The sequence below is a fragment of the Clytia hemisphaerica genome, unplaced genomic scaffold, assembly GCF_902728285.1.
Source record: "Clytia hemisphaerica strain Z4C2 unplaced genomic scaffold, Clytia hemisphaerica genome assembly, whole genome shotgun sequence".
In the NCBI taxonomy this organism is placed as follows: domain Eukaryota; kingdom Metazoa; phylum Cnidaria; class Hydrozoa; order Leptothecata; family Clytiidae; genus Clytia; species Clytia hemisphaerica.
Genome location: NW_027103444.1, coordinates 14012 through 75096, shown reverse-complemented (window position 1 = coordinate 75096; position 61085 = coordinate 14012). Strand labels below are relative to the sequence as shown.

General features: G+C 36.2%; 1 protein-coding gene across 1 annotated transcript; it reads right to left on the bottom strand.

Moving 5' to 3' along the window:
- Nucleotides 1-631: 631 nt before the first annotated feature.
- LOC136798175 (uncharacterized) lies at nucleotides 632-53547 on the bottom strand. Its single transcript, XM_067054757.1, has 56 exons — nucleotides 53442-53547; nucleotides 50987-51104; nucleotides 50511-50556; nucleotides 49718-49900; nucleotides 47873-48069; nucleotides 46580-46598; nucleotides 46261-46356; nucleotides 43236-43568; nucleotides 42523-42713; nucleotides 41896-42052; nucleotides 41034-41369; nucleotides 39994-40155; nucleotides 38857-39048; nucleotides 38109-38282; nucleotides 37629-37778; nucleotides 36778-36948; nucleotides 36027-36200; nucleotides 35132-35305; nucleotides 34187-34396; nucleotides 33442-33615; nucleotides 32545-32733; nucleotides 31870-32115; nucleotides 31252-31332; nucleotides 30496-30648; nucleotides 29708-29932; nucleotides 28972-29193; nucleotides 28132-28347; nucleotides 27246-27398; nucleotides 26883-27047; nucleotides 26407-26571; nucleotides 25427-25643; nucleotides 24598-24711; nucleotides 23967-24130; nucleotides 23320-23481; nucleotides 22573-22769; nucleotides 21606-21988; nucleotides 21076-21191; nucleotides 20666-20748; nucleotides 20033-20204; nucleotides 18776-19294; nucleotides 18043-18171; nucleotides 17434-17670; nucleotides 15907-16119; nucleotides 15342-15625; nucleotides 14468-14609; nucleotides 13150-13305; nucleotides 12304-12462; nucleotides 11433-11585; nucleotides 10840-11004; nucleotides 9765-9880; nucleotides 9495-9559; nucleotides 8981-9117; nucleotides 8385-8510; nucleotides 7370-7439; nucleotides 6506-6630; nucleotides 632-1442 (listed from the first exon to the last, which is right to left on the bottom strand). The coding sequence occupies exons 2-56, from the start codon at nucleotides 51056-51058 to the stop codon at nucleotides 1060-1062; spliced, it is 9813 nt and encodes a 3270-aa protein (XP_066910858.1). The 5' UTR covers nucleotides 51059-51104; nucleotides 53442-53547; the 3' UTR covers nucleotides 632-1059.
- Between the last annotated feature and the right edge of the window lie 7538 nt (nucleotides 53548-61085).

Here is a 61085-nt window from a genome sequence, read left to right as displayed (position 1 = left end):
ATTATCCCTGAGATCTCAAATCATTTTCTTTTATAAAGTTTGCATCTCTAAAAATCAATATTTCCAGAAAACGAAACGCGAGTTGGTCGTGACTTAATGAAAAAAGGCCAACCATCGTTTTGCAGATTAAGATTCTCCTGACTTTTCATGGGATTTTTCCGCTATTTTTCCTAGGATAACCGGATTTTCTCTATAGGTACAGAAAATCTTTTGTTTACTTAAAATACTACCTAACTCTCCGACGCTAACTTTTTAACTACCCGGAGTTCTGGTGCTTTTCCGCTGGAAAAATGTTAGTGGAATCTTACTCCCAAACGACGGTATAGATTTAGAGGAAAGGATTTATATGAACAACACAAGATTTTTGAATGACTTCGATATCATTATAAAGGACCTACCCAATCTCGTTCCCTGTGTATTACCGGCTTTTTTATGCTTACTGATAGCGCTAGATAATACTCTGGCGTCTATCAGTAACGTAAGTAAAGCCTGAAATACACGGGGACGAGCTTGGGCCCTACCCTATATGTGCAACGTTAGATGGACATCTAACTCAGTTATTCGCGAAACTACTAAATAGCACTGAAGTGAAATTCTAATCACGACTTTTGCATTACTCATGCAACTTTTGATGACACTACCTATATATCTTCTGATAAAGAATCATAAACTCATAAACTACAAAATCTAGGATATTTATGTAATGATAATAAAAGTAATGTGTGAAAGAAGAACTCTCTATGATAATTTACAAATATATAAAATGACAAAAAAAGGCTCGACCAGGTTAGTGTTAGATTTGCCTAACAGACAAAAAATCAAAATTATATGCAAATAATACAATTTTCGGCTAAAGAAGGAGTGCAGCTTTTTTCTAAAATGCAGAAAACGCAAAAAGTGATATAAACCGATTATTTTCAAAAAAACTATTTTGCAATTTGAACACTCCCATCATTATTGATGATGCATGGAGACTACAAACAACGGTCAATGAATTATGAGTCCGGCTCAAAAAATAATGTTGTCAATTTACAAAAAAAAAAAGATTATAATTTGTTTTCAGTTTTTCAATTCTTCAGATGATGAACTGGATCTGGAACTTCCTGACGAAGTTGAAGAACTTCTTGATATCTTATCCCCTTCATTTGGAATCAAAATGGATTTATCATTAGTTGCTGGTGATGGTTGAGACTTTGGTTTCAATTGTACAGTCAAAGTTGATGTTTTTGTTTCTTGTGCACCATCTTCCAGATCAGCACCTTCGTTTTCGATACCCATTGTGGGTACAGGTTTATCATCGTCTCCTCGCATTGTAGAATCTCTTTGACTGACGCGAACCACTATAGGTGTTGAAGAGATGTTTTCCATAGGTTGCATATTAACTTCGACATCATCGGTCAATGGTTTTTCTTTCCACTCAGAAGAACCTCTCTTTGATTGAGCTGTAAAATAAACACGAGGGGCTATAGAATAATAATCATTTTGTGAGCGGTTTATTTATGTTACAAGGGTCCTTTCCATTGAGTTTAAAGCCCGAAGGGCTAGAGTAGAGTCTCTACCTTTTCCCATCCAAACGCGCCTAGCACACGCGGCAATCATGACCAAGGATTGTATCTAGCGGTTCCTTTGAGTTTGCTTCGAAACCTCTTCGATATTCCTAATAGGTTTGCTTAATAGTGTACGCTGCCTCCACTATGGTGCTCTTATGGTGGCGATTTTACCTTTTTGGCGAGTGAGGAAAGGGAGCGTTTTTATATGGCGAGTCAGAAAATAATAAAAATAAAAAAAGACAAAGTACAAAATATGTCTGTCTCACTTGATTGTTATATAACGAAGAGAGTCTGGATAAAAAGAATTATGCCAAGTGTAAAACAGTGTTTTTGCAAAAGCCTAGTTCGTTGAGTTCTATAAACATCAGCTTTCTGACTTCAATCTCACATTGTACGAAGTGAGGAAAAGATCAAATAAAAAAATCCATAAAAAAAACCTCTGTTCTAAAAAACACTTCATAATGAAAAAATCCTCTTGCTCCCTATAATAGTATTGATAAGGTTTTTTTCTCTTGTTGAGGAAAAGAAACTATACAAAAAATTGAAAAAGAAACATGTAAAATGGGTTTTAAGATCAGAGAAAATTTGTACCTTGAACCATTAAAAATGTAGAAGATATTATACAAAATTATGAAGCTTTTTCCAATTAAAGATGTATCACCAAGACATCTAAGAACTATCACTAAATCAGCTCCTCTAATTTGAGTCTGACTGAGTCTTTCGGTCTGCAAAGTCAAAACAAAAACCGGCAAGTACAAACGCCCCCCTATACTAATACTTATACCTACTACTTACTACCACGTAAAGAGCTCAAAACGGCTCGAAATTACTTTAAAATTCAGCATGTTAAAATTAGCAAATCTGAAACTTATGGTCTAAAAAGTTAAAACTTCTTCTTTATCGTATTGAAGACTTCAAAATTTTTCTTCTTTTATTTTGTTTATGACTTTTTCCGCGCTTTTTCTATAAAGTTACGCGCACTTCTTCGAGAAGAGAAAAATATTTCCTCGCACATTACTTATTCTGTCAGTTTTATTATAGAATCGATCAATAAAAAGTTAAAATCTTTGAGACATGTTTTTTTTATAAGCAAGTGTATCCCCTTGGTCAGGCTCGAGTATGCTTAAGCTTTCAAGCACCCAACATAGAATATGCTTTTATTGCTTAAGATTTTATGCTTTTGACTCACAACAAATTTTTTAATAAAATCTTTAAATTTTGTTAATATTCGCTCAAAAAGCATTTAATTTTTGGAAAACATTAGTAGCCCTTGTTTCACTGGTTACTTGCTGAAAATCCTTTGACATGTCTTTGCATTATTGACAAAATGACCCTTTTAACCAAACATTGACGGGTCGCAAATATGACCTTGCAGACTTCATTTTATCTCAGAAAAATCTTTGTGCTCAATAAGATGCTTTCAGTATCGCAGTAGAATTTTCAGTAGGAAATACTACCTTAAAGGAGATTTGTGGAAGAAATTTGGCGATTGATGAAATCCGCCAATTAAGTTCCCGCCAAAATTTCCTTTCGCCATCCGCCAAATAAATCCCGCCAAATTAAACATTTTGAAAAAATGATTCTTTTAAGGTGTTTTGCATTTTTTCGCTGTTTTGACGCCTCTTAAGTTAAATTTTTAAGCGACCGCCAATAAATTCCGCAATTTAGTTTTTGTCCATCCCAAAATAAATTCCCTCTGAAAAAACTTTTTGCCATCGCCAAATTAATTCCTGCCAAAATTTCTTCCTTTAAGTACAAAGAGCTGTTTTAGAGGTGTCAATTTGACCATGTCAAAGATTGACGAAATGAAATTTTGATAAAAAATTGACACGTTATTAATATTAAAGTTCGCAAACCATCAAGAAATATTTTGGCACCATTTGATATGATGCGATCATACAATAGGAAGAGATAGATTGACCCCCTTATATACAGAGCTTTTTTTAGACATTCACGTATCTATGGCTATAATGAGGGTCATAAGAGGGAGTATGATTAGAAAAGGAATTCTATAATAAGAGTCGAGAGAGAGTAGTTAGGAAAAGAAAAAAATAAAGATAATGCCTTTTGTGTTATACTTCAGTATACTTATATGAGGCGAAGAGAATATTTACTCACTACGTAAATATGCTAAATATTCTTTAGATGACACTTTTTTCAAGTAAAATAAAGCAAGACTTGTGTTTAGAATTCAGATATTACAAAACCATTTTTAGAATAGAGATTTCGACAAGTAAGGAGAGTTTGGTCTGTAAAGTATACAAACAGTAGGTAGTAAGTAGTAAGTAGTAGGTGTAAGTATTAAGTAGTAGGTAGTAGGCGTTTGTACTTGCGAAAAAAAACCCAATCTCCAAAGTTCTCGAAACCGACAAAATATGAGAATATTAATCCCACTGCACGGTTCATGCTTTCGGAAGATATACCAAGAAGGCCAACTAGAGGTATGAACCTTGTCCAGATCAGTTTTTGATGTAAAACTTGAGAAAAATTACAAAAAATTTGACTTTAAACTCTTTTAAAGAGCTTGAAAACTTAGAAATCTTCCAAAAACAAGAATCCTGCTCTCGAACAAGAACAAGTAGATTGACATACTGTGCTTTTGAAGGCTCCAAGTGACATATTGTTAAAGTGAAAAAATTCAAGATCTTGAACCAAACCATCAGCCAAATCAAAACAAACAAAATCTTAATTTGAATCATTATTTCATGCAACTGAGACACAACTTTCCCTTGGATTCAAGATACATGAACATCTTTACACATACAAAGCTTTCAACTCTAATTTAACTTCCAAAAACCAAATAACTCAAAAAAGAGAAAATCTCTACTTCGCTTCGGCAGCCATGTTGAATTCAAAATGTGAACAATCAAGCAAGCCTGTATCAAACTAGCACGTACATTTTTAATATCGCTATCATAATAATGAAAATATTTGTTATTAGTTTGTTACAGGTATGAAAATCTAAATCGTAGGAGATTCCGGCACAATTCATCATCATAACCACTCGCCAGCTAAAAAGGGTTGTTCGCCGAAATTCGGCGAAAAGCGGCATATTCTGGGAAAGAGGATCTACCGAGTATTAAGCAGCCTCTATAAGAAACTTTTTTCGCTAGAGGATGAGCAGAAGCCTATTCCTTTGCATTTTTTCAAATCTAGCGATAGATTTTACTTTCAATCCGGCGTTTGTGTAAAGACCACACGCGGGCGTTCTGAATGGGAAATTAAGTATTTTCATTTCCAATCCAAAAGTTTCTAAACTAGCCCCTTCGGGGCTTTAAACCCAATGGTCCTTTCTCTATTCCAATATTATTACCTTTGAACTGAAATTATTTTATCTGACCATCTGATCTCATACACTAATGAATGTTTTTTTTATAAGAACATCCAAAAACCTTCGGATCTTCTTAACTTTTTGAGTTTGAATGTTTCATGTTTTTGTACAGGATTTTTGACAATTCTTGTAATTCGACAATTCAAATTACAGCCTTCTCGGGTAACTTAATGCATGTCCCAGAATTGCATTAATTTTTCCGCCCCAGTTCCAGTCCCTAAACCATAACAAACTATACATTTTTGAAAGCGTATTTGGATGAAGAACACCGTATTTGGTGTAACTTAAATTCTTTCTCAGTATAATTAGAGATATCTTAAGAAAACCTGATTATGACGTCATGATTGATGACGTCATAAATACAAAAAGTTGAATATCTCGAGAAATATAAATCAAAACTTTATAAAATTTGGACCAGTGATAAAGTACATTGAGATGTTTCAAAAAGTTTTAAAAGTATTTCCCAAAATTAATGATGTCAGCAGAAATTGCAAGAATTCGAATTTTTTGCGATAAAAATGCTGACATCAGCAAATTTTTCAAATTTTTAAAGATAATTCTCCTCCTCTTGATGAGTTCTATCAATGGTCCAAATTTCATAATAATTTGAGTATTAGTTCTTGAGATATTCAACTTTTTAAAATTATGACGTCATAAATAATGACGTCATAATCACGTTTTCTTAAAAAAACTCAAATTCTGCTGAGAAAGAATTTAAGTTACACCGAATACGGTATTCTACATCCAAATACGCTTCCAAAAATGTATAGTTTGTTATGGTTTAGGGACTGGAACTGGGGCGGAAAAATTAATGCATTTTTGGGACATGCATTAAGTTACCCGAGTTTTCTTTCTCCACTGCAGATTTAATACAAATAATCTGAGTAAAAGGACCATCAATAAATGAGTATTTTCTCATGATGACTCTCTTGAGTACAAAAGAATCATATTAAATCGACTCTCAGAAAGTCATGACAGGTTTTGTAGTAGTCGTTATAAGTATCCAAAAAGAGTATAATCTAAAGCTGAAGTTTCTCAAATTGTCCGGTTGACATTTTGGTAAAAGCTAATCAATTGTAAGAATAAAACCTTCTTCCTCTTCTAGAAAGTGTGGCGACTTCTTCACACGTTCGAGAATCTTAAGAGTGGCGCTAAATTATACCAAAGTACAGTTGAGTCTCTCTCTATAATTCGAACCCGCACGGCACACACCTGTTCGAGTTAAGGAGTCTTCCAGTTATGAAGTATGGTTTAGAAGGCAATGTTAACCTTTCCAGCGCGTAACATTTTTAAAAAATGTCCAACTTTTTTTGGAAATCCAAAATTTCCAATTGGTATAAAACCTTGTAACTTGAGAGTTAGACAATGGTTTTGGTACCATTGAAAAGGTAATTTTACACTCTTTCTAAAAGCATTCGGTTTATGCCCGTTTAAATTAAGTGGTCAGGAGTTATAACCTTAAGTATAGGTTTATTGGAAAATTCAAAACGTGTATACACGTCTGTCGGGTTTGAAAGGTTAACTGAAGGTACGAGTAACTGAGAAAACTAGTTCGAGTAGGAGATATTTGAGTTGCAGAGGTTATAAAGACTCTACTGTAGAATAGGCGAGGAACCGCACGTACCTTTCAAGCAGTACAAAATGAATGCGATGAACACAACAGCACCGATGGTGACACCCACAATCAACCCTTCGTGTTTATCTTCATCTTTGGTTTGACAACGATCTCCTTTGTAGTTACTTGGACATCTAAAGAAGAAGTTGATTCAGGGTAAATTTATGAAGTGAAAAATATGAATAGTATAATACCACGCCCGAAACTATCGAATTCGAACCCCCAAAGGGACAGTAGACTCTTGAGGATGGAAAATGAATCCACTTATTTTCAATCAAAGATGTAAAATTAAAAGTATTTTTTTTAATTATTATATTTGTAGATTTCAATTTTTCTTGCCCAGGGACTGCCAGGGAAGCGATTAAAGAATCGATTCTAGCCCCTTGGGTGCTTCGAACCCAACGAGTCAAACAATCCCGTAAAAAGCCTAAAGTATGGAAACAATATCCGATTCATAAATTCGAATATTAGAATATATTAGAATATATAAATTGATAAAATTTCCCATAGTTCATCCACTGCTTGTTGCAAAATAAAAAGACCTCATTGGATGAAATCGCTTAAGAAAGCTACCAATTATATTAAACACAGATGATAAAGGCAATCCATAAGAAGAAGTAAGGACTGTAAAGGCTAGGAGACACGAGAAGTTTCTTTTCGCGTTGGTGCAACCCCATTTTTCTTTCTATCAATAAAAAGTGAAGTCTCACTTTTTTCCCAGGGACAAAATCAGCGTGTCTTTTGGGTATTTCCCTCACTTTTTGTCCCATGAAACAGGCACTTTTTTCTTGTGTTGGTGGGATGGAGCATGTTGCATTGCACCAACGCGAAAAAAACTTCTCGTGTCCCCAAGCCTTAAGATGACCTACGTACCTGCAAGATCTTCCTTGAGCATTTCGTTCACAGTAACCTCCATTCAAACAATAACCTGGTGTACAACCAGCTATAAAACGAAGAAGTTAAATTAAGTTAAGTTCAAAATAATTGAGAATTTTGGATATTTTAACGTTTTTCCGAATTTAAAGTTCGAGCAAGGAAATGCGATTTTAGTATTTCCATTTTATTTCATTGAATATTTCGATTTTAGAGGGGTTCATTGGTTTTTTATCTCAGTCCATTTTGAGCTTTTGGATCAGCCTTATGACTTGTGACTGTAGTTGAAGGCTGAAGGATCTATATACGAGATGTTCATTAAAAAAGATAGCATTAATTATTTGTTTTACCAACTATTCTAAATATTCTGCAGACTGGTGAAGAATACGTCTGGCATCCTATTTTATATTTCGAGCTTCATCAAAATTCTTCGAATACCAAATGCATTTCTGAGTTGCAAACAATGAAATTCAAAATCCCCCGCTGGTCAAAAACAGGTGATTTAACATTCAAATCGGCATTGAACTACTTGGTTTTTTGCTGCCAGCTCAATTATCTCACCAGGTCACTGACACAAAGATGTCAGCGAGTTTATGTATTTGCACTTTTCAGGACGGTAAAGTCACTGAAGCGATTTGGAATAACCCACAGTTCTGACCCGCAATATCGAGGACGGTAAAAGTGCTGATTTACCGTCGTCCTCAGCTGGTTAGGATCTAGTCAAATTATAACCTTACCGTCTCCGTCGCAGAAAAACACACATACATAAAGTCGGTAGTTATTAAGAAAGGAGGCCAAGCTATGAAACTGGTCGTACCTATCCATATCCCAATCGGCATTGAGACAGGGATGTTATTAAGACAGGAGGCCAATCTACCGGGTGCACCACAAAAAGTTTCTCTTTCTTCTCTCCAATCAAGAATGATGGGTTCTTTTAAAATTCTTAGATCTTGACAAAATTTACTTGAAAGAGAGAATTTTTTTTGTAGCGCACTTGGTATGAAACTGTTCCTACCTAAGCATGTTTGGTCATCAGCACCAAGGTAGAATCCTTTGCTACAGACACATCTTGGGAATGTCATGTTGTTATAAAATTGACATTGTTTATGTTCTCCTTCGCATTCTAGGTATTTACAACCATCTGAAAAAGAATTCATTGCATTAGTCTAATGCCACAAAAACTCCAATATTTGTCCCTAAAAAGGCTAAATTTTTGGAAAAAAGTCCCGGCAAGGGTCCCAAACATCACAAAATCTTTTCTTCCTCGGTTTTAGACCCTAAAATCGGGCGGCACCCCATGTCATTTCGCAAACCTAGTACCCCCGGGGTACCAAAAAAATTTGGTACCGGTTATTCTCTCAAACGATCCCCAAAATCACAAAATTATCCTCTCAAATAATCATATTTTTTTGAAGGTTTTGTCGAAAATGTGTGTTCAAAATCTTCTCTCTAAGGGTAGACTGAATCACAGACCTCAACAAAAACGGGAGTATAAAGAGCATCCGTTAGTGGAATTTTTTTGATTTTAGGGGTTGTTGTCAGAGAATAACCGGTACCAATTTTGTTTAAGTGTACCTATTTCCAGGAGCGAACAAGGAATATATTACTAACCGATATCAGATTGTTTAGAGCTGACAGGTTGTCCACCGATTTCTCCTTTAGCTAAAGCATCTTTCAAAGGTTTCAAGAAGTCTTCTTTGATTGTAACGTTGTAATTCAAAGTGATTTCAGAAATGACACTTCCTGACCTAAAGTATGAAAACATTCAATTTGATATTCAATGTCTGAACTACACTTTTCTTGTTAAAAAAATACATGTTTTTTATAAGAACAAACTATAAGAATTTAAGGCTTTGCGGACTAAAAAAACCCAATTTCTAAGGAAAATAGGCAAAAATGATCACAAAATGGTGAAAATAAGAACATGTTAAGAACATCTTTAGGCTTAAAATCCAAAAAAGTTAAGAACATCAAAAGGCTTCAAAAATTTTGGATGTTCTTATAAAAAAACATTTAATTTGATTCTCCTATTTGGCCAAAATCGCCAAAACCTTATAGCTTAGTTTACGAAAATTAAAAGTGTTCATATACTTTGGAGGCAAACTTTAAAGTAAAAAGTCCTTACCTCAATCGATCGACTCTCACAGATGTTAAAGATTCATATTTGGCTTCCTCGTACACATCAAAAATCTGGAACGAAAGTGAAATTTCAGATGATGTAAAGCATAGCGAAGAACGGAACGGAAGAATTTGTAAGAGATTTCGAGTTTGCAAAGCATTGTTAACTGAAAGGACGAGAAAACTTGTTCGGGACATCTTAGCTATAGAGGCTCGAGTTAAAGAGACTCCACTGTATAATGATTCGAGTTATGAAGAATCTACTCTATTAGCTTACGGCTTTGTTGATGATGTTAGCCATTTGTCGGAATTCAAGAGATTTGGTGTTGTTCATTTGTTTGGTGTAATTATATCCAGTGAACCTAATTGTTGCTCCTATCAATGCTCCAGTATCTGAAAGAGAGAGAGAGAAGTTAAAGGTGAAGTGTAAACTTTTCATGGCACTAAAGTAAGGAGCGATGACCTAGTGATCAAAGGGGTCAGCATCTCAAACCAGGGGTTCGTAGTTCGGATCTCCGCTCCTCTCAATGGTCTGTTCAGTTCATAGATAGCTTAGTGATAAAGGTGGGTTTGTTTCACCAAAGACAGTGCTCTACGTAAAGGAGCAATACAATAATGATTAGTCAAAACCTTTTTATCTTATTTATTTTTTACTTTTTTAATGTAAAACTTAAAGTTAGATAGAGCATAGATAGCTTAGCCAACTGACCGTGGACCCCTGAAAAGAATCTGCCTAAAAGGTCTAAGATTAATGGATTATCCACGTAAAAGATCAACTCTATCTCCACTATCTAAAATCCTTAAGTGTGTACTCGTTTATGTTAGCATGTGGAAACCATTCTCAAGGGAATGAGTATTATTACGCAGACATGGTTTCTACACGGAAATAATAAATGCTCACACTTAGACTCTAAGATTAGTGAATAAAGAGAACCGTGTACCCTAGTGACATAATCTTAGGGTAGATTTTAGGGTGTATAGGAGGTTTTCACAAAAAAACATTGTTGAACATTTATGATAGATTTTTTATTATTTAAAATTACAAGCGAGCTTTTTCTAATGAAATGTGTAATAGAGTCTACCCGGGAGTCTCAATAGCTCGAACACGCACGAGGAACGAGAATTTGTTCCGGTTATGAAAATGTCGAGTAATGATGTAAAGTTTATTTACAAGCCATTGTTAACTAAAGGGACTAGAAAACTTGTTCGAGTAAAGGGGACATTTGAAGTTTGAGTTATAGAGACTCCACTATATTTGCATTATTACGCGAAATCGAGTCCGACTTTGTTTAGAACGAAAATGTCGATTAAACGAAGTGATCACAGCGCATTTATAATATGGCTTTCATTACCTTGACACATAGAACCCTCAGTGGATCCCAGACCTCTTGTGGTCATTCGGGGTCGACACTTCATACATTCCAAAGCTGTGACGTCACTCTTGTAATATCCAACATCACAAAGTTGACATTTTGAAGGGTTGCCTGGTTGAACTTCAGAGCCGGCAACACATTTGGCTAGTAATACAAGAGAGGAGCAAGTAAGGTTGAAGCATGCAACCTTTTCATTTTATCACAAAGTGGCCGTCTCTTGAAGGTAGAACATCCAGCTACAGTGCGCAAGGTTGTAGGTTCATGGCCGGGTCATACCAAAGAATTCTTACAAAATGGCACCTAATGCCTCTCTGCTTGATGCTCAGTAATTAGAGTAATTTAGAAGAGTGAGCCTTCGGATCGCTCTAACTGCGATCGCAGGCTTACTATATTTTCTCATTATTTTCATGGTTTCTATTGTGTAGTCAAGTCTTAATTGTCTCTCGATAGGAGCTTGACAATATTTCATTTAAACAAAGTTATAGGTAATAACAGCACTGAAGTATATGCAAAACATTAATTAACCCCTGGTTATATAGATCTGTGATCTAAAGAGGATCAACGAAACTAACCTTTACAAATACCATCCCTATTTCCTTTTCCATAAGTCGTTTGACCGTAAGGACAAGCAGTACAGGTCACTTGGCTAGCATTGTTCCTATAGTAACCGTTCAAACACATTTCACATTTCTTGCCAACCATCTCGAAACCAAGAGGACATTTATCTAAAAAGAAATTTGGAATTTAGTTCAACTTTTAAGTTTTTTCCTTTTAGTTCCAAGATTCAAAAATTAACGGGAAAGTTTTCAATGAAGAGATATATGTATTCACACTTTAGACCAAGCTATGCATGACATCATGATCTTTTATACCAATTACAAAAAAGCAAGAACGTAGTGCGTCAATTTCGCAATAAAAGTGACGGTTACCCAAGTAACACCTAAGATGCATGAAAATCAAAAGGCGCTTAACAATTTGAAGGCTTCGAGGAATTTGAAGGCGCGTGAAATTTGATCAAAAGGCACTTAAAAATTTGAAGGCGCCGAGGAATTTGAAGGCGCGTGAAATTTGAAGATGCGTTAAAATTTGGAGATGCGTTAATTGAAAGCGTGTAAGGCGCTGTGCCTACAACAAATGAGGAAAGAAATGTGCATGATTTAGGTACTCCCTTTCCGGCTTCCTCGTACAAAAACGTCCCCTTAACGTTATATGAACGTCAAAAACAAGCTTGAAAGTTTGCGTGTGGCAAGAAATTAAATCTAATGACACGTCAAAAATTTTAATGTACAACGGAGTTCCCACATCCCAAACACGCACGGGAGCTTAAATTTGTTCGAGTTAAGGAGTCATTACAGCCATAAAGGTTCAAGTTAAAGAGACTCCATTGTATGAAATTCATGATCAGGTTAGTGCAAGCTACAGCAGGGTAGAATGGACACTTACAATCGCACTGTGTTTTGGAGGTGGCTCCATCGACTCTTGTACTTGTTCCTGGTGGACAGAATTGACATTCCGATTTCGTTCCATCGTTGTATGTTCCTCTGCTACATTTATTGCATTTCCTGGTGTCCGTGTCAATGAATTCTCCAGCTTTACACTTAACTGAAATTTATAAAACAAAATACCAGATTTGTATGATACGGTACATTTGTTTGTAATTTGTATGCCTTTTGCTTGCTTACCATGATGTAATGTCAAAAATGAAAAATAATTATTCAATTACACTCGTTGTTGAGAATACTTACTCTGGCCAAGAAATATGAAAAATACACGTTGTTTTTTTATACGAATATCAAAACATTTTTGAAGCCTTTGGACTTGCTCTTAACTTTTCGAGTATTAAAGCATACAAAATGTTCTTAAATTGTCCCAATGTTCACAATCTTTTGAGTATTATTTTGCGATTTTCTAAGAAATTTTGTGTTTTTAAGTCCACGAGGCTTTAACATGTTCTCAAATTGTTCTTAATATTTTGGTAATCGGAACCTTTTCCTGTTATATAGTTTGTTCTTATATAAAAAAAACTTGTAATTAAGTTTGACTCGTTCTGTAGTTGCTACCTTATTCACGATATGCACCATTGCAAATCTTCTGACATTACATCATGGACCCAATAGCTGATTGGTTATAAATATAAGTGACGTAAAATCAGTCAATACGTCACTTTAAACCAATCAAGCTGTTGGGTCCGTGGAAGAATTGCAATTGTGCATATCATGAATATCTCATTGAATGAAACATCTGGTCCTCAAAAATGGTTTTTTCAAGAAAAATAAGACGCTTTCTTACGATGACAATCGGTAATGGATGGAGCTCCTCTACCAAGGGTAGTTTGACCAGTTGGGCAGTCGATGCAACGTGTTGAATTTGTTGGTGCATATGTTCCTTGTTGACATTTTAGACATGTTTCGTTAGCTGCTTGATAAGTTCCAGCCTCACATGGTACTATTTGAGAAAAAAAAGTGTTTTAAAGGAAACTCCATAACTCAAATACCCACCGGGGAACGCAAATCTGTTGGAGTAAGGTTTATAAGGAATTGTTAACTGTAGGGGTGAAAAGATTTGTTCGAATTAAGGAGACACTCGAATTATATAGGTTCGAGTTATAGAGTTTCCATTGTATTATCGAAAAAGCTTGTTCGAGTTAAGGACACATTCGAGTGTTAAAAGTGTTTTAAAGGAAATTACAGTGAAGCCCTCATAGCTCAAATAACACGGGGGAACGCAAATCTGTTGGAGTAAGGTTTATAAGGAATTGTTAACTGTAAGGGCGAAAAAATTTGTTCGAATTAAGGAGACACTCGAATTATATAGGTTCGAGTTATAGAGTTTCCATTGTATTATCGAAAAAGCTTGTTCGAGTTAAGGACACATTCGAGTGTTAAAAGTGTTTAACTACACACACCGGGAACGCATACTTGTTCGAGTTATGGAAATTTCGAGTTATGGAGTAAGGTTTATAAGGAATTGTCAAGTTAAGGGACGAGAAAACTTGTTCGAATTAAGGAGACATTTGAGTAATAGAGGTTCGAGTTATAGAGGCTCCATTGTATTATCGCATTCCCTCAATTTAGTGCCGCCCTCCAATGCACCGTTCTGTTTTTAGAATTTCATAGGTTCATACGTGTTCAAAATCTTACATTGCCTTTATAAAATAATAAATTTTAGCTTTTAGCTCGCTAGTTCGAACTTCTGTTATTCGAACCTCTCTATAATTCGAACTAATTCTCAGTTCTAGTCAAGAAGAAACACTTTTTCTATGATTTGAATCTCCTATGTAGTTAGAATAAATTATATTTCCCGTTCGAGTTCGAACTAGTAAGAGTCAGCTGTATTTCAAATAAAGACACGATTTCTTATCCCAGCTGTGCACAACATATTAAACATTCATTTGTATAGGCTGGTCGTTTATGACATTCATGTCCTAATGTCTTATACGGAAGCACCCAAAAAGACCGGGATTTTACATGAGGTGTTCGTCACTAATTTTGAATTCAAACAATAAAACGAGTGCTAAGGCTTGTCCAATTTGGGTGCTTCCGCATAATAAAACACTACGTCACGAATATCATGACATCAGCATTGAAACTGTTTATTTCTCACATACCACAAACATCTGCTCGTAAAACACTTCCAGGTAAACATGACAGTATCGGTTCTTGGATATCACTTTCTTCAAGATCTTGCTTTGAACCTTGAACAGTCAAAGTGAAATTCTGAGGTGTTGACTTGATCAAACGTTGGAGTTCCTAGAAACAAAGAGAATAACCCAAAAGTATTTAATTAATAGAATTAATTTCTCAGGGCTATTGACCTCTACAAAACAATCTTACAAATTATAGGTCTGATTGATGCATTTGTCGGTCAATTCGTTTTTGAATTATTTTGCATAAAGAATGCTATTTTTTAAGTGGGATTCCATCCATTGTGCTGCATGGAATGCAGGTTAAGGGGGTGCTAAACCTTTTTGTATGATTGGGGACTATATATTAAAAAAAAACACTGGGGGCTAGCTTGCTAGGGGGAAAATTGATAATGACAACTGTTTTAAATTATGTTAAAAATCTATTCTGTGGGGAAGGTTTTGAATTTTTCGATGTTTTTCTTTGTGAAGGTGGCCGGGGGCTATTTTCGTTAGCCCCCCCCCCCCCACCCCCCGAAAAATGCTGGGGGCTGGACCCCTCTGCATTTTATGTGTGGGACGAGGTATTTTAACCACTGAGATTTAGATATTCTGGAGACCAATCTAAAAGTGCTACCACCAGTCGATATGGATCTTCCCTTTTCTAACAGAAATATCTTTGTATTATTGTATTATAAATTGACCCACATCAAGTAACATAACTTAACACTTTTTTAAAAGTGTTCTCACCTTCTGCATTTTGTCTGGTTTTGTAAGTGATTTCTTTTTAAATGTTCTTAAATTTTTGGACTCAAACCTTAGGTTTTAAATATGCTTTGTTCTTAATTAAAAACCTTACCTGTTGTTGTTCCGTTGCAATGACACTTTCATATGAAATGGAAATCTCATTATTGACAGCATACCCCACAGAACGTCTCCTCCTCGTGCTATTACAGTTCTGTGTAATCTTGATTTTCGAGAAATCACAATCCTTGATATTTTCTCCACAGATACCGTGAATATCATGAAGTTCTTGCATGAGTTGTTTGAATTCGTTAACAAAGTCATTAACGAAAGCCTCCTCACAGCTTTGGGTGCCGTAAGTGAATAAATTGGTTGCCGTTGAAAAAGAAGCGGTGGTCCCTAGAAAGTAAATGACATATCAATTTTGATATTTTGTTCATAGCGTGTCCCGAATAAAGTGTCAAAGTCAAATCTATTGAAAATCCCGCCTTGTTGAGTTTAAGTTGTTCCAAAAATCAGGCATATACCATTTTGTTAAAACCCGGTTTTTGCGTTAAAAGACAAAATGAACGTAAAAAATAAAGAGTCCAGCACCCCTAACCCGGGTTCTGGGTTCCAGGCTTTTTGATAGAATGTATTAATGTCCATCGTTAAAAAGATAGAGGTATGAAAATTCTTACTGGTACATTGCGGTAACAGGTTTTCTGGATTATCTTTATATGTTGGTGGTCCGTGATTCCAGGTTCCCATCCGTCCACATGAATAGAATGGATGCTTGGGTACAGAAACTTTGTAATCTTTGCTACACGTGAAGTCTGCGAATTGACCCCATTCCCATGTGCCACGAACGAAAACGGATTCAGATGGTGATTTCAACTTGGAACAATTATATGCTGAAATGATAGAAAACAGAAAAAGTAATGGAGCATTAGAAATATCATACCTCGTCTCATGTAAAATGTTTATATTGAAGCGTGTTCTCTTATTAATTGTTAACCGGTTTGTTTCTTGACTCAGTCTGTACGACTTTTTACGCAATACAGAGGAATGTAAAGAGATGGAAAAACAGCTTCCTGAAAACAATGGAAAAACGGCTCGTCATATACCAGGTCTCTTGCCCTTAAGGGAGTTTATGTCGAGTAAATAGGTTTCTTTTGTTGTCGCTTTAAAAAATCTGCATAATTAGCGTGTTGTGACAAAATTCTTTTGTTTCAAGCCTGATTATGCGCAAAGTTTTAGGGCTTATATTTTGGGTACACCTCTCCTATACGAAAAGGTACCTATATCTTCTTGCTCAGAATTTCCTGGCGATTCTACTGATATAACCGCATCATGACAGCACCATAATATGGAAAGCTAGAGCTCGAGAAAATTATGACTTCATCTTGATTTACTCGACTTCTGGCAGTTTTACAAGAGCCAATTTAATATCATTGCGTTAAGAATTTCTTTTGCTATACATAAACATGCTATATATGGTAAAAATATTGCTCCTTATTCTTAAAAATTGAACTAGTAATCGGCAAAAAAGGAAAAACAAATTTTCATTTTTATCGTCAAATCATGTAGAAACCGTCCGATTTGTATGGCGAGCCGTCTTTTCTGGACTTTCATTTAATGACCTAATCAACGTTTTTACAATAGAATTTTCAATAGAATTGATCGTTGAACTTGAGTAATCAGAAAAGCTGTTTTTCCATCTCTTTACATTCCTTTGCGCAATGCAATTGGTTCTTTTCGCTTGACGACGGGCTTACATAGCACGGAGGTGCCCGTCGACAAAAGAATTTATGTGACGTCAGTTATTTTCAAAGAAAATGGGCAGTACGTTGATTAGGCCATTTCACAGTCGAAATGGGTCAAGGGTAAATGTGGACTGGTTGCGCCCCGATAACGGTTTCCCGTTGGTTAGACGCAAAAATCTTCAAAATTTTTCAAAACTTTGGACCAATAGTAAGTCGTCATTAGCGGGCAGTGGTCCTGATTACCCATTACGCTTTGCGATTGTGCAATGGCCTATTGATGATTTGAATGATTTGTCTTCAATTTCATTTCTAATGTCAGAAATTCACACAAATCAGCATGTTTTCAGTCATTTTTCCCTCGGTCAACGCAAGATCTCGTAAGCTCGGTCGTTACTTGACCTCGGGCAATATTTCTCAGTACAGCCCTCACTAACTGGTCATTATTGTATTAATACCACTTACGTGTGACGTAGACTTCAAAAGAACACGTGGCAGCGTTATTAAAAGCATCTTTAGCGACATAAGTGATAATGTGATCTCCCCATTTGAAGACTTGACCAGGAGCATGGGACCGAGTGACAGAAACAATAGCAATGTTGTCAGTGAATGTAGGTTCTTTCCATGAGACACGTGTGTTGACTTCTTTGGTGTACGCGGTAAAAGATGGTGGACAAAATGTGACGTTTGGTTTGATTTTATCTGTAAAAGTATGAGATAGAAATATAAGAAATATTTTCAAATATTGAGTTATAAAAATCAACGCAGAATACTATACAGAACATTTAGAATAAAGAATCTCAAATTAAATTTAAAGAAAGTTAAATTCTCCAAAGAAGATGTAAATTGAGTATAAAAGAAAATCTTCTGCATTCCAATAGTGTAAAATTTTAAAGAAAAACTACATCAGTGAAATACTTAAAAGTTTAAAATACCTAATAGGGGAAAACTCGGGGAAAAGTGGTGAAATTTTGGTCAAGTGACGAATATTTCTTCCCGACAAAAATTTTCCCTGACGAAAATTTACCCCGACGTTCCTCCGATAAGGCAGTAAAACTTTAAATTTCATTTTACCGATTTTGATCTCGCACACAGGGCCAGTAAATCCTGGTGGGCAAACATTCTTTCCACACGACCAGGGACGTAAGATGGTGACATCTTGACCAGCATTTGCCAATAAACCAACGTATGGAATCATCGAATCTAATAATAAAGGATGCTAGTACAATACATACAACCAACCAACCAAAATATATTGGGAATTTAGAGTATTTCAACGTTTTCAAGGCTATATTCTCAGCCTAATGAAAACAGAGCTTTTGATTCCCAAGTCCTAAGACATAAGTCAAATTTCAAAAATTCCTCATTCAAGTTAAAGCACTTCAAAATCATTTGCAGTTTTTACAATTTGTTTAAATATTATGGCTTTGTTCTATCTTGATTGTATTTCCCAAGGTCTCAAATTTGAAAAGAGTTAAATTGCTGTGAGCCAGGGAAATTCATCCAGTGGTACTAGAAAGCGTTGGAGAATCTTAGAAGTTATTTAGAAGGAGAAATCTTGGAAAGTAGCATGGGTCTACGGTACACCGTAATCAACCAAAGCTGGTCACATGCGTCCATTTAACGTTATATGGACGTTGAAACAATCTTGTGTGCCACACCTTTTTCCGGTTAGCCGTTTCGTATAAAAAGTCACAAAATTTCGAGTACACAAACCATCCCATTGGCTTAAAGCAAAAACATAAACAAAAAAATGTGCAGAGTAGAAATGTGCTTTCTGTGCTCTAACTCTGGGGTAAGTGTTTACCTGTTGAATTATATGAACAGTTGTACATCTCTGGTACATATCTTTTGTTACTGATTGATAACTGACTGAATTGTCCTGCAAAACCACTGTCCTCGAAACTTGCAAGTACAGTGTTATATACCAAACCAATAGCAAGAGTACCCGATGGATCAAACAGAGTTTTATTACGGATGCTTTCAACATCTGAGTGATCTAACGTTTTGTCGTTTAAGATGACACGGCGATGTGCTCTTAACGTGTTGACGGCAACGGCGACGTAATGCCAATACCCGTCAGCAATTGTTTTGTTGAACGGTATACGGTCTCCTAATAGTGTGATTGAATCGTGATTGATTTGAAGGAATGCGTCAAAGTTGGTCGCATTCTTGGCATTGAACAGTGAAAGGAACGTGGAAGCCTTGTTCTTTTGGAACCGTACCCAAACGTTTAACGTGAAGGAGTACGTAGAAGTGACGTTGTGACGTAGAACGTATGATTGTTTACCACCGGGTAGGTTAAAATCAACTTCTCGTGGAATTTCTAAAAAAAAAGAAATGAGGATTTTAGCAGTCTTCTATAGTATCAATGAATCTGGCTAAATTGAATTACACTACAAAACGATTGGCTTGAGTAAAAGAAATTTTCCATTCTTAGGCCATTCACTGAGCTTTATAAACCTTGGAGAGAGTTTTTCAACCCCCGACCAACCATAACCTTTTAACAAAGTATCCAAAGCAGCACTACTATATATCGGAAAAAATATTGTTGCTATTGTTTTCGAAAACCCGCGAAGCCTCTGATTGGACAAGTGAATTTCCGACTTTTCCCAGGCTAGCAAAAACAATGTCTCAAAATGTAGGAAATAAGTCGCTTCGAATCCTACACAGAAGATTCGAATCTAGCATTCAGCAATACCTTATTAGATGCTACTTTACTTAAAAACTCCCATCAAAGATGATATCATAGAATCCCTTGTAAGTAAAACTTTTAGTAATAAAGTTGGAATACTGAGACAATGTAAACTATTTGGTTTCTGAATGGACAGAATAAATCAACTTGCTGATAGAATTGAGGAGATATAGGACACTGTTCAACAGACTATCTAAAAAAACGACAAATAAAAAAAGGAAAAAAAGAACGACAAAGAACGACACCCTGACCTTAGAGGTGACACCACCCCTACGTATTCATTACTCTTTGTACTTTAAACTGGTTTAACGACTATTTGGGTGAGCTGGAAATAGATTTTGTTTAGAAATAACTATCAAAAAAGCTTACTCTTTTCACAGTGAGATCCAACATGAGTGACAGGGCATTCACATTGATAAGAGTTCACCAAATCAATACATTTTCCACCGTTCAGACAAGTTACATTGACACAATCATCGATATTGGTTTCACATGATTTGCCAGTGAATCCTGACGGACAGGCACACTTGTAATCACCAACCTATTGGAAAGAAATGCTGAAAATGAGCTCAAAGGTAGCCTGTGGTCAGAGATTTTTCACAGGAAATGTTCAGCCATCCACGAAACGGGGATGTTTACCGTCGGTGTACAAGAATTCGATTTTCAAATGTAGAATTTGGATCTTATTAGTACTGTGTTAGAAGTATCTATTTCATAATCTTTTCTTTTGAAGTTTTTGAATTTAAAATAGAGATTGTTATCAACGAGTCTGTACCCCTACCCCCCCCCCCACGGGCGTTCTTTATATTTTGAGAAAACTTGCCGTGTGTCGCGTTATCTTTTCAGATTGAGAGTTTGGTACAAGCTAGCTCAAAGGCAGCCTACCGTGTTTTATAGGTTTATTTCTATTTTGCTCAAAAGTGGGGAGGCTGTAAGTGAAGTCTACCCATGTAATTTCAAGGAAATCTTCTTGCGGCTCTTCTTTAATGTAAACAAACTTACCATATCGGTACACGAACCCCCATTTTGACATGGGTTAGATAAACATTCGTTGGTCTCGTTTTCACATTGTTTCCCATAGTAACCTGAAAGTAAAGAGATGTATATTAAGATTACTGATGCAAGTTTATTGAAATGCAGTTAAGAAATCATTAAATCAAAAATATCTGATATTATGGAAACCATATATTGTAGGGAAATCGAATTCCGAATTTTCGGTTTATCAATGCAATCGTCTAACGGGTTTTATGCTAGTAATTAAAACTCAAAAACACAAAGACGGATATAACTCTCGGACGGGCATTTTATACACGATGCGCATCCCCTATATCAAAATATAACAGAGGGAATGCGTGCAGCCTACCTAAGATCTTGATTCTTCTTTTCCGCAAGTCAAAAGAAGCAAGCTTTACCTTTAGTGCAAGTGCAGATGAATTTTCCATCGACAGTGAAATTGTTGGTACAATTAGATCCGTGTAAACAAGGGTTTGGGTTACAGAAGTCATATTTCTCTGAACAGTTCTTCCCTCTGAAAGTAAAATATGATGGCGCAATAAAAAAATATTTCCAAGTCTTTTGAGGGTTGCAAAAAACAGAAGTCAAAATAGTCTCTCTAAGGTTTTCCCCCTTTTTAGTTATCTTTAAGTAGTGCTAAAATCATGAAAAGTCAAGCAACCTCTCTAGGGAATGAAAATTTTCCGAAAATTCTCTTTTAAGGGTCACTTCTTTGTCGATATTCGCAAAAAAAAACAAACTAGTCTCGTAATTTTGTCTCAGAGAGATAAAACATTAAGATTTAGAGCTTTCCAACGAGCTTAAATACGACCCTTCTTTTTGTCTTTCGGTTTTGCCCAATTCGATTAGAAAGGTTCGGCTTTTACTATCGTTGCACTGTAGAAAAGGACAAATTAAAACAGAACAATCAAAACTAAATTCTACTTACCTATATCCATCTTTACAATAACACAAATAGTCAGCCACGAGGTCTGTGCAATTCAATGAGTTCTCGCCGCACGGCTTTAAAACGTCGCATTCATTGATCTCAACGTCACATTTCTTGCCTTCATAGCCATCAACGCATTCACAAGTATAATCACCAACTTGGTTCAAACAAGTCCCGTTATTTACGCAAGGTCTAGATAAACAGTTGTCAATCACACTAGAACAGTTTCGTCCAGTGTAACCATGGTTACATAAACATTTATAATCACCGATCAGATCAGAACAGTTTCCATGGATACAGGGATCCGGTTTACACTCATTGATATCAACTTCGCACTGTTTGCCGGTGTAGCCAACAGGACAGACACAAGTGTAATCGTTGATCTAAATATTAGATAGGTACTCCATACATTATTTCAAACACTTATCATCCAGTCCAAAAAAAGCTATAAGTGGCCCCTTTAAACAACAAGTGGCTACTACCCCTAAGTGGCTACTTTAAACAACACCTAAAGACTCTTTAAATGAGAGATTTTACCTGACCGCGATCGACAAGCTGCCTCAAGGGTTTATAGTAATAGTATTGGTGCCAAAACACAAATACACTCTACACATAGATATCAGCGTTGTTTCAAACATATTTTCGCTTCGATTTTAATTCAAGAAGGTAAGCCTCGCCACTCATCCATCGATATCTCACCTCACTACTAAAGGCCAGTCTCCACTTGCACGCGCTGCGATCACATCTTTTGGCTCAATCCTTTTTGCTTGGAAAAAAGATTACGTCATAAAAATGTAGCGCGCGCTCGAAAAAAAAGTTGAGCACATTTTAACTTTTTTTAACCGTTACGTCAGATCGTGGAGTTTCTTCATTTTTCTTTTGACCAATAGCTTGGAAGCTTTGCTCAAATAAGTGCGATCGAAGCGCGCGCAAGTGGAGACCGGCCTCAAGACTGTCCAAGACTCACCTCATCCACACAAGCAGCTCCATTTTGACAAGGGTCTACATCACACTCATTAATCTCTGTTTCACATTTGCGTCCAGTAAAGCCTGGTTTACATTGACAAGTGAAATTGTTGATACCGTCCTCACAGGTCGCATTGTTCAAACATGGTTGATATTCGCATTCATCAATATTGGTGGAACAGTTCTTATCGGTAAACCCTTAAAAAGAATTATTAAAAATCATGTCTTTTACACCCCATTCCGACAGACCGACTGGGACCCCTTCCCAAATGAATTTGTTTTCCAAAATATCAAAAAATCCTCCAATTTTGTGTAGTAACTTAGCCAGCAAGAGTCTGTCGTGCACTGGGTGCACCAATGCACCTTACTGACTACGATATTTCGACAATATTTTATTCTTTGAGGCTAAATAGATTGTGTTCTGAGGAAATTTATGACACCACTTTGTAAAAAGCTCCGAAAGGGGTCACTGACAAAGAAGGGTAATAAAACGTTTATAATAGTGGTATCGTCAATTTTTTACCTATTATCTTACGAAAAATGCTACGGATCCTAAGGGTTGTCCCCCTACTATTCTTGATCTTCATGACGTAATCTTTTATACGGAGGCACCCGAAAAAACACCGGGCGTTTGCCACTAGTTCTGAATTCAAGCAATGAAACAGTTGGCAAACGTCGGGTCTTTTTTGAGTGTTTCCGTATACAAGATTACGTCATGCATATAGGTCTAGAATAATAAGCAACTCACCTAGTGGGCATAAACATTGGTAATCATTGATGAGATCAACGCAAGTAGCATTGTTTCGACATGGTTGATCTAAACATTCATCGATATTCTTCGCACACAATCTCCCTTCAAAACCAGGTTGACAATGACATGCAAAATCACCGATGAAATTCTCACAGGTACCTTAAATATAAAGGTGTTAATCATTAAAAGGGTTGATAATGACTGTTTAAAATTGATGACAAAATAAAAAAAGGGTGTTGACGACTGTATGGTTTGTAGGACAAATTGAAAGGATGCGGAAACATCACCATCACCATCGAATTTAAAAGGGATATTCAGATGGGTTGTAATATTTGGCATATGGGATCCTGCTATTGTCCTGGAGCAAAATCTCAAAATATTCTTGCCTAACTATTTTCCAAAGTTGAGATATTTAAGTTACAAGTTTTTGGATTTTAGGATGAAAACAGTAGAATTTCAACGTAAGAACCGTGTAAGAACCCATTTTCGAAATTTTCAAATTTGGATATCTCAATTTTGGAAAATTATTACACAAAAATACTTTGAGGTTTTACTAAGGACAACAGAAGGTTTTTGTAATCTAAATATCTCAAACCATCTGATTATCCCTTCAAGTTTTAGGCCATCCATTGAAACAAACATACCATTATTAAAGCAGGGTTGAGATTTACAATAATCCGTTGTGTTTTGACAGAGGTCACCTTCATAACCTTTCTTGCAAAGACATTTGAAGTCATTGATACCATCTACACATGTCGCGTTGTTAAAACAAGGGTCTGGGGAGCACTCATTGGTGTTGACATCGCATCTATTGACAGAAAATAAAATATTGTAAAAACTAGAAAAAAAAACTTTAAAAAAGTAATGATTTAAGAGTTTGCAAGTATGATGGCCTATCGCAAATTTTGTTTTGAAGAAATCTAGAAGTACTGAATTTCGGGAATTTGAATCTTGTTTGACAATAGTGATTGAAAGGGGTAAAATTCTGGAAAAATTAATTAATTTTCACTTTCATGAATAAGAAACGGATGAATAAGGTGGCCCAAAAAAAACACTTTACATTACTTGAAATTTTAACATTTTGCGTTTTAACGTGTCTTAGCCAAAAGAGTGCACAACTTTAAGTATGTCTTCAAAATTCTAATTTAGATCTCTGTGCAAAATTTCAGGGAGGTACAAGACACAAACACAAATAGTTTTGTTGTATAAAGAGTATTGGATGGTTTAAAAGCAAACACGCAGGAAATTAAAAAAAATGACGTCAATAATACTCACGTTTTCCCAGTGAACCCACCAGCACAATTACACTTAAAATCATCGATCAAATCCTCGCATATACCACGATTGTTGCACGTCACATTCTTGCAATCATCAACATTCGTTTCACATCTGAGTAATCAAATTTTTTTTAATAAATGTGACAACAATCTTCGATAAGAGGAAACACTACGAGGCGCACGTAAATAGCACATGTGTGTACGAAATTTGATAAAGTAAACGTTTTTTTATAAGAACAAACTATATAAGAATATAAGGCTTTGATAAACAAAATCCTTAAGAACAAGTTGAGAACATTATAAGGATTTAACACTGTATACTGAACATTTCTAGACTTAAAACTCAATAATTTTGGATGTTCTTTAAAAAACGTTTGTAGCCGATACAATTGTTGAGCTTTTTGCTTATTTTCTACTGTCTGAATTAGTCATCTACAAACGGCGCCGAAATATATTGACAATTTTGGGTATTAAAACGTTGTTCAGAATTTACAGTTCGGGCAAGTATTGTAATTTCAGTACTCTTACTTTGCTCCAGTGGATTTTTCGACTCTTGAAGGGTTAAGTGGCTTCCAGGCTATGCTCTAAGCCATATTGGAACATTTTTAAGATTTTAGAACCTGAGATTCAAAGTCTTAAGTCTAATGTTAGAACTCAGAGTTAAAACTCTACTTTCTAACCGTGCTTTAAAGCATATAACAATCACTTGCTGTTTAAAAGTTTTGAGGTAATTCCCCTTTTGTGTCAAATATTTCGGTGCCAATGGCTAGGTCTAATACATTTGTTTCATTTGGCTTCGGAAAAAGAAAGAAAAACTGATATCTCACCTTTCTCCAACAAAGCCTTCTTCGCAAGTGCAATTAAATCCATTGATCAAATCCGTACAATTGGCACCGTTGAGGCATGGGGACGAGCCACATTCATCAATGTTGACGTCACAGTCGTTTCCAGTCCATCCCGGTTGACAAACGCACGTGTAGGTATAATTTCCACGAATGCATTGCGCGCCGTTTTGACATCTCTTTGCGTCACACGGGTTGTTAGCTGAAGAAAACATTATTAAGATTATTTCAGCAGTTGACGCTTACCTAGCTTCAGCTAGTGCCTGGAGTACTGTTCAAGATAGCCTGTACCAAACCCCGTCAGTGAGGGAGTTGTGAAAGTTTATCACGTTGGAGTGATTACATTGAAGTGGAAGCGCTCGTATAGTGTCTTAATTTCTTGTTTGAGTTGGTATAAACCTGCACGTTATTCGTGCTTTTCATTACATAATGTTTTATACTGAAGCACTAAAAAAGACCGAATGTTTGCCACTAATTTTGAATTTATAAACAATAAAACTAGTGACAAACGCCCGGGCTATTTTGGCTGGCGGGTGCTTCTGTATAAAACATTACGTTATGAATATCATGAACAGATATAGACAAGAGTCTACTTCTTGCTGAACTTTGCTTTCTAATAGTTTTTGATGACGCTGAGTTTAGTAAAAAAGACTATGAGCATTTGACGAGGCTGCTATTTTGAAAAAAAATGTTTAAAATCCAAATATCAAAAAAGCTAATTGAAGTTGAAAAATATAATTAAGAATGAGAAACAAACATCAATACAAATTTTGAATCCCTTATTTTCAAATAAAAACATTCTTCAGCTTCATTCTTTTTTTATCTGGGAAAAACAAAGAAAATCTGGCGGACTGTTTTACAGTCCACCTAAGCACTTAATTGCGCCGTCCAGTCTATAAAAAAGCTTTTAGTGGACCCCAGGCTAGAACAGATAGGGATAGTGAAGTGTTGTATATTATACATACTTGGACACTCATCCTGTGAAGTTGCATTTGGTTTTCCACCAAAGGTTCCACCACCGAGACATCGTTTGCAGATGGTTTTCATTTGCTCGTCTTGATAACGTCCCAAAACACATGGCTGGCATGGCACTAACCCGTTAACCGAATAGAAACCAGGTTGACATTTTTCTAAAGTAGAATACAGTCAATATTTGATTTTTGTTATTACTTTTTCTGAAAAATTCCTGGTTTGCTTACTGATCAATTTTGATTTACAAGCTTTTTCACATGGAATTGACAGCAATATTGGTCGGAAAAAGGAAAAGAAACACATTTTTTGCTTATATCAGCACAATATAACAATAGGCAGACACTGTCCTGATATGAAACATGTGTCTGATATGAAACGGGGATACTTATGTAAAAATAAAACCTTTAAGGGAGTTACTCTATTTACCGCGCTGAAATGGTTTCCGCATAAAAGTAAATCTTTTCTTTACCTTTACATTCCGAGCTAGAGTCACTTCCTCTGTTAGCTGTTGTTTGATTGGTTGGACATTGAACGCAAGAAGTCGTTCCCATTCCTTCTTGATAAAATCCATAATCACATTGACGACATGTCGGATGAAGTCCTGTTGACGAGTAGCTACCGGCTGAACACATTTCTATTGGAAAATACAAGTTAAGAACATTTTAAGGCTTTGTGGACTCCGACAAAAATACTCACAAAATGGCAAAATAAGAAAATCTTTAAGCTTAAAACTCAAAAAAACATCCCAAGGCTTCAATACTTTTGGATGTTCTGATAAAAAAACGTGCATCCCTTCACCTTATTCAAACTTAAAAGAACATTTTATACTTACTGGTACAAGACGAAGAGTGTTTATCCAGAGTGCTTGATCCTGTGGCACATTTCATACACGATTCATGTCCAGGTGTTGGTGTATAAAATCCTTTGTCACATGATTGACATTGGTTTTTGGTCTTGTTTAAGTACATGCCTGGTGAACACTCCACTGTTTATGAAAAATACAAAGAAAATTTTTAAAGAAATTATCAACTGTAAAAAAGAGGGAGATGTTCAAAGTTAAACCTAAAAAACGGAAAATATGAAATCACAATGTTGTCATCGTCTAAGCCGATTCCCTTATAAAGGAAAATATCAATAGAATAAACAGTCTTCATTATTATTGACCCACAACACAAACCACTCCTTTATAACAAAAACGATACAACTGAAGACCAAGTGGTGTTCCCAGTCCGAATCTTTGCTCGATCTATGCACAGGCCTTAATATATCCCTGGACCAAGCTATATTCGCTATCTTTGATCGAAGTTTTGAATTGGTATCCGTAAAGAAGCCATTGAAGTGTTAAGAATTAATGTCTAACGGCACTACATCATCAAAAGTTTTCGAGGGAAAGTAAATCTAGCGCTCTCGAAGCATTTACACCGCTTTTGAGTAGTGCCGCCATTAAGGTACCACTTTTCAAAAAACTCCGATCAAAGATTTTGCTTGGCCGGGATTGAGAAACTTGGTCCAGGGTATATAGAGGTCAGTGAATGTCACGTTTTGTTCATACATGGCCGTAAACAATCGAACGACTTCTTGAACACGAACACATTCACGTTCAGAGGCTCCTGTGGTAAGTTATATACCAATTCGACGTAGATTTAAAAAATGCCAATGCTCTGACCCACTACTACTAGTATACTCGTAGTTGACAGCGAACGCGTTAAAGTACTTACAACAAACAAGGTTGTTCAAGACACCACCGAGGAAGTCGACTTTTATATGACCTTCCGGACAACAATATTGAGATGCTTCTGTGCAGCAACTCTCTGAAGCTAAGGTGATATTAGTGATTCCACTGGATTGGCTAAGCTTGTTGACCAATACGGTAATGTTACCACCAAATTCGTCATTGATCTTCTTCAGACATGCGTCTGTTGTTTGGGCAACACCTTAACAAAATTCATAAACATGAAGGAAATTTAAATTTATGTGAACAGTCAACAACTTGAAAATATCAAAACTTGCAGTTCCTTGCGCTCTATCTTTTTATGTACTCTTAGGTGCCTGTAATAGTCGCTTGTCAAATTTTTGATATTTTTCCAATCTCCCTTCCCTCATCTCATTACCTTATTTTCGGGGGTATTCACAGGTACAAATTCCATTTCCCTTGCCCGTTTATAAGGCACCTGAGAGTAATGATACGGCCGTGGTGTGATTATAAGAGTAGAATCACTAGGGAATTTTGTTTTCCGAATGTTTACATAAATTTGTTTAAGTGGGGAAAGAAGCTACGATCCGACTATAGGATCCCGTTAATCTAGAGTTCCCCTGAATTTGAGGTAACCTGCTTTGATTTTCTTTTCGAATATTTAATTTAAATTCAATGAAATTTAAGATTACTTTCATATAAAACATACAAATCAAGCTAACCAAGTTTGCAAAACTCAAAAACATAAAGATGGAGGTAGCCCTCGGACAGGAATTTTATACACGATACACATCCCCTATATTAAACCATATCAGGACCAACCACTCAAAAACAATAAAATTTTATCCCAAAAGTAGTTATTTACCTATCAACAATAGGTCCCCTGGTGGTGCGAGTTTGAAACTAGTCACCACTTTGTTGGCATCGCTAACATATGACGTCATTTGGACTTTGAACCCATCATCTTTGCATTGGTCGTGGATAAGCTTTTGGAGATTGGCGTTGAAAACAGATAAGTTGGTTGGGGCGGTTGTTGAGAAATCAGTCGTGACGTTGATGTTTTGACAGGAGATACCAGACTTTCGGACTAAAAAATATTTAAGGTGGTCATTATACTTTAGGCTTGAAGTGAAAAGAAGGGCTTGAAGGGAAAAGAAGGTTTTGAATTTCTAATTCGATCTCCATGGGATCAAAACAAATTACAGAAAGTAATTTAAACCACTTTTCAGCGGCAGGGACCAATATTTTAGTTCGAATTACAGAAAGATTTCAATAATAGAGGTTCGAATTAGAGAGAGTTGATTATATCTACAGTTGACTCTCTCTAATTCGATCTTCGAGAGACAAACCATTTCCTTCGAATTAGAGAAAGATTCGTATTATGAGAGTATTTCATAAAACTTTCAAGCTGAAGGAAACGCTGTTTTATTTCGAATTATACAAAGATTCGAAAAATAAAACGATCGAATTAGAGAGAGCCATTCGATTGTAAGAGTGAACTAAATAAGGGGGTTTGAAATAAATAATCAGATTGTTTAATCTCAAACCATCTGATTATTCTTTTCTTTTCAAAATTCAAGGAAATTAAACATTTAACATACCGCCGCATCCCGGTGGGTATTTCTCTTGGAAGGTACCGTCTTTCAGACAATTGATATTCTCATGATGGAAATGTTGGACCTCGACGAATGATTGGTTGGCTGGACAAGCTAAGTCACATGTGATTATATATTTGCCAGGCATGTTGGGATCGTTGATGTGACACTTGGATGTGCCCTTGAATGGTCTGTATCGGCAAGTCTCGTTACCTCTGTTACATCCACAACCTAAAGGGGTTGAAAGCACAATATTTTCAGAAGTGATGGCCCCGTTCCTTCCAGTGGTGCCTTCAGTTCCTAGATAGCCGAGCCGGGTTGCCGTAAATCCCATGAAAAAGTCCTCGATTATTGGGCTATCCACGTAAAATATCTATCTACAATCATGGTCGAAATATATTGAGAATTCCGGTTATTTCAAGATTTAAATTTCGGCGAGAAAGTCGGTTTAGGGCTATCTCTTTAATTTAATCGAATATTTCAATTTGGGAGGGGTTGGCAGACTTCCAGGCTTCTAATATTGGACTATTTTCGAGCTCTTGGATCCTCTAATCCTAAGTCTAGCTAAAACTCAGAGTTAAAACTCTACCCTTCGAACCTACTTTAGAGCACTTACAAATCGATTGTGGTCTCTAAACTTCCTGGGGAATTTCTCTTTTTTCTCAAATATTATGACCTTAATTTTAGATCGTTCTACGGAAGTGAGGACACTTCCCATTCTATTACCCAGAAAGTGTGGTCTAGATTGCAATAACAAAATTGCGCTTGGAATAAATTTAAATAAAAAGCTTTACCTTTGACATAGACTTCCATGACGCATGTATCGACATTGTTTTGTTGGTCGGTTACCGTGGCAACCACTTTATGATATTTGTTCGATTCAAAGATGGTACCGTTCGATGGATTGAAAATTGCACTCTTGATGCCGACGTTATCACGGAAAATTCCTAGAATGAAAAATATGTTTTTAAAGCTTCACAGCTTAGTATAAAAAGAGACAAAATGAGGCCAAGTAACTAAAGGAAAACAATCGCACCAAAACATACGACAATCATAAATATAAATTAGAAACCAGTCGCTTTCGCTTTCAACATAGTCCGTATAAAAAACTCTGGTCTGGAAGCTTATTGTTTTAACTTTTTGTTAGCTTTCCCCTTTGTTATTATAAAAGGTAAAAATCGATTTGCTCAGTTTTCGATCACGTTACCAAATATTCCTCTTGGGATTGGTGTAAGATTTTTAATCACATGAACAAAAAGTGAGCAAAACAAACTAATTTCTCAACGAAATTTCAATTAAGAAACAATGGAAAGAAACAAAAGGCTTCCAGACTGGGTTTTTTTACGGACTATGCTTTCAAGCAAAAGGCAGTGTGGTTTTGTGTCATGAACGAGCAATAAGGTCAGATCGACACATTCACAATATCCCTTTAGAGCAGAGATTAGTATGCCCAGGAATGGATGATCTGTTAAGAGATTAAAAATGATATAAATCACTCAAACCGGAGTTTTTTAGGGGGTATTCTCCAAAATAAAAATCGATGGTTTTACCTTTAGACCAGGTGACGGAAACATCGATGTCACTTCTGATGACAATATTCTTTGGGCATGAAATTCGTGGCTTCTCAGAATCTAGTGAAAATTTACATATAACAATATAAGTTCTCTTATGATATCTCATTTGAGAAAGACACGTAAGATGTTGAAACGTCGATAAAAAATTATTTTATTTTTTGCGTGTGATGACTGTGAGCAATTTCCTTGTCATTGAATTCTCAGAACTAGAATATATATGCTTACAATTCATCCCTTCTCATACAATTAGAGCAGTCGATTAGACTCTTCGAGAAAATAAACTACATTATAACTGTATTATATAAAAATCCTATATTATAGGGGGGTCCCTTGCGTTCTTTTTCAAATTCGCAAAAAAAGCAGTCCAAAACTCGGAAAATAATGTCTCTATCAAATATTTTATCAGGTAATGACGTAGAACTTTGAATTCCGTCAGTCGTAACCACGGGCAACACCCTCTGTCGTATCAATCTCATTAGCTTAAACTACTTGGTTAAGGTTCTACGGTTTGGTCCTTGCATTCTATTTCGAATTTTTGCGGCAGCAACAATATAAATCGTAAAATAAGAAGTATTAAATATTTAAACGACGTACCCTCGACGAAAATTCTCAAGTTACAAGTTGCATTGTTCCCTACACTATCTGACGCAAAGTACTCAATGACGGTCAAACCAGCTTCCATGTAGGTCGGTGATGTAACCACGGAAACACTGTCAACATCAACCAACTCTCCGCTGTTATCGGTTGCCGTTGGTTTCGTCCAGTCCACCAACATTCGAGATTCGAATAATGGTAAAGTGAAGTTTTGTTGTTCACACTTGAATACAGGCTTCATAACGTCTGAAAAAAAGAAGAACAGATTGTCAATAATGGTTTAAAAGATGTCCAAAGCTTAGGCATCTGTTTATGCTATAAAGACAATGTTTATTTATAGTAGGTATATCATAGAGGTTTGGGAATCAGTCTAAATTCAGCTATAAATACTCTATTTATAGCGGGTTAAACTTTAGGGAAATGATAAACAGACAATTTAATTCAGTTTTTTTAGGTTAGAGTTCTTGGCATCTATTGAAAAGTGTTAAAAATACTATTCTGTAGAACTTTATTACATAACCTTAGTAAAAAATTGTCGATCAGAAATACTACCATCTAACATAATTGTTCGTCTATTTCTTTACGGGAAAAGCTATTTACACCGATGAGGTTGGTTATCCTCGAATCCTAATCTTTTATGTATTATCTATTATTAGAGAAAATCATCCCTCCTACCTTTGCAGACAGGTAAAGCACCAGTCCAGCCGTTGCCAGTTTTTTGTCCAAGATAAACACACGTTCTCTCTGCATCACCAAAAAGTTTGTATCCTTGTTTAGTACACGTGTATCTAACAGTTTGTCCAAGAGCAACCGTACCATTTCGAGCACCGTTCAATGGCGTACCTGGATCAGGGCATGGTGATGCTAAAACAGATCAGATTGAAATTTTTTTTAAAAGATTTCACAATGACGAGTGGATTTTTTTTAGTCAAATGTTTTTTTAAAAAACCTTTTAAAAAGGGGCATCTAAAAAGACATCTTAGCAGCCCTTCAGTCTGTTCCTACACGCATGCGTAATTTATCGTTATTTAAAGCAGAACTATCCAGGCCGGGGCTATGGACGACGCAATTTGTCGTTCTTTTTGACTAATTTTTAGTAAATGTAGGATTCCTTAGATCAATTCCTTTATTATTTGGCTCTTAAAAGGGATTCACAATGGGAGGCTTCCCCCGCGACCACATCGCACGGCTTACGTGAGGAGAAACCTAAAGCCGAATAAAAAGCGAAACAAAATGGAAAGTATTCTATAAAAAGTGAATTATTTAAGGCTGAGATACTGGATTCTTAACGCTCCGACCCTTAACCTGATAGTATAGAAATCACCACTAGTGATGCTAATTTCCCTAATAAAAGGAACCTTTTGCACACTATCGATAGAGGAGGATCCAATTTTCCATAAAAACTTGTCTCTTATTTGTGAATTATTAGAAATAGGGAGACAGTTGATTGCATTTATTCATAGTATGATATATAGTCAGAAAAAAAGACACTTTTTTATTCTGCTACTGGCAGTTCCATGCCACTTTTGTAAGTAAATTAGTATGATATATATAATTTCCGTAAAAACTCACGGGCACAGACAGGTGTAAATCCGGACCATTTTCCATTAGCTTGACACGTGGTTTTATTATGACCAATCATTTGATATCCTCCAGAACAATGGAATGTTGCATTGTCTTTATATTGTGTACCATTTGTCTGGGCATATCCGTTCTTTGGAGATTGAGGGACGCCACATGAAACGCCTTAAATGGTAAACATCGGATATATCAGGGGGGTACAGAGTCAGTGTACTGGCCCATAGGATACTAGCTTGATTTTTGGATTGTCTTCCAAAAACTTAGACCACCACCCTTTTTAGTTCACTGTAATAACTTTCTTCTACGGTCACGGCTTTGACACCACCCTTTACATCCCTTTTAGTACACTGTACTAACTTTTCTCCACGACCGGATTTTTAATATCACCCTTTCAGTACACTGTACTAACTCAATTTTACCTAAAAAATACACCACCCCACCAGCAATGGGCCAGTACACTGACTCGGTACCCCCTGGATATATACATCTACTGTTGTTTGAGGTGAGTTCCACTTCCTAGACTCGATTACTATGTCATTTTCTTGCGGGAAAAAAAGCAGCGCTTGCGGCTAACCGCAAAAATATCTTTGGAAAGTTCCACACAAATATTTTATGTTTTTATATTCTCAGGATTTAAAAAATCACTTTTAAAATTGGTCTTTTTAGGGAAAAATAGGCCATATTGTAAAAAAACCGATAACATTAAATTCCGCAAAAGCACTAAAAAACAACATACGTTCACAAACAGGTGATTTTCCTGACCAATAAAATTTGATAGCATCTTGAACACATTCTTGAAGTAGATTCCCAGATGTTCTTTCATATCCGTGATCACACAGATATTCGACGATACTTCCTTCAGCATAGCGACCAGTACTGTTGTGGATTGTCCCGTTGACAGATTGGATTGAGTTAGAAACATCTTTTGGCATCAAACAGCCAGATTCTACAATAAAGTTGTTTTTAAGAATAAAGACGAATCTGCTTCGGCGATAGAAATATGATAAAAAACTTTGCAACACTCACCCTTGAGGCTACACCCCCCAACGCCACCTTTCGAGGGTCATAAGTCTTGGTACAGAGCTTTAGAAAAGCAATTTCTGACTCCCCAATAGCTAACCTTCTTAAATTATGTACATCAGATTTTTTTCGCGGATTTCGCGGAAATGGAAATTTGAAAAGTCCTTATCTGCAAAATATTTTTGAACAAAACTCAAAGCTTCTAACAAATAAATACTTTTTAAATGTTTGCTGGAATCAAAGAGGCGCTGATAATGCGTATTTCAACAACCAACAAGAATGATTTGGCAATAAAAGCATCGAAATCGTGAAAATATTGAAAATATTGTTTCCCACATACAGTAGTACCATCCGCGAATCTTAATAACCGTGAAAATTTATCCCACTAAAGTATATCAATTGAGAATGAAAGTTGCGATAAAGAGCGTAGCCTTTTATGGTCACAGTAGAAAAAGTTTTGCCAGAAGTGATGGCAGATAGAGGGCACTCAATCGGTAAGTAGAAAGCTATTTGGAACAATTTCCCAGTTAAGTCTCAAGCTAACCAACTCAGAATTAAAACTCTACATTCTAGACGTAACTTAAAGAACTTAAAAATCATTTGTGGTGTTTAAAATTTTGCAGGGAATACCCCTTTTATCAAATATGTCGCAGTCACTTACCGACACATTTTGGGAATTTTTCACTCCAAGTTCCATTCTTTAAACATTTTGGTTTTACAACACGATCCAAAACATACCCTGGGTTGCACCGGTATTCTAGCTCGACCGGGTATCGATTTCCGTAATTTAAAATGTATCCGTTATCGAGATAGTCAACAACAGGACATGGGTTTCCTACGGAGAGAAAAAAACAATAAAAAATACAGTGGAGTCTCCATAACTCGAACAGAAATTTGTTCGAGTTAAGGGAATTTCGAGATATGAAGATATCTTTATAAACATTAAAGGCATTGTAGCTGAGGGACCATAAAAACTTGTCCGAGTTAAGGAGACATCCGAAATAATATAGAGGTTCCAATTAAAGAGAATCCACTGTAATAATTTTCTAAGAAATGGTAAAGTTTAACAGAAAAATGAGAGGTATTTTCACGAAAACGGGCTTTGATTGCCAGAACTACAAGTATAAATTGTCAATCGCTTTCTTTCCATGCAGCCATGTTGAATACTCGCAATATTTTTAAGACAATAAAAAAACATCATTTATGATTTTCATGATGTGATATATGGAACATTAAAAAAAACGGATGTCTAATGATTACTTCCATATTAAAACTAACATTGAACAAGTACTGTACGTACTGCTGAACATGCCAAAAGTTTGCTCGACAATCGAATGAAAATTCCCGAATAATTCTAGAGACGAACCAAGTTGATCCCCTAAAAAAGACTCTGCAAAAACTCTTTCGCTGATGAAACGCCAGCTTGGTTTTGCCCTATTTCAAAGTGGCTGTAGCTCTTGATTGTTGAGCGGACTTTTGGTTTGATAGCAGTAGGTACAGTAGAAAAGGCCCAGTTTGGGCGTTTCCGTAGACAAGATTAGGTCATGTATACGTACCAAAACAACTATGATATTCAATAGCGGTTCGTTCTTCGACTTTATTCAACGTTTGATTACCAGTGTATAAAAAGTAGCCGTCTTTACAACTACAATTATAAGCGCCTGGTGTGTTCGTACAGATCTGGTCACACTTGACAATGTTTGTGGCGTTGGAGCTACACTCGTTGATGTCTAAAGAGGAAAACAATGGAAATTTATCATGAATTTTGCCCTTTGTATTACAATGAAGTGAATAAAGTCGCTCAGTGGAGATGGATTTCTCCAAATTCACTGTCTCTGTCCAGGCAGTAGACAAGATTTCACTTCTAGCTCTACCATGTGGCAATCCAGTCTTCGGGTTCCACAAATGACCGCAAATGGCATGGTTATGAGTTCGAGTATGACCGGATCCGTTGGTTTTCCAACGGTTCTGGTAGCTAGTCAGAAGACAACATGAGAGCGACTGTATTCAGTTCAATGAAATATCATTATGTTGGCCAAGGATACACAGGTTTTAGAATTAGCTCTTTCCATTTTTACGATTGTATCATCCTATATTGAAATTTCTCAATCGTTGGAAAATAAAAAGTGATCATTTTAATAGTGATTATGACTCTGAATGACTGAGTGGTCTATTTAAAATCCAGCAGAAATTGGCCATAGGCGAAGATCTAGGTCAGATAGGAAGAACCAATTCTTTTATTAAGAGTATGAATTTGGCACCTAGAAATAATCGTTTGATTTAATGACAAAAAAACCTTGAACCAACCTTTACAAGTGACTTCGTCAATTTTTTGATAACCTTCTTCACATATGCATTGGAAACTACCGAATGAATTGATACATGTGATATCACCTTCGCCTTTGCATGGTGACGGTTTAGCAGCACATTCGTTCGTGTCTACACACACTGCAACATCAGGTTCCCACATACCAACTCCTACGAAAATATGACAATCAAAATATCAATAACAACCAATCAGATTATGATAAAGCAGATAAATAAATTAAAAACTGCCTCCAAGATTTATACCCAGAGGGGTTCTGGATTTACGAGACTTAAATCGAAGAAAAACCCGAATTTTAGTGAATTTTAAGACCCTTATTGGGACCATTTTACTAAAGATTTAAGGAATTTGAGCTGTTTTTTTGTTTGTTTGTTCTTAGGGGGACTGGGACTTTTGTGATTTCTATGACCCTTATTTGAAGATTCAAAAAACGGACCCTTAAGGGCCGCACACACCCTTACACTCCTTTTTACCTAGGTGACCCCCCAGATTTATATAAAGTTCAGTGGGTATAGCACTACTTAATAGCAGCGTAAGTAAAACGAGAGCGCTAGATCTACATTTCTTTGAATACTTGTGATGATGTAGCGCCTTTTGACGTTAATCTTAGACACTGCAGTTGCTTCTTTGCGGTACTACTTTCAGAAAAACTCCGATCAAAGATGGCAGATAAAGCTTACTCCAGGGTTTATAAAGGTCAGAGGAAGGACGTCAAATTACTGAAATTGTAGCATTGATTTTCTTACAAACAAAGCCTTAGTGGCGTTGAATAAGTTGATTTCGTTGGCATAGAATAGAGTTCTGGAATGAATTTTTCTTCCATTAAAATTACCTTTGCAAGTTGATGTTTCATTTCCGTCAGCGTGGAAACCAGTAAAGCATTGAACTTTGACCTTCGAACCATAGGGGTATGACGTCATGTTAACATTGACACCTTCTAACATACCATTCTGTGGTGGACTCGGTGGGGTACAGCGAATCTCTGGAAGAGGAATAAAAGGTTTAAAAAGAAGACCTAAAATCTTACAATTTAATCTAATTTAAGCCAATTACTGTAAGTTGGTCTAATGTCGACATCCCTCTTCTAATTTTGACACCCTTCTTTAGGGATAGGAATAAGAGGAAGGTCGGAATCACTATTCTACTTTCCTTGGTGATCAGAGTGGCAAAAAAACTTTTGTCTATTATTGATCCCGACCTTCCTAATATTCCTATCTCTAAACAAGGGTGTCGAAATTAGAGAGGGATGTCGACATTAGACCAATATACGGTAAGGCTCGAGTGGTAAAAGTGATAAAACAGTTCACTATACCTGTACAAGTTGGTGCTTGTGCATTCCATTTCCCATTAACACCACAAGTAATCGATGATTGTCCTTCCAATAAAAATCCTTCATCACATTTAAAAGAGACTGAAGAACCAACTGTGAAATCGTCACCCACTCTTGTACCGTTTGTTGGTTTGCCAGGGTCTTCACATAGTGAAACTAAAAAAAGTTAAAAATGGTTTTCAAAACTGTCCTGGATTTCATAGGGGAAGGTGAGAAATTAAAAGGAACAGTTTAACAACCGTAGTGCATCCGACTAAGGTGCGCAAGGTCGTGGGTTCAACTCATGGTCGGGTCATACCAAAGAATTCGTACAAACTGGTACTTGATGAAGGGTAAGTGGAAAATCCAGGGAGAAAGAGATTTCAGGTAGCCATCGAAAGAGGAGCTTTTGTGTCACCTCCGACTGCTATCGCAAGACTTACTAATAAGTAAGTAATAAGAAAAATAAATTTTTGAAATAGAATCTCCTTAAAACCAAGGTTAATTTTTTTCATCGTTTTAGTGTGAGACTCCAGGTATTATGGTTCAATGGGCTATTCTAGAAAAACTTCAAAACTGTCAGTGAAATTTGATGAAAAATCCACAAGAGCTTTCAGAAAATCCCAGAGAGTACTTCAAAAACTTTCAAAAATTCAGATTGACCTCCTCAATAAGGGGATATTTTTTTGTTTTTCTTGAAAAGCTTAAATGTGGTGGTGTAAATATATCAAGGCACACGCTTTCTACTTACTTTTACAAGTTGGATGTTCGCCACTCCACGTTCCATTCTCTTGGCAAACTCTTGTTTGGTCACCATCTGTAACCTCGTAGCCAGCATCACAATAATACTCAATGATAGTATCAACAACATAAACTGTCGCATTAGAAGGGATCACCTTGAAGCCTCCATTTGCTACTAATCCAGGGAACATGCAGAACGCAGCTACAGAAAAAAAAGATAAATTGAAAATAGAATGTGAAAAATCACTAAATAGTAAATATTGACTTGAATAGGAAGTATATGTCATACTTCAGTGTTAGTGAGCCGTTATAAACTATTTTCGTGAAAATTGGAAGGTAAAGTAAAATAAGTAAAAGAATTAACCACTAAACTTTGCCTGTTTTCCGCCGATCCTATCCACACCGGCTTTAACAGGTCTTAATTCGCAACACCCCAAAAAATAACACCAATAAAGTCTCAGCATAAAAAAAAATGATGAGGTAGTTCAAAAAAGATATAGAATGCACCCCCCCCCCCTGAGCTTAGGGGGGGGGAGCTAAACCATTTTTGCTTGATTGGGGGCTGTATTTTTCAAAAAATACAGGGGGCTAGCTTGCTAGTGGGGGCTGAGTGTTGTGTAATAGAACTGGGGGCAGAGCTGATAGGTTGAAGATATTTTAAATTCTGTTAAAAATCTTTGCTGTGGGGAAGGTTTTATCCCTCTTGAAAAAAAATTTTGCCTGCGGCCCAATAAATTTATTGAGAATTTGTATGCAAAATTTCTTTGATATTTTGCTTTGTGAAGGCGGGGGCTATGATTCTAGAAATTAGCCGGGGGCTATTTTCCTTAGCCCCCCCCCCTGAAAAATGCTGGGGGCTGGACCCCTCTGCACACTATAAAAGACCTATCCCTCTGAGAAAGATATGTGGTTGAAATTTGTTGAACCATAGCATCCTTTACATTTCAAACGGTTAGAAAAATCACATAAAAAGGTCTTAAAACTTTTCCAACTGATTATGCTTTGTCCTGGTGGTTCTGAGGTCCATAAGGAGCCACTGTACCAAATTTCAGCCTCATTTCCTAGCTTAGGCAGTAATGAGGAGAATAAGTCATCTTTCTTTGAAACATGCAGAGCAGATAAGATATTATAATAATATGAAACATACGTTTGCAGTATGGGGTTGGTTGAGACCATTTTCCACCAAAAAGACATGTCTGTTTATCACCATTGACCAGTGTATAAAATTTATCACAAGTGTATGTGACCACACCTCCATAGTGTGTTTCACCACTCACTTTACCATTGTCAACATCAGGCATATCACAACCTAACAAATAAATAACAATCTCTTATTATCAAATTTTGAAACTTTGAGAAAATTAGTGTCAATAACCCTGTGTCTGAGGGTGAATATTGGGTTTAGAAATGACAGAAAATGTTTTCTCTCCAAAAATATCATTAAGCTGAAAAGATAGTCCTGACGTGAAACAAATCCTGCAATTTCATACATGTTTTTTATAAAAATATACATGTTTTGTATGTTTTTACTGTGATCACTATTTTTTCGAATGTAAGCTTGTATGAATCTATTTTTAAAATGTTTTTCAATTAGCAGCTGATGATTGTCGTGTTACAAAGACATGAAACTGAAAGAAAATGCAGTAGTTGTTTTTTTCTTGATGATAAGAATATCCAAATTTTTTGAAGTCTTTGGATATTCTTAGTTTTTTAACAGATTATATTTTGGCCATAGAAAACTTAAGTTCTTATATAGTTTGTTCTTATAAATAAAAAGCATTTCTATTCAGAATCCAAAATTGATTCTAAATTTCCATTCACTTAGGACAGAAGGTTTCCAAATTTGCTGATATTTAGCTTATCCAGTAATTCTCTAACTAACAGAGCAATTTTCACTGGGGTAATGAGAATAATCTTTTTAATCGTATAAATGAAAAACAAGAAATTTAGCTGTCTATGTTAAAGTGATTTTAAGATTTTTTTATATCTTTTTGAGTTTTAAGCTAAAAGATGTTCTTAAAAAAATATTCTTATTTTCACCATTTTTTGGTTATTTTTGTGCCATTTTCTAGGAAAATGGCTGTTTTATAGTATGCGACGCCCTAAAATGTTCTTAACATGTTCCTAATATTTAACCTAATGTTCTTATAAAAAACGTGTACATTTATTTAAAAAGGGTCATCATACCGATGGAGTAGGTAGCATTGAAGCCTTTCATTCGGTATGACTTGTCACTGGTGAATCTCATGGTTAAATCATTCATCTCAATCACAGATGTAAACATGCCAGTCTTGTCTTGATCTTTAGTTAAGGATCCACTATATTCATGAATCTTGCCTCCGTTACCATTAAAAACTCTAACAAAATCATAATTTTTTTCTGTATCAAAGAAATGGAATATGACTGAGATGTTTCTTTGTGTTTCGAACTTCCATGTACAATTCAAAAGATTTGGGTAGTTAGTGTAGCCGAAACCAGGCGATGAAATAATGCCAAAGTCCTTTTTCAAAACAGCATAGCACCCTTGAAAAAGAAAAATAATATTAATTACTATAATTGTAAACTTTTCTATAAATTGTGTGCAGAACACAAGAACAAAATAGTCCGTACCCCCCCCCCCGCCCTGTTGAGGATATCGGAGATCCAATGGGTTAACGATTTTTGTTTAAAAGTGGATATCCAGGGGGTTAAATATCTACAAGGGAGCGGATATCCAGGGGATAAAAAATCTTTTCAAGTAAAAAATACGATATCCAGGGATAAGCATCTTTATAAGAGAGGATATCCAGGGGGTTGAGCATATTTTTAAAAGTGGATGGTATCCAGGAGGTTTTTACTAATAAAGTAGGATAATAAAGTAGGATACCGATGCAGTGGGGGTAAAAATTTTTTCTGGAAAAGCCATTTATAAATTAAGCTGAATAGGGTAATAGCAAGAACAATGAAAGTTGATTTCATGATTTTCATTCCATAGATTAAAAGAATCAGCAAAATGGTGAACTCTAAACTACGGCATTTGTTTAAAAAATGAATTAATCATCAACTTTACCTGGATACACAACAGCTCTGAATCCTTTATCATTAGATTCGAAATCGGATTGAAATTTGATCCATAAATGGGAATCTGCAGCAGTTACAACAGCACCATTGAATGAATTGCCAGAATATTTGCGTAAAATATAACCTTCTTCATCTTTGTTCCTTACCTAATGGTAAATATATGATCTGTATCAAATCTGCAATTTATATTTCTTATCATCCAAAACTAGCATCTTCTGTTCTTGTCTTGAGGTTTTCAGAGCTAGTTTTATGGCAAAAACTATTTATACCTAATATTAACTAATCCTTAAGAGAAAAATACTCTTTTCTACTATAAAGAAAGGAGTTGCCTTTCAGGCTGACAAAACAAAATTAACAAAAGAATTTCTCAAAATTTTGCGTTTGCGCAGCTCGGGGAGAGGGAGATTCTTTTCTTCTGATAGGAGATGTTTTAAATAATGCCCTTTAAAACAAACCACAGGTCTCTTTTATGGGACCTTTATCATTATTTGTATTTTACCAAGTTGTCATTATATGTAGATTCTTAAGAACTATATTTATTTGATTCTTTGTATTATTTCCAAGAGTTAGATAGTAAAATAATTTTTAGTATAAATAAGCGTAGAAATAGCAATACCTCAACAAAATCAGCTTTTTCTTCGGTTTTTAGTTCCAACATTTTAAAGGTGAGCAAGTAGGGTACTTTATCATTTCTGAAATCCCAAACACATTTGACGTCATTTGGATAGGGCTTCAATGGGTACCCAGGGGAATTGATATAAACTGGATCGTTTACTATGAGCATCTGGCCACCACAAGTTGTTTTTACTGATAATTTCAAATGCAAATAAAATTTGTTAACAATAAATTTACCTTCAGCAGTTTAGTTCAAATCCAAGTTTTTTAATTTTACACATTTTTGAAGTGGTGAACATTGCTAATTTCAAATATGCATAGGCGTAGCGAGATACCCTGCAAAATTTATGGATGAGAGCAGTTTTTACGACGCTGTAATTATTGTCTTTGTTTTATCAAAAGATAATGATTATGTCATATAAACGTCTGCACTCCCTCATAAATTTTTCAGGGTATCTTGCTACGCCTATGAATACAGTCTCACATTTTTCTTATTTTTCTTATATCAAAAGTTACAAACAGCTCTACCAAAATTAAATTTTATCAAACATCATTGAATACGCAACTTTATAGGTAAAAGACTGAAGCTGATAATTAAGAAATCTATTCTGTATATTTATGAAAACACACAGAATAGAAAGTTGAAGTTGACTGAAGCTAATAATAAAGAAATCTTTTAAATTGAAATTGAGGATCAAAGACTATAAATTTCACCTGCTCTGTATTTAGCTTTGAATCCTTTGAAATTATCTCCTTCATCACTAACAAATTGAACCATTAGAGTATTTGAGGATGACGTGATTGGAGCTATAGTGAGATTGTTACCACTATATCGGGCAATGAAATTTGAGGCAGATGTAAGACCATCAATGACGTCAACATAATCAAACCCATCTTCAGTACTGAAATCTTCAAACGTCAATTCAATTTGATATCCTTTAGGAACTTGGATGCTCCATTGACAATTACTACTTTCATCATAGTTTTCTGGATAGTTGTTGGTGGTGAAAGTTCCAGTTTGACCCGTTAAATAGTAAACACATTGTGCTGAAATATTTAAAATGTAAAGTTATTTCTCATTGAGCCAAAAAAAACTGAAAAACTGGAACTGAAAAAACAATGCCAATAGAACAGAATTGATTGATTAAATCAATTGATTGAATCAAATTAAACCCTTTATATCAATGGACCTTTTTTTAAAGAGGCAGCCATGTTGAAAAATTATGTACTCCAGCATAAAAACAATGATACAGCCATACATAATTACTGTATCATGCCTATTTTAAAAATTATGCATGACTGTATCATTGTTTTTATGCTGGAGTACATAATTATTCAACATGGCTGCCTCTTTGAAAAAAGGTCTATTTAATCAAAGCTAGATTGTTGAAGAGAACCTTTTATCTAATTCTTAAAATTGAACAAAAAATTTGCATAAAATAAAACACTATACAACAAACAATAGAGGAAGCAGCACAAAAAAAGTATGGGTTAAATATCAAAAAGGAATCCTTTTTCATGTTAAGATGAAATCAAACAAAACTACTCAAATAGAGCAACCTAGGATAATGGGAGCTAGTAGGTTATCAAGGTAGGACCCAAAAGCTTTGAGCTTCTTGTTTTGATGATTTCGACAGACGTTTTGTGGTTTTTGGGGTATTATAAGGTTATAACTCTGTCTCCTTTGGGGTTTTAGCAGAGTGTCTTACCGTGAGTGGTCCTAAATCCGACAGCCCTGCCTAAATCCGACCCCCCAAATAACTGCTATGAAAAAAATTCTATGCTTACAAACGTTCCCTCTCCAAGTTGAACAATAAACTATATTGCAAGAACTCTAGAAACAAAACATCTAACAAGATGACTATAATGTCAAGATGTCAATTAATGACATAATGTGACAAAAAAAGTGTGAGTTGTAAAAATAATTACCTCTATTATTCTGAATCTGTTGCTCGTGCTTAAAACGTTAACAATTTTGTAATAAAGAATTATGTTTTGTATAAAAAGCAATTAATGTTTTGGTTCAATTGGTTCAGTGTATCAAATCTCTCAGTTTAGTTGACACTTTGGTATCTTCATTGCGTCACAGTGAAAGGTTTATTTTAATTTTAGTTTGTATCTTTGAAATACCCCATCGGATTTAGGCAGGGCTGTCGGATTCAGGACCACTCACGCAGTTACATCAAAATGCCTTGAAAATGTCAATATGAAAATTGCGTAATCAGAGAACGTATGTCTCGCTCATTATAAAAAGGCTGAGACAAACTTTCAATAATTGGATTGCAACATCGAGTTAAGTCTCTTTTGTTAAGTCACCAGGGGGTAAATAAAACAGACCTTGATACATTTATCGTACGTTTCAACTTGACGATTTGTTTAAAACTCAGCCTCCTAAATATTTGGGGTAGGTAAAATATGTACAAAGAAATTCATACTTTTCCAAACCGGCGAATCTTTAAAAAAGAAGCGAACAATAAAATATAATTACCCTTTCCAAATAAACCTCTTCGGTGGCGAGCGTAGTCTACTCTGACGTAATTGTAAAATTTATGTGATGGGAGTTTGACATAGTAATGTAATGTTGTTTGGGGAATTATGAAGTTCTCTGGAATTTCGATTGCAATTATTCAGGTTGATTTTTTATGACTTCTAATGGTACTTTATCTAACGAGTTTGATTACTCTGGTCTCACACTTATGTCTTTTTTTTTCGCGTCCTTTTCCGTGATCACTTTTATTTATATTTTTAAAGACAGGTAAGAAGGCATATTGATGTAACTGTTACGGTATTTTGCTAGCAACTTGCGAATTGAGGCAGAGTCTGGATTGCTTCGCAACCCTTATACAATACAGTCAGTTACTAGATGCTATTTTTGCGAATTTATGACCGAAGCAGTTTTGCTATATTGTGCACATACCTTTAACTTCTATCCCAAGCGAAAATTTACTATAAAATTTGCTATATAAATCACATCTTCAAACCGATGATTTTATCAAAATGACCTTGAACGGTTTGGCTTAAAGCCACGAAAACTTTCTCGGTTTGGTAGCTAGGACTGCGAAAAATGCCGTTTTAAAATGGTGTACCCTAGCAGTGAACAGCAAAAAAATTACCGGAAGCCGAAACACGGACTTAGAATCTGAAGTTGATCAGATTGCCGCGCGGGCGGCACGCATCTAAGCAATCTAAGCAGTGGTTCTTTGGTTTTAAATGTTTATTTTGCTGTTAAATGAAAAAAAATTAGTTTGAACGGTGACAGAAAGGATCTTCATCATCCCTTGACTTTTAACAGTATTTGATATATGATACTTGCTGTTAAAAGTCGAGGGATGATGAAGATCCTTTCTGTCACCATCTGTCAATCAATGAGAGGTTTTTGCAAGACGCGCGGGCGGAAGGAGTGCTCTTTTAGTGAACGAAACTTACCTTGCAAAATCAAGTGGATATTCTATGATAAAGAAGTACGGAGGTAATCGGCGGCGGGTGTTGTGCCGCCATGGATTATGTGGTGTGTTTGGCATTAAGGCTCTTACGACCCTGTCTCTATAGCGGCTTTATTAGAGGGATTTTTAGAGTGTCTCTTATTTTGCTAGCAACTTGCGAATTGAGGTGGAGTCTGGATCGCTTCGCAACCCTTATACAATACGGCTAGTAGAGCCTTAGAGCTAGCCAGCCTGCTTGATAGTCTGGAGTTCCTTAAACTATTTAAACACTAAAAGACCAGCCAAGAAAAACTTACTGCAATTTCTCTCATCAGAATTATCTCCACAGTCATTCACTTTGTCACAAATTGAACTCTTGGAAATACATTTGGAGTTGTCGCATCTGAAGGAATCTAAAAATTAAAAGATTTTAAAAAATGTAATGAGCAAAAAGTTCAATCAATCTGCAATAATTCGACGAAGCTCCACATGCTTGAACTCGCTACTTAGTCTACCATCTTTGTAAACCTCGCATTTATTTTGCGCGGGAAAAAATAAAATAGACTCGAATGTGGAGCAATCGAAATTGGGTAATATAAAAAGAAGAAGATCACTCAATCAAAGAATCCAACCTACCAGCTTGACATGCATCCATCTAAAAATAGAAAAATTAAAAAAAAATTGAAATTTAAAATATTCGGTTGCAGTGTTAGAATTACAGTGGGGGCTCAAGGGGGCTCAAGGGGGCTCAAGGTTTTCAGTGACGGGGTATTGCCCTTTTTGCTGTCCGGGACACAACTTTGTTCGGTATTTCATCATTTAAATTTACTTTATTAAACAAACTACGGTAAGTTCCAAATCTTCCTAGACTGTTATTCATGGGATTAACGTCAAAAAAATTGCAATAAAACTGTTTTCTTGTGATAAACTGGTACCAACAACAATCAATATTTATTTTTACGATATATTTCGGATATATTTATCCATCATCAGGTCTAAAAGAATAAAAACAGTTAAAAACAGTTATATAGATTTAAAAATTATATAAGGTAAATTTCAAAATAATGCAACGCATCCCTTCACTACATACACATAAAACACTATAAATGAATAAGCAAAATTGAATTGATACAGAAAATAAAAGGAAAAATTGAAGTTCGCTAAAGAAATTGAAAGTTCCGTGTAAAATCATTTTTACCTCGAAAAAACTTAAAATGGATTTACTAAGTCTAAAACCTCCAGTTGAAAAGTGTTTCAAAATTCGCGTGGTTTATAAAATTTGTTGTTCACGATGCCAATCGTGCTATGTCGGTCAAACGATCCGTCATTTAATCACACGACTTAAAGAACACAAAAGATCTGGCCCCGTGGGGAATCATTTTAAGGATTGTGGTATCGAGCTATCAATTGAGAACGTATCAATTCTTTGTACTACGTCATGTTCAACATTTTATTTAATGGCCCTTGAGGCATTAATGATTAATGAGCATAAGCCATCTCTTAATACAAAAGACGAGTATAGAAGTAGGGCTTTGGTAATTAAGATTTAATTCCCAAAACGCTACGTCTATACTCCCTGAGCGATTTATATACTTGTATGTATTTTTTCTAATTTTTCCTTTTATTTTCTGTATCAATTCAATTTTGCTTATTCATGTATAGTGTTTTATGTGTATGTAGTGAAGGGATGCGTTGCATTATTTTGAAATTTACCTTATATAATTTTTAAATCTATATAACTGTTTTTAACTGTTTTTATTCTTTTAGACCTGATGATGGATAAATATATCCGAAATATATCGTAAAAATAAATATTGATTGTTGTTGGTACCAGTTTATTACAATATTACAAATTGCCACAATGTTTCTTCCGTATAAAACTGTTTTCGGATACTGTTTTCAAAATTAGAGAACTGTAGAAACGAATACCTGACAAACAAATGGCAGCTCTGTGCTACATGGGACATCATTCCAAAGGTTTTGTTTTTGACGAACGTACATTTCTACGCAATCTTCGTCTTGGTTATCATTGTCTGGTTGTCCTGGCAACCATTTGAATGCGTATTGAAGGGGTTTGGTACCATCCACCCATTCGAATTTTCCTTCTTCAGCTCGGTCGTTCAACCCTATATGATAAAAGTATTGTTAAAAGTTTGCTTTACCTTTCTTTAACACACCCCTGTGTCACAGACCCGCTGGGACCCCAACCCCACTGGAAAGTTTAGCTAAAATTTCGTCCCGGTACTGAAAATACCCCAAAATTTCAGCCCTATTGGGAAATTGACTTTGATTACATCCCCATTCAAATTTCATTGTAAAAAATTGCACTCTAAAACCATCTCCACTGGATTTTTTAAGCTTGGAACAATATCCCCATTGGATTACGATGGAAAATTTTATCCCCGCGGTAGGAAAAAGTTTCACCGGGGCTGTGAGACAGGGGTTTAATCTTTCTATATCTTGCAACTATCAGCCTGAAATCAAGAAAACAAAGATTGTATACTTTCTAAAAGAACAGATGAATTAGTTTCGTATAAAGATATCTTTTATTAAGAATTCTTGTGAATAGTTATTTCTAAATATGTTATTCTTTTAAAGGTATCTAATCCATATATTGATACAACATATTTTCGTCATGACAAATACGAGGTCATTTGATAATTCGTGTTAGGGACAAGAAATTCCGAAGTTTGTTTTATTGTAGAACAGTTCAAATAGTTTATCATTGGTTTTCATGTGATCACAGTATAGCAGTGTGCAAGTTTAAGGATTTCCCGTGAGTGATATATAGATCGTATGTTCACCCCTTTGTTTTTAATTACCTTAAAGGGGAAAAACTAGTTGGGAAAAATGACGATATTTTAAGCACAACAGTTTTCTCCCGTGAACAACCTTTCATCGAAGTGCTGAAGTTTTCCCCGGCTTGAATTTAACCCAGTGAAAAGTTTTAATCCATGAAATTTCTTTCAATATTAAATTTTTCTAAACACTTTATTACTTTCGTTTCAGTTTTTGCAAAAAGATAAATGAATAACTGGACTAAAGAGGGAATATTTAGATTTTGAATACTCGTAATGTTAATTGTAGTTGGTTGTTATCCTAGCTGGCACAAAACGTTCTTTCGACGTTTATCTAACATTCATAACGTCCAAATAACGTTATCTGAACGTTAAAACAACGTTTGTGCCAGCTGTTATGATTCGACATTTAAACATGAAATTAACTGAGAGGTTAAGATAGGAGTGACCTATAAGAAAATCTTCTCTTGCTATTACTGTAGTGCCAATTTATATCACTTACCTTACCTTAAAAATAGTTCTTTATCACCGTATAATCTACATTATGCCAGAATTTAATGAAGTACGTGTTAACTTAAACACTTTCATATTACAATATTCGAAAATTCAAACGAGAAGGTAGTAAATGAAAAATAGTAGTCTATCTATTTCTTCAGAGACGGGATATTTTTGGATGGTTGTTGAAAATATACAGATATGGTTGGGAAATAAATGTCAGTCAATACCAATCAAAACCTCCCAATAAATGAATACACCTTTTCGACAGTAGTCGCGCGGTCAGGCGTGTGCCACTTTATTATTTAATTTACCACCCTAAACTCGATCCAATCCTTTTTCACACTTTTTTCTATTGTCTTCAGGCGCGAAAAAAAAGACTGGGATGTTTTTAGGGTGATAAAACGGACAAAAAAATGCACGCGCGGCAATTGACGGCTAGCTGCGGTCAAAAAGTGTATTACTGTATAAAAAGCTTTACCTATCCATGATGTTCGAGTATCTCCACTTTTAAAGGAGATGTATCTCGCTAAGAAAGCATTGGTGGCTTCTTCATCCACGGTCACAAGGTTTGCACCTCTTCGTTTACAATTGTATTGTGCATCGTTCCATTGTCGCTTTTCGTCAACGTATAAATAACATTTACCGCATCTCAAAAACCAGCCTAAATTAAAAACATTTTTTGGGTAAACTTTGAACTCAGAAAGAGAACCAATAGCGCTCCGCGTCGCATACGTCATAATTATTTTAACTCAAATTTATGAATTGTTTCCAATTCAATACTTCATTTCGAAATGGTTGCAAAGCCGTGAAAGTTGTTAGCCTAGTTAAGTAAGTCCGTATTCACAAGGCTAGGACACACGGCTAATGGTAATATAGCGTTTTTGGCGCTTTAAAGATTTTTTATATTTACGGATTTAAAGTTTGCCTTGGAATACTGTCACACTCAGTCACAACTTTCCATCAGATTTATCGTAGTGACTGAATCAAACTAGCTTAGATTTCTAGGCTAGAAAGTTGTTATTAACGCAAAGGAGGATGGGATCGTAAGTCGTACAAACGAATAATTTTGTGCAAATTTGTTTTTAGATTCACCGCGGTACCCTATCATGGCAACAAAGACAGAAATTTTAGATAGTGTCCAGAGTTCATCTAACGACATCTTCGTGAAGATTATCATGTGCTATTATCGTGTGTTAGATTTATTTGGTAAATTTGAGATGTAATACTCAGACTGTTCCGACATTTCGAGTATATTAAAACAAAAGAAATACCTTGTGGACATTCGAAATTCGACGCATAGAAAGCATTGTTTTGAATCTAAGGGGAATAAAAGTAAAAATTAAAGTAAATTACTTAAGTCAATACACAATATAGCTTTTAAAAAAATTGACAATTTCGTTACAGGATTTCATTGAAATTCAATTATTATAGGAAAGCCAGAGATTTGGGAAAACCAACATGTAAGACTTGACTATTCTTCGCCACGGCATGACGTCAGAACTGGGGTACAACAGAACACTTACTAAAGATTAATTATGTGTTTTCAGTAAACATAATGTTTTAGTGAGTTAAACCATAGTGTTTGTTTTACCCTCGAAATTATTAAATCTTATTGGTTGAAAAAGATGTCACATGACTTTCCGTGGCAAAGAATGGATGCGATGAAATTCAAGTTAGCACGGTATATAAATTAGCAAAACAGATCGTAAAGTTACATCATTACAGTAAAAAACTTTCTTGTACTCACTTCATCAAGAACTTCTATAGATGTAATCAATTGAAGAATTGAGAACAAAGTCACGATTTTGAATGCCAGCATTCTTTTGTTCTTCTTATATACAATTTCTTTCGACTCTTCCCAAATTCTAAATAAGAACATTTTAAATTTTCAGTCAACATCCAAATTGTTAATACAGCGAGTTTATGTATTAGCATAGAGGTATAAAGAAAGACAGGAGATGAATTTGTCGGTAATTGGTCGTTAAAGTCTTTTGATTTCTTTTATGTAATAAATCAAAAGAAATTCTAGGCTCGCCCGATGAAATACGACTTTTTAGTTGAACTCAAGTTTGCTCTGAATATTCTTACTATCAGCATCGAGGATTTCTAGCTTTCTGATATACGAGAATAAAATAAAATTTAGCTCCACGAAATGATTTTGCGTTCAATTTTGTCATCCATTAAATTTTTTTTTGAAAATATATTTTCTCCAGCCAGAAAAGAAAAAGTTCTTTATAAGCACACACAATTTCAGACCCAATTTGTAGACAAAAAGTCGCTGGAGAATTTTGGAGGAAAGTATCAAGCAATAGAGTTCACCTTAAAGAAAACATTGATCGAAAAATCTTGTCATTTGATGAAGGATTGCAAAGTTTACAGGCCTTTCTTTAATCCAAATATTTTCTTACACCAATGTCAGAAACAATGAATCTCGTCCCATTTTATTTCCAACACTTAAGTTAGCCAATAAGATTTTACCTATCAACAAAAGAGCTCATTAAAAATGCACGATATATGAGATTATGAGCATGCATACCTCGTAATATGTTTAATCGTAGGGCGAGCATGGTTACAATAGCATACTTCTCCTGTTTCTTTATACCTCCATGGTATTAGCATTTTTGAGGACGGTGGAGTGACTGAAGGTATTTGGAATAACGCACAGTTTTGTCCCACATAATCGAGTTTTATCTAATGCTAGATTGGAGGGCGTAAGGTTGGGATCACAAGGCCGAAATACCGATACACATTTTTCTTAAATCCTCGTCAACAACGACAACAAAGAATTGCTCTAAATTCCTTATTATGTCACCATATGGAACTATTAACACCTAAATACCGTCGTTTTCTTCTTACGACAGATAAAAAGACTAATACCGCCACACCGTTCAATCTGTATGCCCCAACCCTCCAACCAGGCTAAGGTGAAAACTTACCTCAATTGTTCCTTAGTTTCACTTTACAGTTTTATTATCTTAAAAATCTCTTCTCTTTTTAAGCAAAGCAAAAGATAGAATACACTCGAATTTTCTATTACTTAGTTGAGTACTAGAGTTACAAAATGTATAAAAATTGAAACAGAAAGTCATAGAGACAATGTGTAAATACAGCTTTTGGGATAAATTTACCTTTATCTTTCTTAAAGTCCTTGAAAAGCAACGTGTTTTTTTTTTATTAATGAAAAGTTTGTTTTTCTAAGGTATACAATATCTTTGAAATCCGAAATGTTTTTCTCGGTAACTAGGGCTGGAGACTGGCTTCTCGGAAAAGTAATGCAAACAATGACATGGTGTTAGGGGCGGCCAAAGGAGTGGGGGGGCAGAAAAGAGGGGCGTAATGAAAGATCCCAATGAAAAGGAACATTGAAATTCTACGAACTGTGCTCCTAGTATCAGTCTTTAAAAAAACTCAAAATTAATCTGGAAACAAAAACCCCCTACTCTCGGGTACCTAATAGCCGGGGGGGGGGCCCGCTAATTAATTTTTCGAAAATTTTCCACCCAGGACATTCTTATTCCAGCCCCCCCCCCGCTTATTGACTTTTGGGAAAAAGTTTTTTGAAAGTTCCCTCTTTTGCCTCAATTCTGCTGTATCAGCCTCCTTTTCGAACATTTTCCACCCAGGACATTTTTATTCCAACCCCCCCGCTTATTAAATTTTGAGATTTTTTCCAACCCCCCTGCTTATTCCAAACCCCCCGGCTATTAGGTACCCGAGAGTACTCAAAAAAGCATGTTTTGATATTATACTTTATTTCTGGACACCCTGTACAATGTACGAAGATGTAAACAGAACCATGAAAAATAAACGGCAGTATTGGCCTATTCCATTAAATTTCCATACAGGGGATTGGACGAAGCTTTTCAAGGCAAAGAAAGATTCTTAGTAATGTGTGGATACCCCCTGGAAAATGGAAAAATTTGCAAAAGAACCATTGGAAAAATTATTTTCATACCTTGAAAGTGAGGGTGGACAAACTTCTACCCCCTGGAAATTTTAAAATAACTTTTTACACCCTGGAAAAATGAAACACAACTCCTTTATACCCCCTGGAAATTCTCCTCCTATTGCCCCCTGGAAATGTTCGCACCCCTGTATGGATATAAAATGGAATAGCCCATTGAACGCACCCATTTTGAAAGTTCACAGCGTATACATAAAATTTAAAATAAAAAGTCAAATTGATTTAGTAATAAACTTACCAATTCTCTTTTCCAAAGCTCTGGACCGGCCAGAGTGAATAGAGAGGTGTATCTAAACTTGTCTATACTGATGCACTTCTTGATTATATGCTATGAAGCATAAATTACTCATGCTACAAAATCCAAAAGTAAACTGATCGTCAATAAATATGATACATGTGTGTTTACCTCATAGACAAATAACAGACTACACGTCTTTTTTTGTTCACTCCTTTTAAAATACACGTTTTTTATAAGGATATCCTAAATTTTTGAAGCCTTTAGATGTTCTTAATTTTTTGAGTTTTAAGCCTAAAAACGTTATTAATATGTTCTTATTTTCACAATTTTGTGAGTATGTTTGTGCCTTTTCCTAAGAAAACAGGCATCTTAGAGTCCGCAAAGCGTTAAAATATTCTTAACTTGTTCTTAATGTTTTAGCCATTGAAGCTTTATGTTCTTATAGAGTTTGTTCTTATAAAAAACGTGTACACAGTTTCCCTTAAAGCTATGTTGATTTTACACCATTGCTTCTTGCTTAGTTGAAAGATTAAAATTTTTGTCAATAAATATATGAGGTAGGATTGACCCATTACTCAATAATTTTTAAAGATGCTAAGTTGGATAATGTTTTGAGACTAGACGACAACGTATCTAGGGCAAAAGTGAGATTTTTCACAAGGAAACTTATTGCTAGATTTTATTCATTGTAATCTGATTATGTGATGATATCGCTAATTGTAAAATAAAAGGTGATTTTCGATGACACTTCAAGGTATAACGTCGAGAGAGAGAGGCACTCCAATACATGAAATTTGAAACTCATCTGTTTTTTCTATGAAATCAACATAAGCAGGCAGGCATCCAACATTCTTGACATGATGAGAGAATTATCCACATAAATTAAATATTGACATTTGAGTAAGCATGAAATAGTGTAGGTTTTTGAAGTCCAAATATTGACTAAAATTGATACGCATATTTTGTCGATTATATGTCATCATTTTAAGATCCTTTCTTTCGCTGGTCACATTTTTTAAATAAGAGTAAAGTTCATAAGAATACGTGGATTTGATAACGATAAGAATTGTAGAACTATTCCAAGAGTTCTGAGGTTCTAAAACATGCCAACACTCCCATCTCACAGACCCGGTTTGGGTAAGAATAATTCCATTGTTTTTGTGCCAGAAAATTCAGCGGGGATGAAAAAAATAGCACAATTTTTTGCAGTGAGGACTTGCTTGTCTGCTTATTTTCAGTGAGGACAAAAATTGGAGTATAATTTTTCCACTGGAGACGATATTTTGGTCAAATTTCCAGTCGGAAGGGGTGCCAGTGGGTCTGTGAGAAGTAGGTGTATGTAAGTTCAAAATACATTTGCTGAGATGAGAATATTACTTTTTAAATTTAAAGAATCTTTGACATAAAGGTGATCCAGTTATCGCAAGCTAAGTCGGTGGAAAAATTTCCCCGAAAATAACCCACAACACCCCAATAGACAAAATATATCCGGCAGGAAATTTTCACCAACTACGTTTTGTAACACGAGCTGATGTACATAAGGTATTATCTGAGTTGAATTCAATAAAGGTTTAGGAGTATTTGAAGGGTTCTTATAAAAAAAACTTCTGTCTTAAGTCTTGTGTGTGCTTCATACGTAAAAGACTGAGTAACAAACGCCAACGAAATTTACATTACAACACCTCCTCCTCCACAAAATAAAGTTTTTCTCACATTGTGTACCGTTATAATGCCACACCCTAAGTTTTGTTTTTATTGTTTCCATGACAACACGTATAAGATACCTCCACATGATCGCAGACCGGTTGGATTCTTGCCCACCGGAAAAATCGGTCAAAATGTCCTGCTGCTAATTTTGTCTCCTTTGAAAAACTGCACATTCGTAAGATTTGTTCTTTTACCCGCTAATCAGTCTCATGGCCCTTCGCTGAACACTCTCGAAGACATTGATGTTCTTGATGAGTCGTGAAGACCAAACGGCTTGAGCGTACTCAAGATACGGTCGGCCGAACGCTGTATGTGTGCGGAGCATTTCTGGTGAAAGAAAGTCAAAACTTCTGCTGATCAGACCAACGATTGAGTTAGCTTCTCTTGATTTTACCAAAGATGTTTCAAAATTCAATTCCTCGACGATAAACACTCAGAGACCTTTTTCTTTTTCTAAGTGCTCCAGGATCAACCAGCCTATGTTGTATGGATGTACATGTTTGATTGGCATCTACAACACTATTCATCTCTTCGACAAGCTCAGTGTCGTCTGCAAAGAGGTACATATCAGACTTGTGACCTCAGGTAGATGGTTTATATATACACTTCCCTGTGGGACTGAGTACGTTACCGTCCTTGGACAGTTTGCTATTTACACACCCGTCTCACTGCCCCTGTGGAACTTTTTTTCTCAGTGGGGATAAAAACTTTTGATGAAATCCCAATGGGGATAGTAATTCTATTGTTCCAAGGTTAAAAAATCCAGTGGGGATGGGTTTGGAGTGCCATTCAGAAATATTGAATTTCGAATGGGAATGAAATCAAAGTCAGTTTCCCAGTGGGGCTGCAATTTCAGGGTATTTTCCCACCGGGGACGAAATTTTTGCCAAATTTTGCAGTGGGGCTGGGGTCCCGGCGGGTCTGTGACACAGAAGTGTATTTACCTTCACATAATGATATCGGTTCAACAGAAAGGATTTGATCCAGTCTAAGGTCAATCCTGTGATACCGTAAGCGTCGAGTTTCTTGAGTAATCTGCGGTTCGGAACTGTATCGAAGGCCTTGGCGAACTCGAAATAGATAACACCTACCACTTTACTTTCTGATATTGAGTCCGCACATTTATCAAGATAACTCAATAATTGTGTGACTATCAATCTTTTCCCCAAGAATCCGTGTTGCTTGTCAGAATAAAGTGACTTTTTATCTACTAGGAACTTCATTATTTGATCTTTAACAATTTTTGTGGCAGCTGTGGCAATCATAATATATGGATCATAGCGAGACATTATGACTAGGCATAATTTCTCGTGGCAAGCGTGGCAGCTGTGGCAAGCGTTGAATAGATTTCACAGCAATTGTGTACGACTAAATTTCTCGTGGCAAGCGTGGCAGCTGTGGCAAGCGTTGATGAGATTTCACAGTAAAAGCGTACTACTAAATTTCTTGTGGCAGGCGTGGCAGCTGTGGCAATCATAATACATAGATCCTGACGAGACACTATGGCTAGGCTAAATTTCTCGTGGCAAGCGTGGCAGCTGTGGCAATCACATAATATAAAGACCACAGCGAGACACTCTGGTATGGCTAAATTTCTCGTGGCAAGCGTGGCAGCTGTGGCAAGCGTTGAATAGATTTCACAGCAATTGCGTACGACTAAATTTCTTGTGGCAGGCGTGGCAGCTGTGGCAATAATCATAACACTTAGATCATAGTGAGACACAATGGCTAGGCTAAATTTCTCGTGGCAAGCGTGGCAGCTGTGGCAATCATAATACATAGATCATAGTGAGACACTATGGTATGGCTAAATTTCTCGTGGCAAGCGTGGCAGTTGTGGCAATTATATAATATAAAGATCAATAGAAAACTTTCCCATTTACTTTGTGTTTGTGCCCGGTCCTCTACTTAGCCTATGCTTTCCATAGGAAGCTCAGCCAAAGGCTTTCGTAGTGATGTTTGTAAAGTGCTTGCCACAGCTGCCACGAGAAATTCAGCCATACCATAGTGTCTCACTATGATCTTTATATTATATGATTGCCACAGCTGCCACGCTTGCCACGAGAAATTTAGCCTAGCCATAGTGTCTCGCTATGTATTATGATTGCCACAGTTGCCACGCCTGCCACGAGAAATTTAGTCGTACGCAATTACTGTGAAATCTCTTCAACGCTTGCCACAGTGTAGGCAATTGCTGTGACATCTATTCAACGCTTGCCACAGCTGCCACGCCTGCCACAAGAAATTTAGTCGTACGCAATTGCTGTGAAATCTCTTCAACGCTTGCCACAGCTGCCACGCTTGCCACGAGAAATTTAGCCTAGCCATAGTGTCTCGTCAGGATCTATGTATTATGATTGCCACAGCTGCCACACCTGCCACGAGAAATTTAGTAGTACGCTTTTACTGTGAAATCTCATCAACGCTTGCCACAGCTGCCACGCTTGCCACGAGAAATTATGCCTAGTCATAGTGTCTCGCTATGATCTTTATATTATATGATTGCCACAGCTGCCACACCTGCCACGAGAAATTTAGTCGTACGCAATTGTTGTGAAATCTATTCAACGCTTGCCACAGCTGCCACGCTTGCCACGAGAAATTTAGCCTAGCCATAGTGTCTCGCTATGATCTATGTATTATGATTGCCACAGCTGCCACGCCTGCCACGAGAAATTTAGTCGTACGCAATTGCTGTGAAATTTATTCAACGCTTGCCACAGCTGCCACGCTTGCCACGAGAAATTATGCCTAGTCATAGTGTCTCGCTATGATCTTTATATTATATGATTGCCACAGTTGCCACAGCTGCCACGAGAAATTTAGTCGTACGCAATTGCTGTGAAATCTATTCAACGCTTGCCACAGCTGCCACGCTTGCCACGAGAAATTATGCCTAGTCATAGTGTCTCGCTATGATCTTTATATTATATGATTGCCACAGTTGCCACAGCTGCCACGAGAAATTTAGTCGTACGCAATTGCTGTGAAATCTATTCAACGCTTGCTACAGCTGCCACACTTGCCACGAGAAATTTAGCCTAGCCATAGTGTCTCGCTATGATCTATGTATTATGATTGCCACAGCTGCCACGCTTGCCACGCTTGCCACGAGAAATTTAGTTGCACGTAATTGCTGTGAAATCTCTACAACGCTTGCCACAGCTGCCACGCTTGCCACAAGAAATTTAGCCATACCATAGTGGTTCGCTGTGATCTTTATATTATATGATTGCCACAGCTGCCACGCTTGCCACGAGAAATTTAGTCGTACGCAATCGCTGTGAAATCAATTAAGCGCTCGCCACAGTTGCCACGCCTGCCACGAGAAATTCAGCTATAGGCATATGGCATGTACTGTGGAAAGTAGTACCATACTATTATAATATTATATGATTATAGTGATGTTATTCTTTACATAGTGGGTGTAACTGAAATTCTTTAATACACATAGTGACACTTTTTTCAAACGCACGACAGTCCTTTTCAGAATGACGTGAAAAAGAACGGCAGTTTCAGACATACCATATATCGCGACTTAGCCATTTTTTCCATAAATCTACAAGCAATTGATGTCAAGCCAACTGGCCTGTAGTTTTCCGCCAAGTTTTTTTTCCAATCATCCCAAGCTAACGCCTTCAACATAGCAGGATAACTTGTTAATGTTCACGCCTTTCATTTCCATTCGGACCGTTTCAATGGTGAAATCGAAAGTTATCCTTCGGATCAAAAAGGAGAGGAGAAATTCCTGGTTTTGTTTTGATTGAGCTGCTTTTCTTCGCCTGATCATAGATTTGTACTTCTAGCTTCCTTCTTGTCTGTGCTATTTTTCAGAATTCAGCTCTACTTCTCTCTTCTGTTGATGTGCCAATCGACCTTATCCATTTGCGAAGGAGCCAACGCTTTTCTTTGATGGTGTTTTGAAGTTCTTTAGGAATCGCTAATTTCCTCTTTCTTTTATAAGAGTTTTCTTATTTTGTGCATGGTACGTATCGATTCCTAAGTTCAAGAAGTTTATCTCGCAACATATTCCAGCACTCGTTAACATGTATGTCATCTGCCCTGCTAATGAAATCAGTAACCAATTCAAAATTTTCAAGATCTCCTTTTCATCGCCTCGTAGTCTGCTTATTGGTCAGCCTCGGTGACCCTTCAAATCGGTTCCGCGATTTTTTTCCCGCTGGTGAAGCTCTGGATCAAAATTTTGAAACTTTTAAAACCGATTTCCGAAATCCGATTACCGATCTCACTTTGATTTCTAAACTTTCTTCCGATCGGGTTAACTTTTTGGGTACTTTTAGCGTGCGTTGTTTTTAACGATCATAATGTGGTGTTTCAAGATGGCGGCTCAAGCCGATAAAGTGTTGTTCCAAAGTATTTCCAGTGTGAATCTGTTTGTCTGTTGCAAGCTTCAATTTCTGTCATTTATTTTTCTAACTCGGCAAATCAAACACATTATTTTCATCAAGGGGATTCTTTTTCTACATCTTTTGAAGGTTTAAAGCCGTTTGCTCAAGTTTTTGTTTATGTTGAATTTTCTGTAGCTAGTTTTTGCAATAAAAACATATTATTCTTGTTTGCCTCTAGAGGGGGGATTGATGGTGTTATAATGCTATTGGAATTTGATAAAGTATACAAAAGTACAGCTACTGTCTAAATTTGATAAAGACTGGATGCAATCGTGTTTTTTTGGACTTGGACGTTGGCTTCAGACGACCCTGCCGATACACCGTACATTCCGGCGTTATCTTTTGTCTGGTATGTTCTTCATTAAATTTTCAAAAGTGCACACCGGACTACACCGGACTGTCTGGTACATTTTTCTCTCGGAGGAAACAAAGTACAACAGACACTAAACCGGAACTTTTGTCCAGTGATTTATCCATATATTTGCGCATCTGACAAACTGCACCGGAATGTCCTGTGTACCGGCAAGGTTGTGGCTTCAGTCATATTATATAAGGCGTATCGCAAAAAATTGTTTGGTTCCCGTCATTTCTACTTTAAAAAGTGGGTCGGTCGATCGAAAATATTTTTCTGTTAAAGAAGCAGCTACATCTTGTTGAAAGGGAATCGGCACGGACTTGTCCGAATTAAAAAATTGAGAAACCGTCAACCGTGGATAAACTGGTTTTCGGTTTACTCTCCCTTAGCACGCGGCTCGCTACTTCGATTTGAAAACTTGTAAACACAGAGCGTGCAGAGGTTGACAGTGGGAATCCAGTAAAGCAGCGGAAAAGCTTTCAGACTTACTGTACCACGGCAGCAGGTAGAGTATCTACCGATTGATATGGAATAGACCTTTTTTAAAAAAGGACGTCCTGTTGAATAATTGTGTACTCCAGCCATAAAAACAATGATAGAGCCATGCATAATTACATCATGCATATTGTAATAATTATGCATGGTTTTATCATTGTTTTTCTGCTGGACTACATAATTATTCAACAGGGTGGCCTCTTTGAAAAAAGGTCTATGAATAGCGACAACAGTTTTTACATATCTTTTATCGGACTTGCAAAAAGCGGACTGCGGAAAGTTACGAGAAATTGTTTCTAGATTTTTTAATGAAGTATATATCAGTATATACCAATACCATCAAGTTACACAACGTGGCCACTATCTGGCAAATGTGTTTTTCTAGAGTGTGCGGTTTGTGACTACTGTAGCTTAAAATTGTTAATGGCGACCAGTTACAATTTCCGGTAGGAGCTGCAGAGAATTGTGACAACAAGGCTCAAAATAACAATTTCAAGTGGGTCGGACAAAATGTCCGATCAGGGTTGCTTTAGCTTGAAAATTATGATTTTTGGGTCGGACATGAAGCCATTTGGGTTGGACATTGTCCGATGTCCGACCGTTATTTCGAGCCCTGTGACAAGGTGTTATATATTGGAATTTGGTAAAGTATACAGACTAAAATTGTTCCTGCTTTAG

Excerpts from the sequence above, each read along its gene's own strand:
- LOC136798175 (XM_067054757.1), bottom strand. The coding sequence starts at position 51,058 with ATGCTGGCATTCAAAATCGTGACTTTGTTCTCAATTCTTCAATTGATT. Across the intron at positions 17,671-18,042 it reads TGTGTGCGAGATCAAAATCG|ATAAAATCAAACCAAACGTC; the intron begins GTAAAATGAAAT and ends ATACTTTTACAG. Across the intron at positions 13,306-14,467 it reads TTTACGAGCAGATGTTTGTG|TACCATGTGAGGCTGGAACT; the intron begins GTATGTGAGAAA and ends TTTCTCAAATAG.